Consider the following 72,089-nt stretch of genomic DNA (forward strand, 5'->3'; position numbering starts at 1 on the left):
CTCCCGCGCTAACCCGGTGGTAACCGGGTAGTGCACAGAGATGTCCGATTACTGCTGGGTTATCGCCATGCAAGCCATTTCCAGTTTTCTTTTTCCCACAGAAATGGCGCACGCTCAGGGCAGGACTACCGCCGGCAGCCGCAGTAGTCCCGGAAGAGTGAGCAGTAAGCCCGCATTGGGCTTAATGCTGTTCTGTAAAAGGGCCCCTCAGTGTTGCTATTCATACAGCTTGTGGTGCTGAATATATGGATAGTGTGATCACCATGCTGGCACTATCTACTTAATTTAGGCCAGCTATTTGCCAAGCCTAACCTAAATATAAAAATCATTTGGATAATGGCTGAATATTGCTGCTTTCTGGATACATTTTTGGTGCACTCCACCCCACCCCACCCCAAATGTCTTCTTTTTTATATACATAGTATCAGGCCACTCAGTCATGTTTCTGTTTCTGGCCTGACACTATCCATATACATGGATAGTGAAGTTATATATTTGCCAGCTGCCAGTGAACATTCATTTGAATATCAGACCAAAATATTGTTTGGGGTGGATGGCTAAGATCAAGGAAAGCACAATAATACATAAATCTAGGTTCTGCTGTTATAAATGTAAGCATCAAATAGCAAGGGAGGGAAAAAACCTCAAGAAGCTCACAGCAGTTAGCTGATCGAGCAGACCTTATTCATCATCGGCATGTATCAGGAGAACTTAGATTTATATACTATTGTGCTTGACAACGTTTGTGGTTCTCATCCCAGTGTTTGGTTTGTAGTTAAGATCTAGGAAAGTCAGGGTTCAAATTCCACTGATGTTCCTTGTGACTGTGGGCAAATCACTCTCCATTACCTCCAATGCCAGTTTAGATTGGAAGTCCTCTAGGGGCAGGTGAAATACCTACTCTCCCTGAATGTAACCTTCATTTACCAATGACTAGACATGAGCTAAATATAAATCCACTCAAGATTTTAAAATTAGCAGCAATTGTTTCAAGACTGTACGTTAAATGCACATCATAAAGGCAACTCAGCACCCTGGCAATCCCTTGTTCAGACTACTATCTGATCTCAAGTGATTGCTGAGAACGATGTGCATATGAAAGAATTCCCTTATGTGCTGAGCACTTAAATATATAGATATGTATGCTTGAGTCAATTCATACTATTTTCTTGGTTTTGATTTTGTACAACAAAAGTTTGAGGTTCAAAAGTGAGTCTAGCAAAGATAACGTGCAACCATTCATGTGCAGAGATTTATAGAAACACAGTATTACATAACAGATGGAAGTTTAATGAAGTAAGACACAGTTTGTAACAGGTTTGTTGTTTCATATGCTTTGGATCACCAAACTGGCTGGTAGAGCTGAAAGGTGGATTGAAGTGGACATTCAAAAATTATAGCGTTGTCTCCAAGGAATACCATCTTTAATTTTGAATCCTATAGCTATTATTAATGAGGGGATTGTAATGTTTTCCCCATGCAGGAAGAAACTGTAAGCTCCGTAAGGATTCTTTCTACTGGCAGTTGATGTGAGACATATGGTCTTTAGGGGTCCTTTTACTAAGGTTTGCTGAAAAATGGCTTGCGGTAGTGTAGGCGTGGGTTTTGGGCGCCCGCCAATCCATTTTTCAGTGCACCTGTAAAAAAGGCCTTTTTAAACATTTTGCCAAAAATGGACGTGCTGCAAAATCAAAATTGCTGTGCGTCCATTTTCGGTCTGCGACCTTACTGCCAGCCATTGACCTAGTGGTAAAGTCTCATGTGGTAACCGAGCGGTACTGACCTATGTGCATCAAATGCCACTTTGCGTGTGTCCGATACACGCGTCCAAAAATACAAAAAAAATTTTCAGCCGTGCTTATCAGATGTGCGCCAAAAATGAAATTACCGTAACAGCAATGCGGTAACTGGACGATAACTCCATTTTGGTGGTCATTGGGTGTGTGTAGACATTTTCTCGGCTTAGTAAAATGCCCCCTTAGTCTTTGCAAGGCCTGTGATCCTATGAAGGGGACACGATAAACAGGAGCCTTCTATGGCACTGAGGGCATTCCATCAGCAGATTTGAATGGAGAGTGAACTTGTACAAATGCTTGTGCAACTCTTTATAGCTAGTGTGTTTAGTCAGAGACACTGATTTATGCCGAATTAGTATTATTATATGTCTTGATACTTTCTTATGTAATATCCATTTATATTTTTCTTCTACTCATTAGAAAACCTCCGTTTGGCACTCACTGCACTGGATTCCTAAGAATGGAGCAGTAAAATCTGAGGGTGCAGTTTAGTGTGAATAGATTTATGGTACAGCAAGAGGAAAACGCATTGACATACCTGTAAGTGCAGAGAATGGGTCACGGGAGGTTGCAGTTCATCAATGATCTCATTTGCAGTCGTTCAGAATCTGTTCCTGAAGTTGTCAGCAAAGGATTATATGGCCGGTATTGATTATAGCGCTCAAAAGTCCTCTATCTGGATATTAGGGTCTGTCTTACTTCCCTGTCCCCCCTGCTCATATGCATGCACAAGCACATTCTGCCTCAGAAACAGGCACAGTTTTATTCTATCTTTCTTTCAAACCTCTTTGATTCAAGAGGGAGCAGATTAAACAATTGAAAACAACCATGAAGGGGCAGATCATCAGAAAAAGGGTTCATGAATCACAAGCATGGATCCAATCATTTCCAGTTCATGTTGAGACAACATATTAAGGGACAGGCTGATTCATTTCCATAGTTTCAGGCTTCCTTATGTCCATAACAACATATATTTGGGGTTTCTCCAAAAACAAATGCTTTAAAAGCCTATGTAGGAATGGTTCAACTTAAAGAAATTTGAAACAAGTGACAGGAGGCAGAACCATCACAAACCCTTCACCCTGTCCCAAATCTGCCCTGTCTTATTCTCCTGGAAGATTTTACCCTTCATATATTTAATCAGAAGTAAGTCTGACTGGATCTCCTTTTGCTCTTGCTATTCCCACTATGTTCTTTGGAAGCAATTTGTCACCAAAGTTTTCTTTTCCTCCAATGGAATATCATATGAATTGGATTGTGCCATTTTCTGACCTTTTACTTGTTCATATTCTAGTCACATAGGAAAGAAATGTCAGAACAAAGTTCTCAACTGAACCATTTTATCACACCTTTTTTCTACTTTTAAAGAGAAAGTATCTTTTTTCCCCAAGAAATCAAACATGCTCACTTTCCAAGAAGCTTTTTGTTAGACTTAACTAAAACTTAACCACTAGAAAAAAGAGAGCAGGTAGGTGAACTGGAGTGACCAAAACCACAACCAAACTCTCCGCCGAACGCCTCTGGCGGAAATCTCGGGCCCTTGCTGATTTCTTACACTTTAAGTTCATGCTGACCTCCTTCCAATCTGCTCTTTTACGTGCCAAACAGGATTATTATATCCAACTGACCAACTCTCTTGGCTCTAATCCTCGACTTCTCTTCACCACATTGAACTCTCTCCTCAAGGTGCCCCCTCCTCCAACTCCCCCCTCATTATCTCCTCAGACCCTTGCTGAATTCTTTCACAACAAGGTTCAAAAGATAAACCTTGCTTTCTCTACCTCACCAGCTCTCCCTCCACTAGTCCGTTCCCCTCTCTCTCCTTCCCCTCATTCCCTTTCCTCCTTTTCTGAAGTTACTATTGAGGAAACTACACTTCTCCTTTCTTCCTCAAAATGTACCACCTGTTCCTCTGATCCCATTCCCACCCACCTTCTTAATGCCATCTCTCCTACTCTTATTCCTTTTATCTGTCACATTCTCAACCTCTCACTTTCCACTGCGACTGTCCCTGCTGCCTTTAAACATGCTGTGGTCACACCTCTCCTTAAGAAGCATTCACTTGACCCTACTTGTCCCTCTAATTACCGACCCATCTCCCTCCTTCCTTTTCTCTCCAAATTACTTGAGCGTGCTGTTCACCGCCGCTGCCTTGATTTTCTCTCCTCACATGCTATTCTTGACCCACTACAATCTGGTTTTCGCCCTCTCCACTCAACCGAAACTGCGCTTAGTAAAGTCTCCAATGACCTATTACTGGCTAAATCCAGAGGTCAATATTCCATCCTCATTCTTCTTGATCTTTCCGCTGCTTTTGACACTGTCAATCACAGCATACTTCTCGATACCCTGTCCTCACTTGGATTCCAGGACTCTGTCCTTTCCTGGTTCTCTTCCTACCTCTCCCTCCGCACCTTTAGTGTTCACTCTGGTGGATCCTCTTCTACCTCTATCCCTCTGCCTGTCGGCGTACCTCAGGGTTCTGTTCTTGGTCCCCTCCTCTTTTCTATCTACACTTCTTCCCTTGGTTCATTAATCTCATCCCATGGCTTTTCCTACCACCTCTATGCTGATGACTCCCAAATCTACCTTTCTACCCCTGATATCTCACCTTGCATCCAAACCAAAGTTTCAGCGTGCTTGTCTGACATTGCTGCCTGGATGTCTCAACGCCACCTGAAATTAAATATGACCAAAACCGAGCTTCTCATTTTCCCCCCCAAACCCACCTCCCCGCTCCCCCCGTTTTCTATTTCTGTTGATGGCTCTCTCATTCTCCCTGTCTCCTCAGCTCGAAACCTTGGGGTCATCTTTGACTCTTCTCTCTCCTTCTCTGCTCATATCCAGCAGACCGCCAAGACCTGTCGTTTCTTTCTTTACAATATCCGTAAAATCCGCCCCTTTCTTTCCGAGCACTCTACCAAAACCCTCATCCACACCCTTGTCACCTCTCGTTTAGACTACTGCAATCTGCTTCTTGCTGGCCTCCCACTTAGTCACCTCTCCCCTCTCCAGTCGGTTCAAAACTCTGCTGCCCGTCTCATCTTCCGCCAGGGTCGCTTTACTCATACTACCCCTCTCCTCAAGACCCTTCACTGGCTCCCTATCCGTTTTCGCATCCTGTTCAAACTTCTTCTACTAACCTATAAATGTATTCACTCTGCTGCTCCCCAGTATCTCTCCACACTCGTCCTTCCCTACACCCCTTCCCGTGCACTCCGCTCCATGGATAAATCCTTCTTATCTGTTCCCTTCTCCACTACTGCCAACTCCAGACTTCGCGCCTTCTGTCTTGCTGCACCCTACGCCTGGAATAAACTTCCTGAGCCCCTACGTCTTGCCCCATCCTTGGCCACCTTTAAATCTAGACTGAAAGCCCACCTCTTTAACATTGCTTTTGACTCGTAACCACTCGCCTCCACCTACCCTCCTCTCTTCCTTCCCGATCACATTAATTGATTTGATGTGCTTACTTTATTTATTTTTTGTCTATTAGATTGTAAGCTCTTTGAGCAGGGACTGTCTTTCTTCTATGTTTGTGCAGCGCTGCGTATGCCTTGTAGCGCTATAGAAATGCTAAATAGTAGTAGTAGTAGTAGTAAGGGCACAATTCTATAAAAGTGGCACGTAACATTTGGCATGTCCAAAAGTGCACTAAGATTCTACAACATGCACGCAGGTGAGCACACCCTTCAAGTGGCATAGTTTAATGAGGGAAATGGCGGAGTGGCTGTCTCTCCAGTTTTCCATCACAGTATCATTGGGACACCACTTGTATTGAGACCTCTGGCGCTGTACCCTGCAGAGCCCATTAAGGATCAGGGGGCATTTGAGCATGAGCCATTACTATGCCTGGGTGTGAAGACTTGGGGAGGGTGTGTGTGTGTGTGCTTTGCTATGGAGGGGGGGAATTTACAAGAAATTATTTGGGGGGGATGTGCATTATATTTGCTCCGATATCCATAACCTTGTTGTGATATTGCCTATATAATTTTTGTATGGTTCTGTTTTGTATTCTCTTTGCCAGACTGGCTGCAGTGTGTTGTACCTGCCTTTGACTTAATAAAGATATTTAAAAAAGAAAAAAAAAGAATGGGTTTGTTTGTAGGCCTTAAGCTTCATGCTCAAATGCATAATATCCACAAACCAAGGGAATTAAAGTCAGTCACATAACTTATACAATAATGTGCATACATAGTATAATCATTTAACATTAAGATTAAACACTTAAGACCCTCAGAAGTATAACTTACCCATGCAGCTAACCAGAAATCTGGTAGCAAAAGAGGATGGACAAGTTTGTTTCAATCATTGGGTCTTTCACACTGCAAAGCAAATCTCTGAAACAACGTTCCCTTCACAAAAAGCAGTATGGAAGAGCAAATAAACTTAATTGAATACACTGTGAAAAAGCACTAATAAACCATAAATCAATGTAGCAATAATCTTTTACACACGTGGAGGGGCATTTTCGAATGGGGACGCTCATTTCTAAGGGTGCCCATCTCTGAGGACGTCCCTGCGAAGGAGCGGGGCATCCCGCATTATCGAAACAAGATGGGCATCCATCTTTCATTTCGATAATATAGTCGGGGACTCCCAAATCTCAACATTTAGGTCGACCTTAGAGATGGACAACCTCGTTTTTTTCCGATAATGGAAACCGAGGATGCCCATCTCAAAAATGACCAAATGCAAGCCCTTTGGTTGTGGGAGGAGCCAGCATTTGTAGTGCACTGGTCCCCCTCAAATGCCAGGACACCAACCGGGCACCCTAGGGGGCACTGCAGTGGACTTCACAAATTGCTCCCAGGTGCATAGTTCCCTTACCTTTGGTGCTGAGCCCCCCAACCCCCCAAAACCCACTCCCCACAACTGTACACCACTACCATAGCCCTAAGGGGTGAAGGGGGGCACCTACATGTGGGTACTGTGGGTTTTGGGTGGGTTTTGGAGGGCTCACATTTACCACCAAAAGTGTAACAGGTAGGGGGGGGGGGGCCTGGGTCCGCCTGCCTGAAGTGCACTGCACCCACTAAAAACTGCTCCAGGGACCTGAATACTGCTGTGATGGAGCTGGGTATGACATTTGAGGCTGGCATAGAGGCTGTAAAAAAGTGTTTATAAAATTTTTTTTTGGTAGGAGGGGGTTGGTGACCACTGGGGGAGTAAGGGGAGGTCATCCCCCATTCCCTCCGGTGGTCATCTGGTCAGTTCGGGCACCTTTTCGAGGCTTGGTCGCAAGAAAAAATGGACCAAGTAAAGTCAGCCAAATGCTCGTCAGGGACGCCCTTCTTTTTTCCATTATCGGCTGAGGATGCCTATCTCTTAACCACGCCCATGACCCGCCTTCGGTACACTACCGACACGCCCCCATGAACTTTGGTTGTCCCCCCAAGCAGTTGAGGACACCCAAAATTGGCTTTCAATTATGCTGATTTGGGCGATCCTGAAAGAAGGACGCCCATCTCCCGATTTGTGTCAGAAGATGGGCGTCCTTCTCTTTCGATTATGCCGCTGATAGACTACCAAAATGCAGCAATAGTACTTCAACATTAGTTCTTCACTACAGATCTTACAGGTCTTGTTACTATAAAATCTCCAAATGACAAAATTTGAAACACGTACTTATCTGCATGCTGCCGGGTAAGAGACACTCCCACTCGGTAGCTCCACAAACATAGCGCCTTGGGAAACCAAATGTTTCTTTATACTGCCTCACTAAGCTTTCAACAGTTTTCACAGCTCTCTGAACATCCGACACTGGTTTGCAATCTTCCTCAGGAACTGGGTACAACAGTTGCAAATGAAAAAGGAAAAAAAGATGCCACAAAGCATAGAAACCGGACGCTGCAGTGATCAAGCTTTCAAATGCTCCTTGGCAGGAAATGACATCATCCAAACATACTTACATAATGAACAACCTAGAAAGAAAAACATTGAAAACAAACATTTAATATACTTATATAAATTAAACATCATTTGCAAATGGAAATAGAAATCCACCAACCCAGCCCTGACAGAAACCAAACTGAACTGAATAAAGTAAAAGATAACGTCAAATAATACAATTCCATTCAATGAAATCATAGGAGCTACAGAGTTCAGTTCAAAAATACAATACTGTTCTCTCCTGGCTAGTATGGCCTCATAATCCCCTCCACACTTAGAATAGGTGGTAACAAAAAGTACAAAACATTCTATACTGCTAATCCCAGAAATAGTGGATTCTCCCCAAGTCGATTTAATAATGGTCTATGGACTTTTTTTTAAGGAAGACGTCCAAACCTTTTTAAACTCTGCTAAGCTAACCACCTTTACCACATTCTCTAGCAACGAATTCCAGAGTTTAATTACACATTGAGTGAAGAAATATTTCCTCTGATTCATTTTAAATTTACTACATTGTAGCTTCATCGCATGCCCCCTAGTCCTAGTATTTTTAGAAAGTGTAAACAGACACTTCACATCTGCCCATTCCACTCCACTCATTATTTTATAGACCTCTATCATATCTCCCCTCAGCTGCCTTTTCTCCATCTAATTTTTCGTCACCCTTCTCTGCACCTTTTCTAATTCCACTATATCTTTTTTGAGATATGGCGACCAGAATTGAACACAATATTCGAGATGCGGTCGCACCATGGTGCGATACAAAGGCATTATAACATCCTCATTTTTGTTTTCCATTCCTTTCCTAATAATACCTAACATTCTATTTGCTTTCTTAGCCGCAGCAGCACACTGAGCAGAAGGTTTCAACATATCAACAACGACATCTAGATCCCTTTCTTGGTCCGTGACTCCTAACGTGGAACCTTGCATGACGTAGCTATAATTCGGGTTCCTCTTTCCCACATGCATAACTTTGCACTTGCTCACATTAAACGTCATCTGCCATTTAGATGCCCAGTCTCCCAGGCTCGTAAGGTCCTCTTGTAATTTTTCACAATCCTCTGGCGATTTAACGACTTTGAATAACTTTGTGTCATCAGCAAATTTAATTACTTCACTAGTTACCCCATCTCTAGGTATTTTATAAATATATTAAAAAGCAGCGGTCCTAGCACAGACCCCTGAGGAACCCCACTAGCTACCCTTCTCCATTGTAAATACTGCCCATTTAATCCCACTCTCTGTTTCCTATCCATCAGCCAATTTTTGATCAACAATAGGACATTTTAACCAGTTTTTAATCCACAGTAGAACACTACCTCCTATCCCATGACTCTCCAGTTTTCGCTGGAGTCTTTCATGGGGTACTTGTCAAACGCCTTCTGAAAATCCAGCTACACAATATCAACCGGCTCACCTTTATCCACATGTTTGTTCACCCCTTCAAAGAAATGTAGTAGATTGGTGAGGCAAGATTTCCCTTCACTAAATCCATGTTGACTTTGTCTCATTAATCCATGCTTTTGAATATGCTCTGTAATTTTGACCTTTATAATAGTCTCTACCATTTTTCCCGGCACCGATGTCAGACTCACTGGCCTATAATTTCCAGGATCTCCTCTGGAACCTTTTTAAAAAATTGGCATTACATTGGCCACCCTCCAATCTTCCGGTACCACGCTCGGTTTTAAGGATAAATTACATATTACTAACAATAACTCCGGAAATTCATTAAGGTAATTGCTAACAGAACTGCCTCTGTTGAATAATAAGGACGAAAATCAAATTGTAAAGAGTGCAGGTAATCAAATTTGACCAAAAAATCAGATAATAATAATTCTGCTATATAAGAGTCCAACAATTTTGCAAGTAGAGGAATACTAGCAACAGGTCAACAACTGGCAGGTTAACTAGAATCCAGCTTTTCATTTTTCAGAAGATTGGTTAAAATGATCAGGCTTATTTTCGAAAGAGAAGGGGGGGCCATCTTTCGACACAAATTGGGAGATCGGCGTCTTTCTCCCAGGGTCGTCCAAATCAGCATAAATGAAAGTCGATTTTGGGCACCCTCAACTGCTTTCCGTGTGGGGATGACCAAAGTTCACTGGGGCATGTTGGAAGCATAGTGAGGCGGGACTGGGGCTTGCTTAACACATAGGCATCCTCGGCTGATAATGGAAAAAAGAAGGGCATCCCTGGCGAGCACTTGGCCGACTTTACTTGGTCAATTTTTTCTTGAGATTAAGCTTCAAAAAGGTGTGCGAACTGACCAGATGACCACCGGAGGGAATCGGGGATGACCTCCCCTTACTCCCCCAGTGGTCACTAACCCCCTTCCACCCTCAACAAAAATTATACCCAGCTCCCTGACAGCAGTATGCAGGTCCCTGGAGCAGTTTTAGTGGGTGCTGTGCACTTCAGGCAGGCGGACCCAGGCCCATCCCCCCCTATCTGTTACACTTGTGATGGTAAATGTGAGCCCTTCAAAACCCACCACAAACCCACTGTACCCACATGTAGGTGCCCCCTTCACTCCTTAGGGCTATGGTAGTGTTGTACAGTTGTGGGAAGTGGGTTTTGGAGGGCTCAGCACCCAAGGTAAGGGAGCTATGCACCTGGGAGCAATTTCTGAAGTCCACTGTAGTGCCCCCTAGGGTGCCTGGTTGATGTCCTGACATGTGAGGGGGGACCAGTGCATTATGTATGCTGGCTCTTCCCATGACCAAAGGGCTTGGATTTGCTCATTTTTGAGATGGGCGTCCTCGGTTTCCATTATCGGCGAAAACCGGGAACGACCATCTCTAAGGTTGACCTAAATGTTGAGATTTGGGCGTCCCTGACTGTATTATCGAAACGAAAGATGGCCACCCATCTTGTTTTGATAATACGGGTTTCCTCGCTCTTTCGCCGGGATGTTCTGCGAGGACGTCCTCAGGAAAACTTGGGTGCCCCATTCAATTATGCCCCTCCACATCACCTAGCATAGATGGAAAAATACCTTTTTGTAAAAGGTTATTCAGAAAAGAAGTGAGCCAGTCAACTAACTGAAACAGCATATCTGCCATTAAATAAGATGGGCAGCTATTAAGCAGGCAGCTAGATTTAGATTGCTTTCTTCTCTGCATGCCATGTATGAATCCACTGTGTCCATGCCATCACAATCCCGACAAAGATGCCCTGTTCTGCCAAAAGCTGCTTCAGGGGATATCCGGAGCTCCGCTGTCCCGTTTCCACTAACCATTAGGCTACTCCTCCACTCTAGTGGGATAAGTACTGCTACTGCCTATGGTGACAAACTGGTATGTATACAGAAGACTGAGGAATGTCCATCTGCAAGTACAATTGGTTTTTTAACTGTCTGCAGTTGTCTAAAAATATCTGACAATCAGCCTGGTCTACAATGAATTGGGGGGGGGGGGGGGAGAGGAGCAGAAAGACTGTGATAAACAGATGCAGACAGCCCACGTCTTGTAACCCAGCATGAGCCCATTGGAGCAAAACTCCTGTCTTGAAAAACCAATAGAGTCTGACATTTAACTAGGTTACTGACTCCATCAAATAAGGTATCATAGAAGCCAGATGTAACGGAAGGAACAATAGAAGAAGGTGATGATGACTCTCCAAGATGGCCCATTGAGGACTCCACAGTCTTGGAATCTTGGGTGAAATCAGTCTGAGCTGGTTAGCAATGTAGTCATCTAAGTACAGAGGTGGTTGGGTAACTATTTCACCAAAACCCATATCTATCTATCTATCTATCTATCTATCTATCTATCTATCTATCTATCTATCTATCTATCTATCTATCTAATAAGTGGCTTGTGATTTGACTATGAATAAATTCCTAGGTCCAGAGTTGAACCTAATTGTTTGTTGTGTACGTATTATAGAAGAGAAATTGCCATAGCTGTGCCCCATTACCTTGGACTTTTCAATACAAGTGGAAGTGTGTTTAATACTTTAAAGAGGCACCTTCATAAAATCATCAGATGCTCAATTATCACCTCTTCATCATTTGGGCTTCAGACGATTCATTTTTCTAACATAGGGATTGAATAAGATAGTTGACTGCCTCAACCTTTTTTCTGACTTTTTGAAATTGGTAAATCAGTTTCATGGTATTTTGACTTTGTAGCCTGCTCAGTTTTTAAGCAGAAGTAAGTTTATTTGATTGGATAGCTATGATTAACTAATTGGTTGATCCTAAGAATGTGGCTAAACATCATTTTTTCAGCAGTGAAGGGGAACAGTTGTGGATGAATGTGGAGCTCCCATGGAGGACCTTCCCTTTACTTGGCAATGCCAAATTTCTCTGTTTCCCAGCATGTGCTAAACTTTCACAAGTGAACAATCAAGAGATACTCGACCTTCATATGGCTCCCTGATTGAGAGGCATAAGGACTATAAAGTAGTAGCATTATAAACAGTGTTAAAATGTTAAAAACAATTGAAAAATAAAGTAGGAAGTAGGTTATAAATAGTAGCATTCAATAAACTGCTGCGATAGAACAAGGGCAATGAGAAATGATTAAAAGACATTAAAAATAGATTAAAAAGGCAGGAGACTAAGGCTGAAATGAATTAAGTGAAAAAGAAAGGCCCCACTGAAGGAAGTGCTTCCAGGTCTGGCCTGAGGAAGATGGAACTGTAAGGAGTAAGAACTCTAGATAGGAAAATTAATCAGTGTGCTACAATGAGAATTTACTAGAGAGTGCATTTAAAAGGGGCAGGACAGTCTCTTTCTGCATAATTTACCATTACCTGCAGTACATCAATGTCTTTTTTTTCATCCATGCATAGCTAGTTACCTGTCATTAAGCATCACAGAGGTGCATAACTCAAAGAGTGAGCAAGTAATTTTGTGCTGTTCTCACAATGTGCTTCCATTAAATAACTTAAGTAAGCCAAGCCAACATCCAAGGGAAGACTCACTTTTTAAAATTTTCAACTGTTATTGGAAACAAGTGAAATTCATGCAGATAGATGAAAAAGAAGAGCTCTGCCCAGGCAGGATGGGTCTTTGATGCTGGATGCTGATCAAATGAATAACAGACTGCCAGACTGAAGCAGTGGATGTGGAGTGACGGGATAGATGGATTCCGAATTATTGCAGAAGTGGAAGTTAAATTTTAGTGTATAAGGGATGTCTGCCTGTTGACTGTACTGATGTAGGTTTTGATGCAGGAAGGTCTTGTAAAAGATATTGACCTCCCTGCAGAGGATGTTGTCCACTTTGTGATGAAAAAGAGGATGCTTTCTTTAGAGGAGAGAGAGAGGGACAGAGAGCTGAGGATAGCTTGCTCTTGGTTTCAAGATGAAGAATTCTGCTCTGCAGGGAGGGGTGCAGAGAATACTCATAAGACTAAGGGGTTGATGAAATGACCAATAATGACTGAAGGGAATGGGTCACATGCAAGAGGTGACCTATGATAACAGAGATTACAAGTTCCACAAGAAGTTGATGTAAACATGCACTCTCAGCTGTGGGGGCAGAATAAGTTTGTCCAAAAGAGAGGGGAAAGAGTATTATTTATAGATTTATATAAATAATTTTTACACATTAGGAATAATCATGGCTATGAAATTATTCAGGATGGGAAAGCAGAATGAGAATATGGAGCCTTCGTGAGACATTGGCTTAGATGTATATGTGCCTTCTTATATCCATCAATAGCAATATACAGCGAGGCCAGCAGCATGAAACATCACTGGTCAGGAATTTCAGGCCCTTATCTCATCAGCTGGGAGGCCCATTGCAGCGAAAGCCCAAAGTCTCCTTATGACCAGGAACAAGTCCTCTGCGCGATACGTCTACCCACAGATGAGCCTCAAAACTCTGCTGCAACAAGCCCCCCTTTTTATTAAGTTTAGAACTCATGTTCAGAGCTAAGGAAAATTACAGAATGCTTGAGAATAGGTAAACAAGCCATACTGTGGGAACGTGGTCACATGTTTTCCAAGTCCAGGTGGCCAGGCTGAAGTCCGAAAACAAGCACCATCCTCCTCTTCACATACCCAAATTAATTATAGATGTGTCTTATCTTCTGTATTCCAACTTGTTTTTGCATTTACAAGGAAAGTTACTTTCGGTCAAAGACAGAAGATTTCAGAGTGTATTATTGGACAAAGCAGGGTTGAAAAGCAATCATTTACATCTTCCATTACAGTATTGCATAATGGAATGCCTTTGTGTCTGAGTGCTTTGTTACAGTAATACATTCCAGGATATAATCTTAGGTCTTCTGGATCTAATACATTAGCCATCTCTGGTTTGTTGGTAGGCAGAAAAGCTTTAGCACTTGGCAGGATTTGGTCTTTGGTTGAACCTGGATTGTGGAATTGGTTGTGGGACACAGTGCATCTTAAGCATATCTAAAACTCCAGAGAGCATTAGTATTTGTTTGCTAATGCCTTTGGGCTTGATATTTGTGTTGGCTACATATTGGGGTGAATTCTTAAAAGTTCGCCAAAATTAGGTGCCAAATGATGCATGCAACTGCCATTATAGAATACTAGCATAAGTCTGCATTTACGTGTCTAACTTTAAGTGCGAGCACTCATGGCAGCTCAATGGCTGGTGTAAATGCTTGCACCTAACTGTAGACAGTTAAGCCCTTAAATGATAGTATTCCATGACCCACATGTGTAGCTGTCTGACACGCCCCTGGCCTGCCCATGCCCCTCCCATGTCCATACCCCCATTAAAGTTACGTGCTCTGGAATTTGAGAGTGCTACTTATAGAATAGCAACTAAGGACAGCTACGCGTACAACTGCTAACTGGTGCCAATTAGTGCCTATTAAGGCCAGTTATAGTCAATAATTGGTTAACTCCAATTAACAGCCATTTATCGAATTAAGTTATGCACACAACTGACCTTATTCTATAACCTGCATGCACAAATTTGTGTGCTAGTTGGAAATTTGAGAGTGCAAGTTTATAGAATTAGTGGGACTACCTTTTGTCTGGGTATGATCCTCATTTGTTTTATGCTATATGCTTATTGTTTTTGCTATATGTATTATACCTTTCATTTTATATTTTATTTTTATGGATGTTTTATATTGTACCCCGTCTTCTAACAGATCCCCTGCAATGCACTTTAATACATTTTTTTTTATAAATAAAAACATTCCCCAAACTATAGATTGCTCCAAGCATAAAGCCCTAAACTTCTGAAGCAGCAAACTAAAAGGCCCATAATATTTCACTGGAAGCCAGTAGAAATTCAAGAGTAGCATCACTCTTAATTCTACCACCAGAAATCATTTGGGCTACTGTATTTTGCACTAAACAAAGTGGATGCAGTACACACTCCAGAAGGCCCACAAGTAAGAACTGCAGTAATCCTGAGCTGGTGTTACCAAGTTTTCACCATAGACCAAAAATATGAATCTGCCAAAAAAAGACTTTATTCTCCAGAGTAGCTGGAGCTTAAAAATCCTGCCTTTATAATTTTTATAAGTGCACTTGCATTGTTAACTCTGCATCCAGAACAATACCAAAATAATTAACTGTTATCCAAATAATCCTTTTATAGGAACTGCATAAATAGCAATCTTCATTTTACATGGATAAAATGTTGTTTTAAAATTAAGACTACTACTACTACTAATTAACATTTCTAAAGTGCTACTAGGGTTACGCAGCGCTGTACAATTTAACATGGAAGGACAGTCCCTGCTCAAGGAGCTTACAATCTAAAAGACAGGTGTACAATCTAAAGACAATCTAAACAATCTAAAGACAAGTGTACAGTCAAAAGACAAGTGTAAAATTAAGACTGCAGGAAGCACATGGCAAAGTACCGCCAAGCTACTACTACTACTTATCATTTCTATAGTGCTACTAGATTTATTTATTTATTTATGGCATTTATATCCCACATTATTCCCACCCATGGACAGGCTCAATGTGGCATACAATAGTCTATTAAGCAACATTAATACAAAATACAGGAATTAGCGTCAGAGAAGGGAAAGAGGAACAACAGGAGGGAGAGGGAGAGAGGGGAAGGTGACAATTTGTCGATGTGGCTGCCGTGGCTCAGAGGGATATAACACCAGGAGGGCCCACAGCATATGCTCTACTGAAAAGGAAGGTCTTGAGCCGCTTCTTAAAGGTTGGGTGATCTGGGGTGAACTTGACCACTTGGGGCAGTCCGTTCCAGGATTGAGTGCTATGATAAGAAAAAGAGGATACATAGACAGTCTTATATTTGAGGCCACTGAGAGCTGGATAGTGGAGATTGAGATACGTGCGAGCTGACTTGCACGCAGCTCTGGGAAAGAGGACCCTGTGGTATCGGTGGGGGCTGTTTATCCTGCATGCCAGGGCCCTTTTTACTGTAGCAAGTAAAATGCTCCCCTCCCAAAAATAGCCACACAGTATATAACCTTTACCATGCAGCAGGGAGCACTTACCGCCATCCGTTGAGGTGGTGGTAAGGGCTCCCTCAGTAACCATGTGGTAACCAGGCAGCATGCAGCGATGCCCAATTACTGCTGGGTTAGCAGTACACTACAGAAAAAATTTTTTCCGGAGCACCAGAAATGGAGCACGCTTCAGCTGGAACTACCACCAACAGCTGTGTTGGTCCGGCAGTTATTCCGTATTAGCAAGTTTTGTAAAAGACTCCCTCAGTGATCCTACCTAAATATATAGGGCCACTAAACATTAGGCATGAAACTAAATGGATAAATCATCATGTTTGGACCATGTCTTTAAATACTGGCTAAACTTAGGAATTAGGCAAAATTTCTGCAGTGATTTTTTAAAGGTTTTGCTTGCATGATTTTACTTCGTTTTTCTTTCAATTTTGCAATAAAATTTTTATTCTTTTTAGCGCAATGGAATGTTGGAAAGAAATGAAATATAAGCGATCAAAATATCTGTTCATTTGTCTGGGGGCAAAATAACTCTTCAGAAACTTGACAGAAAATGATCAAATTTACCCCCCCCCCCCCACTTACTAAGCCATTCCACTTTGAAAGGGCTGTGTCGGCATTGCTGTGCAACAGCTACTAGCATAGCATAGTAAACAGGGGAGTTAATGTGGCCAAGATATGTCAGATTTGAAAATGGACAGGGTGTTCCAGAGAAATAATCTCCCATCAACCATACACACATTTCTATGGGAGGGGCTATTATTGAACCTGGAGCATAGAAACATTAGTTCACTTTAAATTAAAGGTTAAGGACATGCTCATGTTAAACTATCCCTCCCCTCTCTTTTCCTAGTCAAGACACATACAGAGGCAACACTAATACACATACAGGCATTCACACATACACACACACAGATAGACAGACAGACACAAACATCCTAACATCAAGATTAAGTGAAGCATATTATAGGAGACTAAAACTGATTCTGAAGAGTGCATTAACATCATGGAATAAGATACAGGCTATAAATCAACTGGCACTTTGGTATTGTATACTGGCCTCTTAAAGACCTTGAAAAACTAGATATATGAATGAGAAAACTCCTCCATGCTCATGAGGTAATTTACAAGAATCAGGGTATGCCTAGATGTACATTCCTAGATCTGAAGGAGAGATGGGTCTTATAGAAATAGATTAGTTCTATCAAGGTACTATCATAAGCCTCCAGGCTTACCTAATGGCATCATCAGATCCCAATGCACAAAAGGTGTTAAAATATGAAAGAAAACTTCCACAATCCTAAGTTGTTTAATATCAAATTTGACAGAGACTTTGAGATAGAAAGAGTGCATCACATCCTAACTAAATTAATCCCAGAACAATGCTCACCACACCCTTTCATTTTCCGGGTCTTGCGATTCCCTCATGTATCATCAATAATGGACAAAGTGTGATTGAATAAGAAATTCACATAGCAAGATCAGGCTCTTTTTATCACTGCTGACTATACTAAAGTGACCACGCCTGAAGGTGCTGGAGGCCAGGTATGAACTGTTTGCACCTGCACGTATGAAAGTTACCCACTGCAACAGAACAAAAACTTAGATCTATTTCTTCTACAGAAATATGTAGAAGAGCAGGAAGCTTTGGCATCCATGGATACTTGATTTCATGTGCTATAAATTAATATCACACTCAATAAATGGCCACTTCTTATAACAATTTAACTGGTCTAAATATATCTCTCACAATTGCCAATATCCAGTCAATATTATATATATATTTTATTTCTTCACCCACTATAAACTTCAATATTTCTCAAAAATTGTCTTCAGCAGTCACTATCTTCTCATAATATTCATATATTTTTATGAAATGCCTCAGTGATGTTCGTCGTCCACCACCCTTACAGGCTTTATGTGGCGACATATATAAACATCAACCTCTTCATTGGCCTGATCTTCCCTTTGACAGGCTATCCTGCTTATAATCGAACGAGAAAAACGCCCAAGTTCCGACCTAAATCGGGAGATGGACGAATAACACGGTATAATCGAAAGCCGAACTTGGACGTTTTCAACTGCACTCCATCGCGGAAGCGTACAAAGTTGACGGGGGCGTGTCGGAGGCGTGGTGAAGGCGGGACTGGGGCATGGTTATCACCCGAACAGAGATGGGCGCCTTTCGCCGATAATGGAAAAAAACTATGCGTTTGTAGCTAGAATTTAGGGCACTTTTCCTGGACCCTGTTTTTTCACGAATAAGGCCCCAAAAAGTGCCCTAAATGACCAGATTACCACCAGAGGGAATCGGGGATGACCTCCCCTGACTCCCCCAGTGGTCACTAACCCCCTCCCACCACAAAAAATGATGTTTCACAACTTTTTATTTTCACCCTCAAATGTCATACCCACCTCCCTGGCAGCAGTATGCAGGTCCCTGAAGCAGTTGTTAGGGGGTGCAGTGGACTTCAGGCAGGTGGACCCAGACCCATCCCCCCCACCTGATACAATTGTGCTGCTTAATGCTTAGTGTCCAACCCCCCCAAACCCACTGTACCCACATGTAGGTGCCCCCCTTCACCCCTTAGGGCTATAGTAATGGTGTAGACTTGTGGGCATTGGGTTTTGAGGGGGATTTGGGGGGCTCAACACACAAGGGAAGGGTGCTATGCACCTGGGAGCTCTTTTACCTTTTTTTTTGTTTTTGTAAAAGTGCCCCCTAGGGTGCCCGGTTGGTGTCCTGGCATGTGAGGGGGACCAGTGCACTACGAATCCTGGCCCCTCCCACGAACAAATGCCTTGGATTTATTCATTTTTGAGCTGGGCGCTTTCATTTTCCATTATCGCTGAAAAACAAAAACGCCCAGCTCACAAATTGTCGAATAAAACATGTACGTCTATTTTTTTCGAAAATACGGTTCAGTCCGCCCCTTCACGGACCCCTTTCTCGGAGATAAACGGCCATGGAGATAGACGTTTTCATTCGATTATGCCTCTCTATTTAAACTATAGTTTATAAAACTCTTTTTCACTTATCTTAATTATTCTGTCGGACTCGGGGGTATCACTGTCCGACATGCATGTTTCGCTCGCAAAGGCGAGCTGTCTCAAGGACCTACCCCCCATAGTCTTCCTAGCACCAGCTCTACCAAAATATTATATATGTTGCCACATAAAGCCTGTAAGGGTGGTGGACGACGAACATCACTGAGGCATTTCATAAAAGTATATGAATATTATGAGAAGATAGTGACTGCTGAAGACAATTTTTGAGAAATATTGAAGTTTATAGTGGGTGAAGAAATAAAATATATATATATATATATATAATATTGACTGGACATTGGCAATTATGAGAGCTATAAATTAATAAAACATCTCATGCTTTACTCTGCCATTTGAAGGGACTTGCCTTAATATATGGACTATTCTGCATCTATCTACTGTCACTGTTTCATGTTCACTTACTATCCAATATCACTGAGCTACTCCTTCATGTAGGTAGTGTACTATCATATTTTTGGACATTGATTATTATACCTTATTTCATTATATATATAAAATCAAAGGTCACCGGATCCGTTGCCCCATTTGGGATCTGCCCTCCTCCCCCTTCCCCCCGATTGATTTCTGCTTGAGAGTTTTTTTGCAGCCATTGGCTGCCATGTCTATTTTTTATGTATTATGTTCTAATATTTCTTCAGACCATGCAAGTATAGTGTTTATTATATGTGTTTGGGTTACTGTGTTACTGTGCATACTCTGTGATGTATGATTCTAGCTTGGGTCAACATCCTACGCTTACATATTGGCAGTACACTTGGCATTCTATATTTTGGCATTCACTTCTACTGGTTCTACACCACTCAGGATTTTATAGATCTCAATCATATCATCCTTCAGCTGTCTCTTTTCCAAGCTAAAGAGCCCTAACCTTTTTAGACTTTCCCCATATAGGAGGAATTCAATTCCCTTTATCATTTTGGTCGCTCTTCTTTGAACCTTTTCTAATTCTGCTATATCTTTTTTTAGATACAGTGACCAGAATTGAACACAATACTCAAAGTGAGGTTGCACCATGGAGTGATACAGAGGCATTATAATATCCTTGGTCTTATTTTGCATCCCTTTCCTAATAATTCTTACCAGTACAGATCCCTCTGGCATTCCACTATTCACCCTTCCCCATTGAGAAAAATGACCATTTAACCCTACCCTTTGTTTTTTGTCCAATAACCAACTCCTAATCCACAAAAGGATATGGCCTCTTATCCCATGACTTTTTAATTTTCTCAGGAGTCTCTCATGAGGAACTTTGTCAAAAGCTTTCTGAAAATCCAAATACACTACATCAACTGGCTCACCTTTATCCACATGCTTATTTATGCCTTCCAAGAAATGAAGCAAATTGGTGAGGTAAGACTTCCTTTGGCTGAACCCATGCTGACTCTATCCCATTAAACCATGTTTGTCTACGTGTTCCATAATTTTATTATTTATAATAGCTTCCACTATTTTCCTCGGCACTAAAGTCAGGCGTACAGGTCTGTTATTTCCTGGATCACCTCTGGAGCCTTTTTAAAAAATCGGTGTTACATTGGCCACCCTCCAATCTTCAAATACTACAGATGATTTTAACCACAAGTTACAGATCACTACTACTACTACTATTTAGCTTTTCTATAGCGCTGTGATTTATCACTCTTTAACATGTCAGTTTAGCTCAGTCTGTCTTCCAGGTTCACAGAGATTTCTTTCAGTTCCTTCCTATTGTCACCCTTGAAAACCATTTCCGGTATAGGTAGATCTCTTACATCTTCTTCCGTAAAGACAGAAGGAAAAAAATTCATTCAATCTCTTGGCTATGGCCTTGTAGTCCCTTAGGGCCCCTTTTGCTCCTTTATGATCTAACAGTCCCATGGATTCCCTCACAAGCTTTCTGCTTCTGATGTAGAGAGTTGCACGGGGACAAAAATCCAACCCGTACCTGTCCATCCCCATGGAGAATCTAGCCCATCCCTGCCCATCCCCACAGGAATCTAGCCTGTCCCCCCCATCCCCGCCGCAAGTAATCTCCTCCATCCTAGGTCCTGGCCCGCCAAGCCCTTGCCATGCCACAGTCATCTTGACCCCACCCCCCCAAGAAATCCGGATTCTAGAAGCAGTAAAAATACTAGTAAAAGTAACATAAATCGTTTTCTTCCGTACTTTGCTAAGACAGTGGATGTACAGATCAGCACAGGACCCAAAGCAGTCCAAATTCCAAAACATGTAAAGTCAGAAACAACACACAGTTTAGCCAATGTTACGCCGATTTTTAAAAAAGGTTCCAGAGGAGATCCGGGAAATTATAGACCGGTGAGTCTGATGTCGGTACCGGGCAAAATGGTAGAGGCTATTATCAAGAATAAAATTACAGAGCACATACAAAAACATGGGCTGATGAGACAAAGTCAGCACGGATTTAGTGAAGGGAAGTCTTGCCTCATCAATCTACTACATTTTTTTGAGGGGGTGAACAAACATGTGGACAATGGGGAGCCGGTGGATACTGTGTATCTGGATTTTCAAAAGGCGTTTGACAAAGTGCCTCATGAAAGACTTCTGAGGAAACTGGAGAGTCATGGGATCGGAGGTAGGGTATTACTATGGATTAAGAGCTGGTTGAAAGATAGGAAGCAAAGAGTAGGGTTGAATGGTCAGTATTCTCAGTGGAGAAGGGTAGTTAGTGGGGTCCTGCAGAGGTCTGTGTTGGGACTGCTGTTTTTTTAACATATTTATAAATGACCTAGAGATGGGAGTAACTAGTGAGGTAATTAAATTCGCAGATGACACAAAATTATTCAGGGTGGTCAAGTCGCAGGAGGAGTGTGAAAGATTACATGAGGACCTCGCGAGACTGGGGGATTGGGCGTGCAAGTGGCAGATGAAGTTCAATGTTGACAAGTGCAAAGTGATGCATGTGGGTAAGAGGTTTATCGCTGCTTTGTAAAAGGGACCCTAAATTTCGGTCCCAGAAACTCCCTCCCACGTTTTCCTATGTCATTGGTATCCACATGTACCAAGACAGCAGGCTCATTAATCAATTACATTGCATGTGCAAATTGGATGTGCGTCTAAATTGAACATGCAACTGAAAGTGCTACATATAGAATCCAGGGGAAATCTTGTGCTAAACTGGTATTATTTAAAAGGACACACTGCGCAGAGAACCCTTTACAGAATATTAGCTTAGCATGGATCATCCCAGCGCCTCTCTTTGGACACCATTTATTGAATTTATCCGTAAGTATGCAAACATTTTCAACTGTTGTGTTTTAAAAATTAAAATTTGTTTGACACCATTTTAAGTACACTTTCAAACGTACTACGTGAAGAGTAAGGCAAGGGCTCTACAGACTGATTTCAGAACTGAGATTGGCTCATCTTGAGTCCTGTGTTAATGGAATCTGAAAAGAATTCCAGCAAGTCCCATAGCAGCCTTAGGTTTGACCGGAGAATAATGTGAGGTTAGAAAGCAAATAATGTAGCATGAAAATTTAAAATGTTCACCTTCCATCATAAATGTTAAGCATCACAGTCCTCCCCAGACATCAGTAAATCTTGTAAGCGCTGCCACAATACTAAGCTAGTAGAGTGATGCTCCTTTTGGCCATGGTCTCGCTCTTTCAAAAAAAACAAAACAAAAAACAGGGCTCTTAATGTGGCTAGTTATAGCAACTAATAATTTCTAACCTGATTATTTTCCTAAGCAATTCATTATGGTAGTGAGATTACAACTTTTTACCAAGGGATTCTAAATTACTAAGAGGAAAATGTTCTAGGTTTGCAGGTCATGTAAATCATTTTTATTTATTTTGTTCAATTATTGAATGAATCTGCAGTAGCCTAGCTATTCTAAGGGGTTTTCCCTCATTGCGTGGGACATGAATAAAATTTGATACATACTCACTTACAGAATTCAGTCATATGCAAACATTGTGCATAACAGCAAACCTCTGTAGGACAGAATCAAATATTTAACCTAGCCTAATATCTTTTACATAGCAGCAACAGGAAACACACTGGTACAGCCAGAATATCTTCATGTACAGGTTCAGAAATTGTATAGAACAGCAGACTTTAGGAACTGGAGGGCTTGATTCACCCAACCACCATGTGCGGTAAATAGCGGCTAGTGGGGTTTCCTCAAAGAGCAAAGGCCATAGATGGATTTATTCAGCAATATTCTTGGCAGATGAATATTTGTTTGCCTCTGAAGGAAAAAGAATTTAGGGTCTGCAGGAAGTGGACTACTACAGAGCCGGTGATGGGAAGCAGGACTGGTGGTTGGGAGGCGGGAAATACTGCTGGGCAGACTTATATGGTCTGTGCCCTGAAAAGGACAGGTACAAATTCAAGGTAAGGTATACACATATGAGTTTGTCATGGGCAGACTGGATGGACCATGCAGGTCTTTTTCTGCCGTCATCTACTATGTTACTACTACTACTATTTAGCATTTCTATAGCGCTACAAGGCATACGCAGCGCTGCACAAACATAGAAGAAAGACAGTCCCTGCTCAAAGAGCTTACAATCTAATAGACAAAAAATAAATAAAGTAAGGAAATCAAATCAATTAATGTGAACGGGAAGGAAGAGAGGAGGGTAGGTGGAGGCGAGTGGTTACAAGTGGTTACGAGTCAAAAGCAATGTTAAAGAGTCTTTGACCGAGTCTATTAGAAGTTAGCCACCCATACTCTTGTGTTTACAGATATTTATTACTGCCCAGAAGAGCTTGTTCAGTTTCTGTTTTTTGTTTTCTGCATTGTTTAAGTTATCCATTTTCCCTCATTCTCCTGCCATGATCAGTATAGGATGTCAGGGCACCTCTCCAGTTATTGTGATGGATTATCTCCCTGGTTGAAACAGGTTTATGTGTCTTTATAAAATCCATCCACAATAGGCATCCACTTGGACTTCCCAAATATGTGACCTGTTACAAAATTACTCTCTCCCACTATAATTATTCATACGCAGGGACATTCTCAGACCACCAATTAAAATCTCCCTACTATGGGTACAAGTCAACATACAAAAACATTCTATTCATATTCTGGTGTCACATCAGTATTTATTATTTATTTATGTATTTATATTCTGCATATCAAAAATATCTATGTGGATTACAAATGACTTAGGGCCCTGTTTACTAAGCCATGCTGTAGGCGTGCATGGGTGTCTCTAGCGTTAGGGTGCACTAAAACGTTTGTGTGCCTACAGCATGGCTTAGTAAACATGGCCCGTATACAATTACAAATATATGCCACGGGAATAAAGACGCCTAGCTTAAGTGCGGATTTGGGGCCCTCCTTGAACCAGATTGATTCACACTATTCTGCAGGTGTAGCCATTTAAGATACTTAGATGGATAGGCAAGTGTTGCCATTGTCCCCCATGGCTGGAGTGTCCAATTTGCTATTGGTGGAGGACCAAACTGAGAAGCCATCAATATCTGAACCAGGCCAGTTGACTGGAGAAGTAACACAAAGTGCTATATGGGGGTTTCTAATCAAATTAGAGTCTACAGTTGTAAGTTGCTCTTCTGATATAGCTACTCTTAAATAGTCCTGTGGAACTTTGGCTCAAAATTTGAGACTTTAGAAGTACATCATTGCTTGAAAATGTGGAAAAAAAACTCCACTAACCCCCATCCCCCCCCCCCCCCATTTACTAAGTCGTGCCCTGTGGAATGCCCGCTCTGTCTGTAACAAACTTTCCTACATCCATGACCTCTTTATCTCTCGTACTCTCCATCTGCTTGCCCTAACTGAAACTTGGCTTTACCCTGAAGACTCTGCTTCAGTCGCGGCCCTATGCCATGGAGGTTATCTTTTCTCCCATACTCCTCGCCCAGTTGGCCGCGGAGGTGGTGTCGGGCTACTACTTTCACCCTCTTGGTAGATTTCAACCTCTTCTTCCACCTCAGTCTCACTGTTTTTCTTCCTTCGAAGTCCACTCCATCCGTCTATTTGCTCCTCTGCCTCTCTGAGTAGCAGTCATTTATCGACCCCCTGATAAGTCTCTTTCTTCCTTTCTCACTGACTTTGATGCCTGGCTTTCCTTCTTTCTTGAACCTTCATCTCCTTCGCTCATTCTTGGGGATTTTTAACATTCATGCTAATGATCCCTCTGACTCTTATGCTTCTCAGTTTCTTGCTTTAACATCCTTTTTCAATCTTCAACTGTGCTCCACTCCCCCTACTCACCAGAATGGCCACTGTCTTGATCTTATCCTCTTCTGAAACTGCTCACTCTCCAGTTTCTGTGCCTCAACTCTTCCTCTCTCTGACCATCATCTGATAACTTTCACACTTAAAACACCCTCCTCCCCAGTCCCATCCAATCTTAACCAATACATTTAGGAATCTTCAGGCTATTGACCCTTCTACTCTGTCCTCCAGTGTTTCAAATCTCCTCTCTACCACTATGTTATCCAAGTCTGTCAATGAGGCTGTCTCTTCCTATAATGCTATTCTCTCCTCTGCTCTGGATACTCTTGCTCCTCCCATTCTCCGTTCTGTAATATGTACCAAACCCTAGCCTTGGCTGACTTCTAGAATCCACTACCTACGTTCCTGTTCCCGCTCTGCCAAACGCCTTTGGCTGAAATCCCATGCCCATGCTGACTTCATACATTTCAAATTCTTGCTGACCTCCTTCCAATCTGCTCTTTTACTTGCCAAACAGGACTATTACATTCAGTTGACAAATTCTCTTGGCTCAAACCCTCGACGTCTCTTTGCCACACTGAACTCTCTCCTCAAATTGCCTTCACCTCCAAACCCCCCTTCACTTTCCCCCCAGACTCTGGCTGAGTACTTTCATGATAAGGTTCACAAGATTAAACTTGAATTCTCAACCATGTCACCTCCACCTCTTCTTCCCTTAGTCCATTCTCTCAACCCTCCAACCCCTGCCTCCTTTTCTGAAATCATTAAAGAGGAAACTACACATCTTCTTTCCTCCCTGAAACTAACTACCTGTTCCTCTGATCCTATTCCCACCCATCTACTTAACACTATCTCTCCTACTGTCATCCCTTTTATCTGCCATATCCTCAATCTTTCACTGTCCACTGCGACCATTCCTGATACCTTCAAACATGCCGTAGTCACACCAGTCCTTAAAAAACCTTCATTGGACCCTACCTGTCCTTCCAACTATCGCTCTAACCATTTCTGGCCCGGAACTATCATCGGTGGCTGCGTTGGACCAGTGGTCGTCCCAGAATAGTGAGCAGTAAGCCCGCGTTGGGCTTACTGCCACTATGTAAAAGGGCCCCAAAATGTGCTAAAAATATTTAAATATTTCTAATGTGCTCATAGATTCACAAATGGACTGTGATGTGTTTGTGTGATGATTTTTCCCATTCCTGCATTAGGAGTACTATAATGGCTAGTTTTGGGTGTGACAATGTACTATCTAGCTATCATTTATTTTCATCTGAGGAGGCTTCGGAACTGATATTGTACTGGGAAACGTTTGATCATTTGAACAAACGTATTAGAATGGAAATGCATGCAGCCACGCTGACCGAGTTTTGTAGGGCCAAAAGAGTTCCAAGGGGTCTGCGGATAAATAAAAAAAACATTTATTTCTAGACAGTCAGACATTTGTGGATCATTGGAATGCAGCGTAATTTGGCCGCACTACAAATTGCATGCACAACTTTAATAGACACACATAGAATCTGGAGGTTACGAGATCCAAGATGGCGTCGCTCTGCTAGGACGCTCTGAGCCTCACTCCTGTTGAGATGCCTAAACGAAGAGGGAGAGTAGCGGGCAGAGCTTCCCTGCTTCCATCCCCCATATCGGGTCCTATTGACAGTTACATGAGACGCAGAGCAGCTGTACTTGAAGGCGGAATGCCTCTGGTAGGGAACACCGGCGAACGAGAGATTTTGGCTTCCCTCGGACTTGAAACAACATTGAGCCCTGCTGCACGTACTCCACCGCCTCAACCGCTCGGCGCGAGCTCGTTCCTCCTTGACCTGACGGGGTCTCCCTTGGAAGGAGTAGGAGACCCGGAAGAGCTTCGGGGAGAAGTTTCACTTCCATCGGAGGATGGAATGGAGGGCAGTTTGCCCATACCGACGTGGAGCAATGGGATGAGAGAAGCTGAGGGACAAAGCGAGACGCGTGCACAGTCTTCAGCAAGGTTTGAATTTCCTAGTGAATTAGTGACTAAACCAAAAGATGTGACTTTAGATTCTTTGTGGGATTTGATGTCAAACCTAGGACAATTTTTCCTTAAATAATTTAATGAGGTTTTACCTAAGGTAAATAATATTGAAAGTGGTTTGCAAAAACAAGAGGAAGAGATTAAAGTTTTAAATGAAAAAATGGGGAAAACTGATCAAAAAGTTACGAACTTGGAAATGCAACAAACTATGATGATAAAGGATTTAATGAATCTTAGGCAAAAAATGGAGGTTTTTGATAATTATACTAAGAATCACATAGTAACATACATAGAGGGGCATAATTGAACGAAAACGCCTATCTCCATGGGCGTTTATCTCCAAGAACGGGTCCGTGAAGGGGTGGACCGAACCGTATTTTGGGAAAAAATAGACGCCCATGTTTTATTCAACAATGTGTGAGCTGGGCGTTTTTGTTTTTCAGCGATAATGGAAAATGAAAGCGCCCAGCTCAAAAACGAATAAATCCAAGGCATTTGTTCGTGGGAGGGGCCAGGATTCGTAGTGCACTGGTCCCCCTCACATGCCAGGACATCAACCGGGCACCCTAGGGGGCACTTTTACAAAACCAAACAAAAAGGTAAAAGAGCTCCCAGGTGCATAGCACCCTTCCCTTGGGTGTTGAGCCCCCCAAATCCCCCTCAAAACCCACTGCCCACAAGTTTACACCATTACTATAGCCCTAAGGGGTGAAGGGGGGCACCTACATGTGGGTACAGTGGGTTTGGGGGGGTTGGACGACTAATAAGCATTAAGCAGCACAATTGTAACAGGTAGGGGGGATGGGCCTGGGTCCACCTGCCTGAAGTCCACTGCACCCCCTAACAACTCCTCCAGTGACCTGCATACTGCTGCCAGGGAGCTGGGTATGACATTTGAGGGTGAAAATAAAAGTTGAGAAACTTCATTTTTGTGGTGGGAGGGGGTTAGTGACCACTGGGGGAGTCAGGGGAGGTCATCCCCGATTCCCTCCAGTGGTCATCTGGTCATTTAGGGCACTTTTTGGGGCCTTATTCGTGAAAAAACAGGGTCCAGGAAAAGTGTCCTAAATTCTAGCTAAAAACGCATACTTTTTTCCCATTATCGGTGAAATGCGCCCATCTCTGTTCGGCAGATAACCACGCCCCAGTTCCGCCTTCGCCACACCTCTGACACGCCCCCATCAACTTTGTCCGCATCCGCGACGGATTGCAGTTGAAAACGTCCAAAAATCGGCTTTCGATTATACCGCTTTATTCGGTTTTGTGAGATAAACGTCCATCTCCCGATTTAGGTCGGAACTTGGGCGTTTTTCTCATTCGATTATAAGCAGGATAGTAACATAGTAGATGATGGCAGAAAAAGACCTGCATGGTCCATCCAGTCTGCCCAAGACAAACTCATATGTGTATACCTTACCTTGAATTTGTACCTGTCCTTTTCAGGGCACAGACCATATAAGTCTGCCCAGCAGTATTTCCCGCCTCCCAACCACCAGTCCCGCCTCCCATCACCGGCTCTGGTACAGACCGTATAAGTCTGCCCTCCCCTATCCTCGCCTCCCAACCACCACCCCCTCTTCCCCCCAACTGCTCTGCCACCCAATTTCAGCTAAGCTTCTGAGGATCCATTCCTTCTGCACAGGATTCCTCTATGCATATCCCACGCATGTTTGAACTCCGTTACCGTTTTCATCTCCACCACCTCGCGCGGGAGGGCATTCCAAGCGTCCACCACCCTCTCCGTGAAAAAATACTTCCTGATATCTTTCCTGAGTCTGCCCCCCTTCAATCTCATTTCATGTCCTCTCGTTCTACCGCCTTCCCATCTCCGGAAAAGATTCGTTTGCGGATTAATACCTTTCAAATATTTGAACGTCTGTATCATATCACCCCTGTTCCTCCTTTCCTCCAGGGTGTACATGTTCAGGTCAGCAAGCCTCTCTTCATACATCTTGGAACGTAAATCCCATACCATCCTCGTAGCTTTTCTTTGCACCGCTTCCATTTTTTTAACATCCTTCGCAAGATACGGCCTCCAAAACTGAACACAATACTCCAGGTGGGGCCTCACCAAAGTCTTATACAGGGGCATTAAAACCTCCTTTCTTCTGCTGGTCACTCCTCTCTCTATACAGCCTAGCAATCTTCTAGCTACTGCCACCGCCTTGTCACACTGTTTCGTCGCCTTTAGGTCCTCAGATACTATCACTCCAAGATCCCTCTCCCCATCCGTGCCTATCAGACTCTCCCCGCCTAACACATACGTCTCCCTTGGATTTCTACTCCCTAAGTGCATCACTTTGCATTTCTTCACATTGAATTTTAATTGCCAAACGTTAGACCATTCTTCTAGCTTTTTCAGATCTTTTTTTCATGTTTTCCACACCCTCCGGGGTGTCCACTCTGTTGGAAATCTTGGTGTCATCCGCAAAAAGGCAAACTTTACCTTGTAACCCTTCGGCAATGTCACTCACAAATATATTGAACAGAATGGGCCCCAGCACCGATCCCTGAGGCACTCCACTACTCACCTTTCCCTCCTCCGAGCGAACTCCATTCACCACCACCCTCTGGCGTCTGTCCGTCAACCAGTTCCTAATCCAGTTCACCACTTCGGGTCCTATCTTCAGGCCGTCTAGTTTATTTAAGAGCCTCCTGTGGGGAACCGTGTCGAAAGCCTTGCTGAAATCTAAGTAGATGACATCCATAGCACGTCCTTGATTTAATTCTCCTGTCACCCAGTCAAAGAATTCAATGAGATTCGTTTGGCACGATTTCCCTTTGGTGAAACCATGTTGTCTCAGATCTTGCAACTTATTGGCTTCCAGGAAATTCACTATCCTTTCCTTCAGCATGGCTTCCATTACTTTTCCAATAACCGAAGTGAGGCTTACCGGCCTGTAGTTTCCAGCTTCTTCCCTATCCCCACTTTTGTGAAGAGGGACCACCTCCGCCGTTCTCCAATCCCTCGGAACCTCTCCCGTCTCCAAGGATTTATTAAACAAATCTTTAAGAGGACCCGCCAGGACCTCTCTGAGCTCCATCAATATTCTGGGGTGGATCCCGTCCGGTCCCATGGCTTTGTCCACCTTTAGCTTTCCAAGTTGTTGATACACACTCTCTTCCGTGAACGGTGCTATATCCATTCCATTCTCAGGTGTACTTTTGCCAGTCCCCCGCGGTCCTTCTCCAGGATTTTCTTTACTGAAAACCGAACAAAAGTAGCTATTTAGTAAATTGGCTTTTTCTTCATCATTATCTACATAGCGGTTCACTGTATCTTTTAGTCTCACAGTTCCCTTTTTAGTCCTTCTTCTTTCACTAATATACCTGAAGAAAATTTTGTCGCCCCTCCTTACATTTCTAGCCATTTGTTCTTCAGCTTGCGCCTTCGCCAGACGTACCTCTCTCTTGGCTTCTTTCAGTTTCATCCGGTATTCCTCCCCGTGTTCCTCTTCTTGAGATTTTCTATATTTCTGGAACGCCAACTCTTTAGCCTTTATTTTCTCAGCCACTTGCTTGGAGAACCATATCGGTTTCCTTTTCCTCTTGCTTTTATTTACTCTCCTTACATAAAGGTCTGTGGCCCTATTTATTGCTTCTTTCAGCCTGGACCACTGCCCTTCCACTTCCTGTTCGTCCTCCCAGCCCATCATCTCCTTCCTCAGGTATTCCCCCATTTTACTAAAGTCAGCACGCTTGAAATCCAGGACTTTGAGTTTAGAGTGGCCGCCCTCCACTTCAGTTGTTATATCAAACCAAACCGTTTGATGGTCACTGTTTCCCAGATGTGCACACACTCGCACATTTGACACACTATCCCCATTTGTGAGCACCAGATCCAGCATCGCTCCCTCCCTCGTGGGTTCCGTCACCATCTGTCTTAGCAGAGCACTTTGGAAAGCATCCACGATCTCTCTACTTCTTTCTGATTTGGCAGACGGAACCTTCCAATCTACATCCGGCAGATTGAAATCTCCCATCAACAGAACCTCTTTTTTCTTTCCTAATTTTTGAATATCTGCAATCAGATCTTTATCTAGTTCCTCTAATTGTGTGGGGGGTCTGTAGACAACACCCACGTGGACAGAAGTTCTATCCTCTCTTTTTAAGGTGATCCATATCGCTTCTTCTTTTCCCCAGGTCCCTGTCATTTCAGTCGCCATGATATCATTCCTCACATACAGAGCTACTCCTCCACCTTTACGACCCTCTCTATCCTTCCTAAATAGATTATAGCCTGGTATGCTTGCATCCCATTCGTGGGAACTGTTGAGCCACGTCAATCACAATTTGAGATTCGTTAACTTTCCTAGGTTACAAAACGTTCTTCCTCTTGAGATGTTGAAACGCTATTTCCTTGAAACGTTGAATATTTTGGAAAAAGATTTTCCACCTTTTTCTCAAGTTTATTATATCCCAGAAAAGAACACGAATCCAGAACCTGAAAAACCTATTGATGTTTCTCTTTTGCTTGAGACCTCTAATTCTGAACTGGCGACAGCCGCTACTCTGGTGGCGACCGTTGCATTGATGCCTGACAAGAATTGGATTTTCCGCCTGTTTTTCCGTAATAAGGACAAACCCTTTCTGGGCTTCAAAGTAATGTTATTTCCTGACGTCTCTAAGGAGATGAGATGAGATGATGGAGGAAACAATTTTTGCTCCTCAAACCTGGAGTCCTGCACTTGGGGGGTACCTTCTTTTTAAGATACCCCTGCAAGTGCAGTTAGGCTGGGGGGAAAGAAGTATGTGTTTACTGAACCTGGACATTTGTCTTCGCTAATCGCCTCAGCTAAGATGGAGAAGCATTAAAGATAATGTATAGCTTCCTAGTAGAGAAGGATTTCCCTGCATTAGTTCCTGAGTTATAGTTCTCTCTAAATTTGTAATTTTGGATCTCCAATTATGGACTTGAGTGTCTTATATTTTTGAAAGTGTAAAGATTTATTTGCTCTTTCTCCTTTTCCTTTTTCCTGTTTAAAAATTATTAGTTAATTGACTCTTTCTTAAGCAAGATGGTTTCTTGTAAAACCAAATGAATAAATAGTAAATAAAAAAAAAGAATCTGGAGGTTACAACATTAAGTCCAAGAGCCAATAAGGACTAGATTCTATATATGGTGCCAGAAAAATCTGCATGGTAAATTCTATAAAGTACACCTTAATTTAGGCATGCTTTATAGAATAGGCTTAATTTCCACATGGTTTATAGATACTGCGCAGCAGTCCATGCGTCTGAATTTAGACATGGCCGATTATGCCGAATAAAATGTGGTATAAATCCTGACGCTTAAATAATGTGCAGTGCGGGTGTATTTATTTATTTATTTGTTGCATTTGTGTCCCACATTTTCCCACCTATTTGCAGGCTCAATGTGGCTTACATAGTACCGTGAGGTGATCGCCTTCCGGTATGACAAATACAGAGTGATATTATGGTATAATAAGGTGCCTGTGTGACAGACACATAAGGGAATAGAAAGGAGGAAGCATTAAGTTATGTCCAGTTCAAGTGTTAGTATCGTTGTGTTGCAGGATTCAGGCATTTAAGTTGGATCGTTAGGGTATGCCTTTTTGAAGAAGATAGTCTTTAGTGATTTCCGGAAGTTTGGTAAGTCAGACGTTGTTTTTGCAGCGTTTGGTAGTGCGTTCCAAAGTTGCATGCTTATATAGGAGAAGCTGGATGCATAGGTTGATTTGTATTCTATAACAACATATATAGATATTAGAAATGCCCACAACCTGCTTATTCCATGCCCATGATCATGTCCACTTTTCAACTATGCAACTTAGAATTTATGTGCACCACGTTATAGAATACGTATAGCAGTAGTGTGCGAAAATTCTAATTAATGCTAATTAGTGCTGATAGTTGGTTGTTAACATCCAATCGGTGCTGATTAGCTTGTTATGGTTCTGTTCTGAATCAGTTAGGTTATGCACATTGTTATGGAATATGCTTTTGTTTCCACGTGGAAACTGAAGGCGTGATATATAGAAACCCAGGGTAAATGCTGTTGCAAGTAAGCATAGGTAGAACTGTAGATGTTTATGTTTTTTGTGGTCTTGATATACCACCTTAGCTTAGAAAAAGGTCAACGCGGTGTACAATTATAACATTTGAAACCGAAAGCAACTCCATGTAAGATAGTAAAGAGGCATTCACACAAAGAGACAAAAATAGTAGGGGAAGACGGGGTAGGGAACAGATTTCAAATACTGTGTCTCTACATATGAACATGGGGCCACTAAGGGGCCCTTTTACTAAGCCACGTAGGTGCATAATGCACGTCAGATTGGAGTTACCACCCAGTTACAGCGTGTCCCTTGTGATAATTTCAATTTTGTCGCTCGTCCGCTAGGCGCATCTGAAAAATATTTTTTATTTTCTGGCACGGACAGCTATGCGCATCAAGTGTCATTTGCCGTGCATAGACCATTACTGCCCGGTTACTGCATGAGAACTTACCGCTAGGTCAATGACTTGTGGTAAGGTCTCAGACCCAAAATGGACGCACGGCAATTTTGATTTTGCCACGAGTCCGTTTTTGGCAAAAATATAAAAAAGCATTTTTTGTAGGTGTGCTAAACAAGAATTCTGTGCGTGCCCAAAACACGCATCTACACTACCGCCGGTCACTTTTCAGCATGCCTTAGTAAAAGGACCCCAAAGTCAGGTGGAAAACCGAAGACCTTCTGGAAAAAGTTAATTTTGTCTTGTTTTAACTTGGGGTTTTTTTTTCTTGTTTTAATTTGGGGCAGTAAGAGCTCAGGTCTAATATCTGCAGGTAAGCTGTTCCAAAGGGAAGGGACCAGGAAAATAATGTAGAATGGCGAGCAGATTCATAGTGGGCTTGATTTGGAGAGGGCAATACTAATCTGTTAGCATCGCGTGATCTAAGGGCACAAGAATGGAATAATCAATGAGGCCAAGTAAGGGGGATTGTTGATCTGGAGAGTTTTATGAACAAGAAGTAGAACCTTAAATTGTACACGATAGAAAAGGGGAGCCAGTGTATCTTTGCCAGTAAATCAAATCATTTAGCCCTAAATAACAGACAAACAGAAGAATTTTGTAGAGTTTGAAGTCAACGGAGTTGGGACTGAGGCAGCCCTGCATAAATTGCATTACAATAATCTGTTTGAGATATGATAAAAGCATGAATTAAAGTGTAATGATGTAAATCCAAAAAATGTTCTGCCAGTTCTCTGTTCCAAAATTTTTACCATCTATTTGTATTAGGTACAGATACCAAATTCAGTAAATAGTGCCCAAAGTTAGGCACCAGAAAGATCCACGTTGAAATGACACTTTATAAAGGGTGCTCTGTGCCAAACACCCTTTATAGGATAGTGTTATTGCTGATTCCATGTACATAAGTACATAAGTAATGCCATACTGGGAAAAGACCAAGGGTTCATCGAGCCCCAGCATCCTGTCCACGACAGCGGCCAATTCAGGCCAAGGGCACCTGGCGAGCTTCCCAATGTACAAACATTCTATACATGTTATTCCTGGAATTGTGGATATTTCCCAAGTCCATTTAGTAGTGGTTTATGGACTTGTCCTTTAGGAAACTGTCTAACCCCTTTTTAAACCTCTGCTAAGCTAACTGCCTTCACCACGTTCTCCGGCAACAAATTTCCAGAGTTTAATTATGCGTTGTGTGAAGAAAAATTTTCTCCAATTTGTTTTAAATTTACTACACTGTAGTTTCATCGCATGCCCCTAGTCCTAGTATTTTTGGAAAGCGTGAACAGACGCTGCACATCCACCTGTTCCACTCCACTCATTATTTTATATACCTCTATCATGTCTCCCCTCAACTGTCTCTTCTCCAAGCTGAAAAGCCCTAGCCTCCTTCATAGGGAAGTCGTCCCATCTCCGCTATCATTTTAGTCGCCCTTCAATGCACCTTTTCCAATTCTACTATATCTTTCTTGAGATGCGGCGACCAGAATTGAATTGGGTGTGTAGACTTACACCAAGTGAAACCTGGTGTAAATTCTGGTGAGAAAACTGGGTGCACAACTCCAGAATTCAATAACACCACAACTAAATTATGGGAATGACCTTGACCCGCCCAAGTCCATGCCCCATTTTGGGTTGCACATGAGAAAATGTAAGCACATGACTTTATAGAATAGCACACAGACAGAAACATGTGCAACTCCAAATAATTAACAACAATAATTGGTATTAATTGGCTCATTACCTAATTAGTTTGTGCACGCTTCTCAGGAACACACCCAAAATTGGGTGTGCAAAATTCAGCAGCCATTATAGAATCTGGGAGCAAGTGCCAAAGTAGAATTTAAACTGTGTTGTGAAGAAGTCATAGTTCAGTTTTCCAGCTACACTGTACTACTGTAACAGCCCTGTGCTGTTAAACAGTTTGATGATTGTCCTGCTGTAAACTGAAATATTGTACCAATTGTAGTATGCTGAAAAAAGTTTTTTTTTTCTTATTTTTTTTGTCTATGAATTTTTATTAGAATTTTCAAATACAAATAAAATGGTCATGGAACAACAGTAAACTAACAATAGAAGACACAGAAAATATGCAAAGCATGGGTTCAAAATTAAAATATTTCCACTACCAATATCACAATAGTTGAAAAAAAAGGGAAAAAAAGCCATAATACAGATCAAGAAGTGACAAAGAAAAATATTACGGGGCTCTTTTACTAAGCCAGTAGGTGCCTACGCACGGCCCACTACATGCCAGTTCAGAACTACTGCCCGGCTACTGCATGGCCCGGGCGGTAATTTCATTTTTTATGCGCGCCCACACGTGCCCCAGAAAATTTACGGCACGTGGCGCTAACCGGGCGGTAATCAGCATTGTACTCGTGCTGATGATTACCGCCCGGTTAATGCGCGAGACCTACCGCTAAGTCAATGGGTGGTGGTAAGTCTCAGGCCCAAATGGACGAGCACCAATTTTCATTTTGCCACATGTCCATTTTTGCCCCCCCCCCCAAAAGGACCTTTTTGCAGCACACTGAAAAATGGACCTGAGCGCATCCAATACATGTCTACAACAGCGCAGGCCATTTTTTGGCGCACCTTAACAAAAGAACCCCTATGTTCCTAATGTGTATAACAGTAAAATAGATATCCATGTTGGACCAAACTTATGTTTATGCTGGGTGGTTCCCAGTTTTTTCATTTATTTAAAGTTCTTTTTTTTTTTTTACTCCTTTATTCTCATAGGTCAGTGAATATGACTAAAACTGGAAAGGTTCATTCTCCTCCGATACATTGCTTCTCTTCTAGGCTGAAGGCCAGTGTAAATGATATGAAATGTATGACCAGCAAACAGTGCAGTCAGTTGCCAGTATGGATTCTACAGCCTACAGTAGTTAGATTCTGATGGCTGTAGCCAATGGAGATGTTACCTGTCACCAAAATTTGGACCACTACAAAAGCAAACATTATTGGTATGGAAAGCACACATTTAGATTTTTGTTTCAGCACCACACTGAGGTGGGGGAGGGGGGCTGATTTTCAATTTGGAAATTGCAACACATTTTCTCTAAGTCAGAATAAAGAAAAAAAGGTATTAAGAACAAGTAGCTGTCCAAAAATTAATAAGCTATTAATTTAGTCAAACACATTTGATGCTTAGTTATGACAGGTTCTTAGAAGTTCCCCTTATACAGATCAATTTCTTGTGCCTAAACAGTTAAATGCCAATGTCAAAGAAATAACATAATTTGTGTACTGCATGGATGTTTCTTTTGGTGAATTAGCACTTTTTATTTTCAAAAATGTTTTATGCTTAATGAGTTCTAAGCAAATCATTTCCAAGCTAGGGTTCTTATTAGGCCAAAATAAATGGATGCTTTTTTTTTTTTCAGAATGTTCTTTGCTACAGGGGAGTTTGTGATAAATCTTCCTAGTTATTTTTTTTCCCTATTATATTCTTTGAACTGTACCTATGAAATGCAAAGTAAGTCAACATAATTCCACAGATCATGGACACTGCCAGGGTTAGTTATCAAGGGCCACATAATTTTAATTTTGTAATTCAATGCCAAGCTGATTATAATAAACTACCGCCTCCCGTGTTATTTATCATGGCTTTTTTCCACAAGACGGCCTTTTTTGTTGTTGCTCCCACAGGTATTTTTCAGAAATTACATTTGATTATAGCAATTTATTACTTCCAACATATTTGAGGGGAGCCACAGTCACATAAGGACAAAATTTATCAAGTGCCCAGAGTACCTGTTTATATAATATACTTTGAAATGTTGATGTATGAGAATATTATGCACAGCGGGTGCCTGATAAAGTGTGTGCGGTATTGTAATTGTGCATGTATCAGTCCATATACCTACAGCTAGTAGGAAAACAAGCCACTTTATTCAATATGCTAGTGAAGTAGTGTTGTGTAAAATCGATCCCTGTCATGCCTGCTGAGAAGAGCAAACTGTGCTTTCCAATGAGCAGACATGTTAACATGTTCTGCCAGAAACTCTACAAGAGATTTTTCTTCAAGGATAAATAGCAATCTAGCATTATACACTGTGCATATTGGTGTAAAGCACAGATGTGCTTAAGCTTAGCTATAAAGGGTTAAAATGCATTTCAAGTATTGAATTGTAAAGACATTTATGTTACGTTTTGAAAATTGCTAGTGTTTGGGAGAGAGGGAAAAATGTTTACAGAAAACAGTGTCATAAGATATGAATATTTCCATACAAGTCCTGACATTCTAACTATGGGATCCTTTTTACTAAAACCTAGGGGTCCTTTTACCAAGCTGCGTAAAAAGGGCCCTGCGCTAGCAGTGGGGGCCATTTTTGCCCTGCACTGTGGCCCTTTTTACCGCAGCAGATAAAAAAGCTGAAAATAGACATGGCTATACAGTAAAATTGCTCTTACCACGTGGCCATGCGAAGGGGAGCACTTACCGCTACCCATTGAGGCGGAGGTATGAGCTCCCACACTAACCCAACGGTAACCAAGGGAAAGCGCTTGCACTAAAAAATACAGGCCAGTTTTCCCTAGCGCGAGAAGTGGCATGTGCTGAGGCTGGAACTACCACTGGCGCCCACGTTGGGCCGTGGTAGCTCCAGATTAGTGTGCGGTAAGCCCGCGTTGGGCTTACCACCATTTTATAGAAGGGCCCCTTAGTGTGTGCTAAATGCTGCACTCCTATTTTATAGTTACATGGAAATTTTTAAAAAACAAATAGTAGGAAATATTTTTCAATCAGCGAATAGTTAAGCTCTGGAACTCTTTGCAGGAGGATGTGGTAACAGCGGTTGTTAGCGTGTCTGGGTTTAAAAAAAGGTTTGGACAAGTTTCCTGGAGGAAAAGTCCCTAGTCTGCTGTGAGACAGACATGGGAAGCAACTGCTTGACCTGGGATTGTAGTATGGAATGTTGCTACTCTGAGATTCTGCATGGAATCTTGCTACTCTTTAGGATTCCGGAATCTTGCTATTCTTTGGGATTCTACATGGAATGTTGCTACTCTTTCAGATTCCGCATGGAATCTTGTCACTCTTTAGGATTCCAGAATCTTTCTATTCTTTGGGTTCTACATGGAATGTTGCCACGATTTGGGTTTCTGCCAGGTACTTGTGACCTGGTTTGGCCGCTGTTTGGAAACAGGGTACTGGTCTGATCCAGTATGACTACTCTTACGTTCTTTAATTTTGGGCCACATGGCACTTAGCGCTGCTAATTTCTGTTAGTACACGCTAAGCTTTAGTAAAAGGACCCTTAACCGAACAACAGAAATACATTAATTTCAATTCAGACTGTACTTCATGGAAAATATTTTAGTTAACAAAATCATTCTGAGGTCAAGTTAAAATTTTATAAATTGTTGAAAGCATTCTTATTCAGTTAGGGGGTCTTTTCCAAAGGCGCGCTAGCATTTTTAGTGTGTGCTAAATGCTAGAGACATTGATATATTCCTATGGGTGTCTGTAGCATTTAGCACATGCTTATTTTTAGTGCACACTAAAAACACAACACTAATGCACCTAAATCTCCTACCATTGCTAGCAATGTTAATCCTCTGGTAAATCTGATATTTCAAAACGTGTCATTTTACTGCAATGGTCTTAATACATGATATTATTGCTTTGTCTACAGTTACAGTTATTAATTGTAAAACACTTTTATAAATGTTTGACATACACCACATTGAACCCAAACTTGTTTGGGAAAATGTGGGATACAAATGTCATAAATAAATAAATATATGAAGGAACTCATTTTTGAAATATAAATAAACAGTGGAAAGCGATAGGCAGACTTTCTTGGCCAAAACGTCCAAATCGCTATTTTCAAAACCCATTAAGATGGTTTTCTATGCAGTGCATCCAAATCACAAGGGGGTGGTGTGTTGGGGCGGGATTTGGGCATTCCCAAGACTTTGGAAGTTTTTTCTGCCATAATGGAACAAAGCAAAAACATTCAGTGCTAAAAGTTAGATGTTTGGTCTAGACCTGTTTCAATCACAATACAAAAAGGTGCTTTAAATGGCCAAATGACCACTGGAGGGATTAAGGCATGATTCCCCCCCAGAGGTCACTGACCCCGTTCCACCCCTGAAAGGAATGAAGCAGTACATACCAGCCTCTATGACAGCTTCAGATGATATAGCCATTCCTATCAGAGTAGCAAGCAGGTCCTGGAGTAGCCTAGTGGTTGGTGCAGTAAACTGTAGAGAACGGAACCTAGGCTCAAATCCCACTCTGTTACACCTTGTGGTGAAAGTGTGAGCCATCCAAAGCCCACCAAAAACTTACTGTACCCACAGGTGGAGGAGTGGCCTACTGGTTAGGGTGGTGGACTTTGGTCCTGGGGAACTGAGGAACTAAGTTCAATTCCCACTTCAGGCAACAGGCAGCTCCTTGTGACTCTGGGCAAAGTCACTTAACCCTCCATTGCCCCATGTAAGCCGCATTGAGCCTGCCATGAGTGGGAAAGTGCGGGGTACAAATGTAACAAAAAATAATAAAATATAGGTGACACCTGCAGGCATAAGGGCTATTGTAGAGGTGTACAGTTGGGTACAGCAGGTTTTTGGTGAGGTTTTGGAGGGCTCAACATACAATATAAGGAGGTAATGGGGAGATGTGTACTTGGGAACTTTATGTGAAGTCCACTGCAGTTGCCCCTAGGGTGCCCCACCTCTGTGCTAAGATGTCTGTGTGGCCAGTCTAAGAATGCTGCCCCGCCCCCCCCCCCCCCCCCCCCCCACCCCCCCCCATATATCCCAATGACTTGTTTTGGTGCATTTTCCCTTGGACTTTTTTTTTCCTTTTTTTTTCACAATGGTCCAAAAATATAGACACAGAGCACACAAACATAAGTACATAAGTACATAAGTAGTGCCATAACTGGGAAAGACCAAGGTCCATCTAGCCCAGCATCCTGTCACCGACAGTGGCCAATCCAGGTCAAGGGCACCTGGCACGCTCCCCAAACGTAAAAACATTCCAGACAAGTTATACCTAAAAAATGCGGAATTTTTCCAAGTCCATTTAATAGCGGTCTATGGACTTGTCCTTTAGGAATCTATCTAACCCCTTTTTAAACTCCGTCAAGCTAACCGCCCGTACCACGTTCTCCGGCAACGAATTCCAGAGTCTAAATTACACGTTGGGTGAAGAAAAATTTTCTCCGATTCGTTTTAAATTTACCACACTGTAGCTTCAACTCATGCCCTCTAGTCCTAGGATTTTTGGATAGCGTGAACAGTCGCTTCACATCCACCCGATCCATTCCACTCATTATTTTAGACACTTCTATCATATCTCCCCTCAGCCGGTCTCTTCTCCAAGCTAAAAAGCCCTAGCCTTCTCAGCCTCTCTTCATAGGAAAGTCGTCCCATCCCACTATCATTTTCGTCGCCCTCGCTGTACCTTTTCCATCTTCTACTATATCTTTTTTGAGATACGGAGACCAGTAACTGAACACAATACTCCAGGTGCGGTCCGCACCATGGAGCGATACAACTGGCATTATAACATCCGCACACCTGGACTCCATACCTTCTAATAACACCCACACACATTCTATTTGCTTTCCTAGCCGCAGCAGCACACTGAGCAAAGGTTTCAAGCTTATCATCGACGACGACACCCAGATCCCTTTCTTGATCCGTAACTCCTAACGCGGAACCTTGCAAGACGTAGTATAATTCGGTTCCTCTTACCCACATGCATCACTTTGCACTTGTCAACATTGAACTTCATCTGCCACTTGCACGCCCAATCTCCCAGTCTCGCAAGGTCCGCCTGTAATCGTTCACATTCCTCCTGCGACTTGACGACCCTGAATAATTTTGTGTCATCGGCGAATTTAATTACCTCACTAGTTATTCCCATCTCTAGGTCATTTATAAATACATTAAAAAGCAACGGACCCAGCACAGACCCTGCGGGACCCCACTAACTACCCTCCTCCACTGAGAATACTGGGCCACGCAATCCTACTCTCTGCTTCCTATCTTTCAACCAGTTTCTTAATCCATAATAATACCCTACCTCCGATTCCATGACTCTGCAATTTCTTCAGGAGTCTTTCGTGCGGCACTTTGTCAAACGCCTTCTGAAAATCCAGATATACAATATCAACCGGCTCCCCACTTGTCCACATGTTTGCTTACCCCCTCAAAAAAATGCATTAGATTGGTGAGGCAAGACTTCCCTTTCACTAAATCCGTGCTGACTTGTCTCATCAGTCCATGTTTTTGTATATGCTCTGCAATTTTATTCTTAATATAGCCTCCACCATCTTGCCCGGCACCGATGTCAGACTCACCGGTCTATAATTTCCCGGATCTCCTCTGGAATCCTTCTAAAATCGGAGTAACATTGGCTACCCTCCAGTCTTCCCGGTACTACACTCGATTTTAGGGACGATTGCATATTTCTAACAGTAGCTCCGCAAGTTCATTTTTTAGTTCTATTAATACTCTGGGATGACTACCATCAGGTCCCGGTGATTTACTACTCTTCAGCTTGCTGAACTGGACCCATTACAATCCTCCAAGGTTACAGAGAATTCGTTTAGTTTCTCCGACTCCCCCGCTTCAAATATTCTTTTCCGGCACCGGTTTCCCCCCCAAATCCTCCTCGGTGAAGACGAAGCAAAGAATTCATTTAATTTCTCCGCTACGGCTTTGTCCTCCCTGATCGCCCCTTTAACAACCATTTTCGTCCACGGGCCCAACCGACTCTTTGGCCGGTTCCTGCTTTTAATGTATCTAAAAAAATTTTTACTATGTATTTTTGCTTCCAACGCTAATTTCTTCTCAAAGTCCTTTTTTGCCCTCCTTATCTCCGCTTTGCATTTGGCTTGGCATTCCTTATGATCTATCCTGTTTACTTTCAGTTGGTTCTCTTCTCCACTTTCGGAAGGATTGGTTTTTTTTGGCTCTAATGACTTCCTTTATCTTACTGTTTAGCCACGCCGGCTGATCGTTTAGTCTTGTTTCCTTTTTTCTAATACGTGGAATATATTTGTCCTGAACCTCCAGGATGGTGTTTTTAAACAGCATCCACGCCTGACGCAAGTTTTTTTACTCTGCGAGCTTGCTCCTTTCAGTCTTTTTTTCACCATTTTCTCATTTGTCGAATCACCTTTTCTATAGTTAAACGCTAGCGTACTTGATTTCCTAGTTTCACTTCCTTCCAATGCAATATCAAAACCGATCATATATGACACTGTTATCAAGCGGCCCTCGTTACCGTTACCCCCTGCACTAGATCATGAGCACCACTAAGGACTAGTCTAGTATTTTTCCTTCTCTTCAAAACAAAAGATAGATGTTTTTCTGATTTGAAAGTGCTATGTTCGATTCTTGGATGTTTTCTGCAAATGCCCCAAATCAGATTTAGACGTCATATCGAAAATGCCCTTCCACGTGACTTGTTTTGGTGGTCTTTTCTTAAGTAAATGCCTCTGAAAGTGAGTGAAAAACACTCCCTTCTTTCGGGTTTTATAGCACAAGTTTTTATTGCTCTCCTGCTGTCCTTTTTTTGGCCTAAAATAAGCAATGGCAACTATCTGTAAATTACCCACTGCCAGTCATTAAATAAATTCATGGGCCATTATAAACTGAAACAACATCTTTTGTGAAGAAGAAGGAGATTTCAAGCGAGACTGCTGGGCCTTTAGATTTTATCACAACAGCACAGGAAGAAATAAAATCAAACAATCAGTTCAAACCGCAGCTTTATTGTTTCTAATAAGTTGGAAACGGAGACTCTATAACCCACACAAGGCTTTTGTTATGGTAAATGGAGTGGCTAGAGCAAGCACAACAGTAAAGCCTTCTTAATGATTCTATCACCGGCAAAATAAATTAGCAGCAATAATTTTATTAAAGTAGGCCATTTGTCTAGAGTATGGACCAGCAAAGGAATGTGGATCACACGGTAAAGGCAATAGGCTCCCCGTACTGGTTTGTGCTGAATTTGGTGCCTTTAGGCCTTCTGCAGAATCACTGGGAATAGATTACCTGTCAGAATATGTATGGCATATTCAAATAAGCATCGCACATATTTTTAAACCTGATGGGAGATGAATCCACATAGACTCATTTTAATGGCTCGAAATGAGTCATAATTCTTGTTAACAATACAGTTATTTTAAAATTTGCAGCAATAAGGGGTCCCTTTTTATTTTCCTTATTGAAATTAAATACTATGCCTTAGGTGAGTCATTCATCACTGCTAAGGAACTTGCCTTTTCTTGAAGAGTTCCTGAATTTTTATCCATCTACATAATATTTCCCACTACTTTAATAGCTCCAGTTTCCTCCAGCCACCTTTCCAAATGCATTTGCATTATATTCATGGATGTATTTAGGTCACAAATCATTTTATTAGGACTTGGAATATATTTTTCACTGGGATTTTACAATTGATAGTGTTTGTGTCGTACTGGGTTATTTTAACTTATACAAGGATTTATTTTATGTTAAAATGTGAATTTGATCTAGCATTTCTCATTGTGAGCAGTGTTCATTCTCTCTGGTAGTGTACTCCTACAAAGAGTTCACACAAAAACAACAAAAAAATACCCAATTTATTTCAAGCGCAGGAGCAGGGATGGACTCGCTATTGGAGATTCGGCAGTACTACAGGAATACTCAACTGATAATTAAGAACATAGATAGTTCCACAGCTGAAAACTATTCCCTGGCATTATATGTTCCAATACCAGGACAGCAAGCAGTATCATCTGACATAGCTGCTAATCATACTACAAAGCTTTACAAAGCTGCGAAAAGCCCAATGTGCGCATGCAAACCATGCGCTAAAGAATTTTTGGTTCTTTTTCTCAGAGGGGGCATGTCTGGACTTATTTTCTCCATCTATACTTCTTCCCTTGGTACTCTGATCTCATCCCATGGTTTTCAGTATCATCTTTACGCTGACGACTCCCAGATCTACCTCTCCACACCAGAAATCTCAGCAGGAATCCAGGCCAAAGTATCAACCTGCCTGTCTGACATTGCTGTCTGGATGTCGCACCGCCATCTGAAACTAAACATGACCAAGACTGAGCTTCTTATCTTTCCACCTAAACCAACCTCTCTTCTTTCCCCATTCTCTATTTCTGTGGATAACATTCTCATCCTTCCTGTCTCATCAGCTCGTAACCTTGGGTTATCTTCAACTCCTCCCTCTCCTTCTCTGCACATATCAGCAGACTGCTTAAAACCCTGTCATTTCTTATAATATCACCAAAATTTGCCCTTTCCTTTCTGAGCGACTACCAGAACCCTCATTCACACTCTTTATCACCTCTTGCTTAGACTATTGCAACTTGCTTCTCATAGGCTCCCACTTAGCATCTCTCTCCTCTTCAATCTGTTCAAATTTCTGCTGCACGACTATTCTTCCAATGTTGCTATGCTCATATTAGCCCTCTCCTCAAGTCATTTCACTGGCTCCCTATCCGTTTCTGCATACAGTTCAAAGTCCTCTTATTGACCTATATGTGCATTCACTCTGCAGCTCCTCAGTACCTCTCCACTCTCATCTCTCCCTACATTCTCCCCGGGAACTTCCGTTCACTGGTAAATCTCTCTTATCTGCACCCTTCTCCTCCACCGCTAACTCCAGACTCCATTCCTTTATCTTGCTGCCACCATATGCCTGGAATAGACTTCCTGAGCCAGTATGTCAAGCTCCATCTCTGGCCATCTTCAAATCTAAGCTAAAAGCCCACCTTTTTGATGCAGGTTTTAACTCCTAACCCTTATTTACTTGTTCAGAACCCTTATTCTATCATCCTCACTTTAATATTCCCTTATCTCTTATTTGTCCTGTTTGTCCTAACTAGATTGTAAGCTCTGTCGAGCTATAGATGTACTCAAGTGTACAGCGCTGCGTACATCTAGTAGCGCTATAGAAATTATAAGTAGTAGTATATTATTATTATTATTTGTTACATTTGTACCCCACATTTTCCCACCTATTTGCAGACTCAATGTATTGTATTGTATTGTAACATTTATACCCCGCGCTTTCCCACATAAGCAGGTTCAATGCGGCTTACAAATAGGTTTAGAAGATAACACAAAATGAAAAAAAAGCTGAATATAGTATATAAAGAGGTGGACAATAAAAAAGGGTAAGTTAGATGGGTAAGGGAGGAAGGTGGTAGAGGTAGGGAGTGAGAAGAGGGTGTAAATTGGGATAGTGTGTTGTAATTAAGGAAGAATGTATAATGATGGCTGGAAGAGGGATGAAATCAAAAAGGGGTAATGTAGCTTACATTGTACTGTAAAGGCGTTTGCCAGTCGGTTGATAACAAATACAAGGTTGTATTGTGGTTGAATGAGGTAGGTGTGTGTCAGGCACCTTGAAGGTCGAAGGGAATGAAGATTGTATATTGTCCAGTACGATCATTGGTTGTGCTGTGTTGCTGGGTGTGGGGATTTACGTTGGATCGGTGGGGTAAGCCTTTTTGAAGAGGTTGGTTTTTAGTGATTTTCTGAAGTTTAGATGGACATGGATTGTTTTTACAGCTTTTGGGAGTCCATTCCATAGCTGTGTACTTACATAAGCTGGATGCGTAAGTTGTTTTGTATTTAAGTCCTTTGCAATTTGGGTAATGTAAGTTTAGGTATGATCGTGATGATCCGATTCTGTTTCTGGTTGGTAGATCTATGAGGCCTTTCATGTATCCTGGGACTACGCCGTAGATAATTTTGTGGACAAAGGTGCAGATTTTGAAGATGATACGTTCTTTGATTGGGAGCCAGTGCAGCTTTTCTCGGAGGGGTTTAGCACTTTCGAATCATGTTTTGCCGAATATCAGCCTGGCTGCTATGTTTTGGGCAGTTTGGAGTTTTTTTTGTGAGTTGTTCTTTACATCCCACATAGATTGCGTTGCAGTAATCTGCATGGTTTAGGACCATTGATTGTATTAGGTTTCAAAAGATTTCCCTCAGGAAGAAAGGTTTTATTTGTTTAAGTTTTCACATTGAGTAGAACATTTTCTTTATTATGGAGTTTAATTGGCTCTCAAGGGTAAGGTTGCAGTCAATTGTGACATTGAGTATTTTTAGGCTGTCTGAGGTAGGGAGGGTGTGTTCTAGGGTGTTTATGGTTGTGGGTTTGTACTTGTTATGTTGAGATGAGAGGATGAGGCAGTGTGTTTTTTCAGTGTTCAGTTTCAGTTGGAATGAATTTGCCCAGGAGTTCATGATGTTCAGGCCGTCATTGGTTTCATTGGTTATTTCTGTCAGCTCGTGAGCTCTTTCCACCTACTAAATAGGTATCGGTAAGGGCTGACACGCTAATGGCCACATGCTAATTGGAAAATTAGTGCATGGCCATTCATTGAGAAAATAAAAAATTGGCCATTTTAGAACTGCGCTAAAAGTGGCCTCAACGCACGGGGAAACCCATGCGCAAGTCATAGTGCAGGCCACCTTTTAGCGCAGCTATAGCCAATATCAATTTTGCTGTTTTTATTTAGAAACCTAGGTAAAATTTACATTTAGTTAGTTTGTTATTACAAAAATCCTCAAGAAAATCATGCAGATACTTCTTTATTGTTTCTTGCTTCAAATTGAATTCTTTCTTGCAGTATCCCAAAGTTCTTGAGTTCATTGCTTAGTTTATTACTGTGTGGTTTGAAATTAGTTTAGGACAGCATTTTCCAATTTTATCCTAGGGACAGTATAGCCTGTCATATTTTCAGGATATCTACAATGAGTATGCATGAGATTCATTTGCAAACATTAGCCACCTAGTTTATGCAATTTAGGGGGGAAGTTATTAGCATGTATTGAAGGAATTGAACTTGATTTGTTTTCTCCTTAATACAAAATGGCAAAAAATCATGCATTGTTCTACCATAATCTGTTAGTGTAAGTCTCTGTAAGTTGCATAATAATGAGATGCAAAGCATGGAAATACATGCAAAGTACCTCATTATTATGCAAATTGATAACACTGGTGTAAACTGGTGTAAATGCCTGCATCTAAATGGCAAGAACATGCATTTTATAATTTATGCAGTGGCATTGAATATTCAGGTATGGCCGGACATGTGCTGGATGTCAGCACTAAGAAACAGATAAGTGATCCCTTTCCCCATATTTAAGAGCGTTCTTTCTTATATCGCACTGGTGAATGGTTGACTTTGAGTTGACTAAGGACAAATGATTAAAGGGTCCTTTTATCAAGCTGTGGTAATCACTAATGGCATAGGCGTAGACTGGGGGGGGGGGGGGGGCAATGCCCCCCCAAACGATGCGAGGCGCCGCCGCGCCATTAGTTTAAAAAAAAAAACCACATGCAGGCACGCGCTCCTCTCCATCTGCTTGGCTTCCCTGCCCTCTCTGTCTGCGTCCCGCCTTCCTCTGACGTCATTTCCTTTCGGGCGGGACGCAGACAGAGAGGGCAGGGAAGCCAAGCGGACGGAGAGGAGCGTGTCCGTCTACCCCTCTCTCTTCCTCCCTCCCTCCGGCACAGGCAGCAGTTTTTTCCAGCATTCCTGGCAGCAGTAGCGTTGTACACGCTGCCTCTGGCTCTGCCCCGAAGCCTTCTCTTCAAGTTCCTGTTCCCGCATAGGTGGGAACAGGAACTTTAAGAGAAGGCTTCCGGGGCAGACCGAAGGCAGCGTGTACATCGCTACCGCTGCCAGGAACGCTGGAAAAAACTGCTGCCTGTGCCGGAGGGAGGTAGGAAGAGAGAGGGGTAGACGGAGTCACCATCTTGGACCTCGCGGGGGGGGGGGGGGAGCAGAGGGAAGATGGATGGGAGGGGATGGTGAGCAGAGGGAAGGAACAGAAGATGGATGGGACTGGGAGCGTTGGGAGCAGAGGGAAGGACCAGGAGATGGATTGGACTGGGAGGGGTGGGGAGCAGAGGGAAGGAGCAGGAGATGGATGGGGTTGGGAGAGTTGGGAGCAGAGGGAAGGACCAGGAGATGGATGGGACTGGGAGCGTTGGGAGCAGAGGGAAGGACCAGGAGATGGATTGGACTGGGAGGGGTGGGAGCAGAGGGAAGGAGCAACAGATGGATGGGACTGGGAGCGTTGGGATCAGAGGGAAGGAGCAAGAGATGGTTGGGACTGGGAGGGGTGGGGAGCAGAGGGAAGGAGCAACAGATGGATGGGACTGGAAGGGTGGGGAGCAGAGGGAAGCCTACTGGAAAGAAGACACTGCATAAAACTGAAGACACTGGGATCAAAGCGAATAGAAAAACTAAATGATCAGACAACAAAGGTAAATAAAAGTATTTTATTCATAATTTATTAATTGAAATGTGTCAGCTTTTTGAAATGTGCATCTGTGATATTTTGCCTGTAAATTTCATTTCCTTCCTCCATATTAGCATATTCATTTGCATATGTATATATGCAAATGATATGCTAATATGCTCCGCCCATTCTTTGCCCCCCCCCCAAATGAAACAGTCAAACTACGCCTATGACTAATGGATGTTTACTGCAGCAGAAAAGTGCTGACCATGGGGTGTGCTCAGGTGCCCTGCAGTAATTTTTGCATCTGCAAGCGCTACCCATTTGCTAAAAAGTAAAATATTTTTTAGCACTGGGGGGGGGGGGGGGGTTGGGGCAGAGAATAGGCATGTCCTGCACTAATCGGTTACAGGGGCATAGCCAGACCTCAGAGTGGGAGGGTGGCCAGAGCCTGAGGTTGGGGGCACATTTTGAGTGCCGCCCTGCCATCCCCCACCGCCACGCCTTGCCTTGCCCCCTTGACCCCCACTACCCCGCCTCGCCTTGCCTCCCCACCGCCTTGCCTCCTCGCTGCTTCCCCTCACAAACAAATACCTTTCCTGAGCATCAGCGTGCACAGGAGGTGCAAGAAGAAAGAAGAGCAGGGGGCAAGCAGCGAACGTGACTGTGCTTGAGACTGGCGCTGAAGAAGGCTTTGGCTGGCAGGGGTTTGGGACCCCAGCCGGCCAAACCAAGGGCCTGGATGAAATTTATCCCCCCCCCCCATAGCTACGCCCCCGATTAGTTAGCACAGCTACATTGCCATGCATTAACTGATTAGCGCATGGTTGGTGCGTGATCCCTACGGCCTCAAAATAGGTGCAGTTAAGGGCTCAGGCACTAATGGCCATGGGCTAATGGGAAAATTATCACATGGCCATAATGCTGGTAAAAGGAAATCGACCATTTTATCCATGCAGTAAAAATGTCCTTAGCACACTGGAATGACCCACATAAGCATATGCTAAGGCCACTTTGACCACATCTTACTAAAAGAGGCCCCCACGTGCTTTATAAAGGTCTGGACTTGAAATAGGCATAGACCTATAAGAGGTCGTATGACACTACCTGGTCGATATTTAATGTATTTAACCGGCCAGGAAACGGCTCCTGGCTGCTTAACTAGCCTTAAGCTGGCCAAGTGCTATATTCAGTGTGAAATAGCTGGCTACCTAGGCTGAATATTAGTGCTTAGCGGATAGCCCAGCGTGTGTCGTGCGACATGGCTAGTTAGAAACCATATTCATTGGCTGACCAACTAAGTTTAGTGGCCAGATAGACATAATTTGCAACTATACTTATCTGGTCACCGAAGAATATCAGCTTAACCATCTAAGTGCATAGCGGAAAAAAAAATCCTGGAAATTCAATGCTGGTTGGCAGACGTGGCCCAGCGTTGAATTTCTGGATTCGCTGCTGACTGCAGAAGGTAGCCTGGCTAACTCCTGCGGTCTGAATATCGTCTCCTACAGAAATTGTTCTTATGTTCTTTTAACATAGAGGTTACGTATGGAAATAGTTTATAAGTAATGATTCAGCTTTGTTGCACCTTGCGGAAACAGGAAGTTGCAGAGTAGGCAGGACGCACCTGAGAAGAGGCTCCAACGACGCGCGCTGGCAGAAGGCTGGCTATGGGAATCGCCGGTGCTGGAGGGAGAATGGGCGATTCAGGTCAGTAAAAATGACCAGAACTGACCATGTGCAGGGGGCTGTCGTGGGGGGGGGGGGGGGGTGGTGGGGGTTCGGGGGTAGCGGGTGGAGAGGAAATGCGGCAGCGGTGGGCAGATGGAGAGGAAATGTGGTGGCGGCGGGGGGGGGGGGGGTGGGTAGCGGGTGGAGAGGAAATGCGAGGCCCGTGCCCACCCAGTCCACCACCAGGCCCATCTAAAAATTAAACTCTGGCTACGCTACTGACTGGAAGGCTTTGTCTTCCTCATAAAATGCAGACAGTGGGTAGAGAAAAGGTCAAAAGCAAAACTTTATTTCTGTACAAAGAGAAAATAAAACAGGCTTGTTTCTTCACAGATTCTGCACCCTCATAAAGTCTCTCAAATACAATCATTGTACTCTATCCCACACTTCACTATACAATGTTTCCCCTCATGAAACAGAGCCCTGGTAGTTTAAACCAGACACAGCTCTCACAGATTAAACAGTTACTTCTTAGAGTCTCTTTATTTAGGTTCCAAGTAATTCTCCTACCTTACTTGAACCTCGTCTTCACACAACTTAGGAAAACAACATCCACTGAAGGCCACTCCACTTCCCCAGGTTCTATAGCCAACAGGATATCCTGAAAGGATCCTTGCCCTCAGAACCTTCCCTTCTAGAGATCTCTTGCTTGTGGACCTCTCTGAACTGTTGTGACTCAGGGAATTTAACTTTCTACTTGCCTGAGCCCCGCCCCTCTGACACGGCAGGTTTAGCACCACCTGCTGTAAGGCTGAACTATAACCTCAGTCAGGGAGTGTTTCTAGGGACGCCTGCCACTATCAGGCTTATTTTCGAAGAGAAGGGTGCCCATCTTCCGACACAAATCGGGAGATGTGCGTCCTTCTCTCAGGGTCGCCCAAATCGGCATAATTGAAAGCCAGTTTTGGGTGTCCTCAACTGCTTCCGTCGCGGAGACGACCAAAGTTCACTTGGAGAAGAGACGATTGAGGGGACATATGGAGGGGCATAATTGAACGAAAACGTCTATCTCCATGGGCGTTTATCTCCGAGAACGGGTCCGTGAAGGGGCGGACCAAACCGTATGTTGGAAAAAAATAGACATCCATGTTTTATTCGACAATTTGTGAGCTGGGCGTTTTTGTTTTTCAGTGATAATGGAAAATGAAAGCGCCCAGCTCAAAAACGAATAAATCCAAGGGCATTTGTTTGTGGGAGGGGCCAGGATTCATAGTGCACTGGTCCCCCTCACATGCCAGGACACCAACCGGGCACCCTAGGGGGCACTTTTACAAAAACAAAAAAAAAAGGTAAAAGAGCTCCCAGGTGCATAGCACCCTTCCCTTGTGTGTTGAGCCCCCCAAATCCCCCTCAAAACCAACTGCCCACAAGTCTACACCATTACTATAGCCCTAAGGGGTGAAGGGGGCACCTACATGTGGGTACAGTGGGTTTGGGGAGGTTGGACGACTAAGCATTAAGCAGCACAATTGTAACAGGTAGGGGGGGATGGGCCTGGGTCCACCTGCCTGAAGTCCACTGCACCCCTAACAACTGCTCCAGGGACCTGCATACTGCTGCCAGGGAGGTGGGTATGACATTTGAGGGTGAAAATAAAAAGTTGTGAAACATCATTTTTTTGTGGTGGGAGGGGGTTAGTGACCATTGGGGGAGTCAGGGGAGGTCATCCCCGATTCCCTCTGGGGGTAATCTGGTCATTTAGGGCACTTTTTGGGCCTTATTCGTGAAAAAACAGGGTCCAGGAAAAGTGCCCTAAATTCTAGCTACAAACGCATACTTTTTTTCCATTATTGGCGAAAGGCGCCCATCTCTCCTCGGCCGATAACCACGCCCCAGCTCCACCTTCGCCACGCCTCCGACACGCCCCCATCAACTTTGTACGCTTCCGCGATGGAGTGCAGTTGAAAACGTCCAAAATCGGCTTTCCATTATACCGATTTATTCGTTTTTGTGAGATAAATGCCTATCTCCCGATTTGGGTCGAAATCTAGGCATTTTTCCTCTTTCAATTATAAGGTGGATGGTCTATAAAATACTAAGTGGAGTGGAACGGGTAGACGTGAATCACTTGTTTACTCTTTCCAAAAATATTAGGACTAGGGGGCACACAATGAAGCTACTAAGTAGTAAATTTAAAACAAAACCAGAGAAAATATTTCTTCACTCAACGTGTAATTAAACTCTGGAATTTGTTGCCAGAGAATGTGGTAAAACCAGTTAGTTTTGGCAGGGTTTAAAAAAGGTTTAGATAATTTCCTAAAAGAAAGTCTGTAAGCCATTATTAAGATGGATTTGGGGAATCCTAGGATAAGCAGCATAAAATCTATTTTACTGTTCTGGGATGTTGCCAGGTACTTGTGACCTGGATTAGCCACTGAAGGAAACATAATGGGCTTGATGGACCTATAGTGTGCCTCAGTATGGCAATGCTTATGTACATTTAGGCGTGAGCATTTACATCAGTCATTTGGCTGGCATATATGTTCACGCCTAAAGTTAGGTTTCTAAATGTTGACTTACACTACCATTCTATGGCAGCAGTTGCATGCACAACTGCTTGGCACTAAGCGCAGTTCTATACACAGTGCCTAACTTGTGAGCACCATTTATAGAATAGCACTTCAGGAGCCCTTTTAACGAAACAGTTGCCTTGCAGCAACTAGGAACTACTGCCGATGCAATGCGGCCGCTGGTGGTAGTTCTGGCTCACGTGTGTGCCATTTTCTGCATGCTGGAAAATATTTTTGGAATTTTTACCACAGCACTAACCCAGTGGTAATTGGGGCTGCCGAGAGACTGGGCAGGGCCCGGGGCAAGGCCGCCCCCAGGGCCCTGCCCCTGGGCCCCCCGAGGTCGCCGCCACTGCTCCCTCTCCCTCCCTCGAGGTCGCCGTCGCTCCCCCTCCGTCTGCCACCGGGCCGGACCCCCCTGCATTGAAATCACAGTGCCTCTCACCTCCATGTGAAAGCGCTGCAGGCAGCAGCAGATCGCCTCCCTTCAGGCCTCCTTCCAGTGGTGTGCTGGTAAATTTTAACAACAGGCTCTCTCCCCAGCCCACCTCTGCCTCCCCCCCCGTCCACCTCTGCGCCCCCGTCCCGTCTACTTCTGTGCCCTCTGTCTACCTCTGCACGCCCCCCCCCCCCAAATTGCAGAGCTGGCTATTCCCAGGGAGAGAGTTAGCTGTTAAAATTTTACCAACAGGCTCTCTGGGCGTAGCCAGCCCTGCAATTTGGATGGGGGGGGGGGGGCGGGGGGGACACACACATTTCTCTCCCCCCCTACTCGTGCAGGCATGCTACACATACGCTTATTTATTCAATATCACAATTCTTCATGTACAGGCCTCAAAACAACCTTTTAGGGTGGATAGTGTTCACAATGAGCTCCTTCTATTACCGACCAAACAGAGATGTTTCTGTTTTCCGCACACTGTAAGTTATCACAAGAAAAAAATATAAGAAAACCAATATGGGCAGCATTAGGGGCTTATGGCCCATTTATGTTTAAACAAAAGAAATCTGCATGAAACAAAATATTTATTTTTATTTTGACTAATAAAACCACTTGCCCCTGAAACATGTTCAAAACAGAATAATCCATTTGTGTATCTAAAAGATAAACTTCTACAAAACAGATTAAGATCTGATTCCGTGTGCCCCAATGAAAGGAGAGTTTAATTCTACTTCCATTTAATTTCAATATATATTCCATCATATTTATAACACCAGGCTTCCCAAGGTAGATTACAACAACAGTTAAGATGAACCCATCAGGAAACAGGATATCCTCACTGAAATTTGGCCATCTGTATTGTATACAGTGTATTTAATTATTATTTTTTTTAGTGTAAAAAAAATGTGCACAAAATACAGAGTTTAAAATTGCTGTGTCTTCCAGCTATAATAAATTTTAAAGATGTTTTAGTGATATTCAATTGTTATTATCTTATGGGAAGCTTTCAAATAAGTTAAAAAGTTGTCCAATAAGTAAAAAAAAAAAAAAAAACCCCAAAACTTTACCTCTACCTTGTAAGGCACTACTCCTATCCAACTGAAACAGCTTTAGACAAACAATAAAGAACGACAATGTGGATGCAGCAGCTCATAGGTTTGTATGCTTTGGGGGAATGGAAACAGAGATTAACCAAATTGGCTTCCTTGCTTACCTCGGCGTCTCATTACTTCAGACCCTCCTTGGTCCTGATGGTGTCCTTTGCCTGCTGCGTCCTGCCTACGCGGAAACAGCAAGTTGAATCAGAGTAGGCGGGACGTGGCAGCAGAAGGACCCTGACGCCGGCATCCTGTCCTTAACTACTGCCTGCTGCAGGTACGGTAACGGAACGATTCGGTTCGGAGGATGGTGGCGGCGGCGGTGGTGGTGGTGGGGTAAAGGTTGAGGGGGGAGCGGCGACGGGGAGGGGAGAGAGGTTGAGGGGCGGGAGCGGAATCAGCGGGAAGGACAACGATCAGCCCAGCAGCCAGCAGGGCTCTCCTCTGTCCTCTCTGGCACCTGAATTCTCAGGAGGACAGTGGTGGGGCAGCCAAGCTGAGGTCGTTGGAGTCAGATGTATCCGTTTTTTACCATTTGCCTGTGTTTGGGCATTCGTGCCTCCAGTCTTCCTCAGCAAATAGTGGGGGGAAAAAAACCCTTTACGTCTTGGCTGAGAGCACAACAACCGGTGCGAGCCGGCTCCAGCACACCACTGCCTCCTTCCCTCACTGTGTCCTGCCCTTGCGGAAGTTATGTCAGACAAGGACGGGACACAGGGGAGGGAAGGAGGCCCGAAGGGAGGCGATCTGCTGCTACCTGTAGTGCTTTCACACGGAGGTGAGAGGCGCTGTGATTTCAATGCAGGTGGCCTGGCCCGGTGGCAGATGGTCGACGACGGAGGGCGGGTGGGACTGTGGTGCTGGGCCCGAGGAATTTTGTCCCCCTGCCCCCCCCTCGGCAGCTCTGGTGGTAATTGCTGCCCAGTTACCGCCGAGTTACCATGGGAGCCCTTACTGCTACCTCAATGGGTTGCGGTAAGTGCTCTCCGCTGCATGGCCATGCAGTAAGAGAAATCTTACTGCATGGCCATTTTTTTTGGGGGGGGGGGGGGGGGGGGGGCTTTGTACCTGCTGTGGTAAAAAGGGCCCTGGCACACAGGAACAATGTCTCCTGCCACTACCGCAGGGCCCTTTTCACTGCAGCTTGGTAAAATGACCCCTAGTTCTTTTTGCGTAACTGATTTTTTTAGGCACCATTTATAGAATTTAGTCCTTAATGCACTTCATCTTGGTACCTATCTTTAGGTGACCTCTTAAGTACACTTCTGAGTCGGAGCCAGTATCTGGCTACTGGTGTTGAATATCCAGTTTCTTTTAATCATGCTGTTCACCAGTTTTCTTAACCTCTGATTGCCACAGTTATATACTATCCCCCTTAGTCTCTACCATTTATGACCCATGCACAGTTTTATGCCGCTTATACGAAGCCCACGGTTTCACTCACTGAGAATCCCAAGATTATATCATTTTTTCTAAGGTATGATTAGTGTCTAAACTGTAAGCCCTATAGCTTAGGCTCCTTTAACAGTGCAGTGCTTATTTCTATTTCTTCAGTTCTTTTTCCTTTATTCCTCTCTCTCTCACCCCCCCCCCCCCATTCCAGAAGGTAACTTCCTTATGTTGCATATAGGGACCTGGAAACTCATTTCTTGCCTTTGCCGGTAGCATTAAATGACCTAATCTGATAAGATCCAGGAAGAGAAGATGTTGCATTTTCAGCGACCGAGATCTGGACACATTTCACAATATGTTGATTCAGTGCTAAAATAAAATAATCCAAAGGTCATTAATAACAGCCCTCTGATTTTATCTAGGAAATGACAATTTAGTGTTAATCCAAGATTATGAGAATGTTGAAGGAATACATTTCATTGAAGTGAAATTTGTAAGCAATTTTTAAAGCAGCAGTGTGCATTAGAAGGTGGATTAGAGGCATATTGTTTTTTTATATGCCATTTAGGGGTATAGGTGTGTACGTGCGTCCTACACACGTCAATTTGGAGTTACTGCCTGGCTACCGCGTGGCCCGGGTGGTAATTTTGTCTTTTACGCATGTCCCGCTAGTTGCTCCGGAAAATAATTTTTATTTTCCTATGCACGGCGGAAACTGGATGGTAATTGTCATTCTAACGCACGTAGATGATTCCCACAAGGTTACCATGTGAGACCTTACCGCTAGGTCAGTGGATGGCGGTAAGGTCTCAGACCCAAAATGGATGAATGTCAATTTTTATTTTGCCGAACGTCCATTTTTGGCAAAATTTTTAAAAGGCGTTTTTTTATAGGCGCGCTGAAAAATGGATCTGCACGTGCCCAAAACATGTGCCTACACTAGCACAGTCCATTTTTCAGCGCACCATAGTAAAAGGACCCCTTAGTAACTAGAACAGCTGGGGAAACATAGTTTAATCTCCATTAAGTCATTTTTTCAATGTTTTAAATTAAATTATTTTGGAGTACATACCAATATATTGATACCAGAATGTTTATTTTTCCTTCCATTCTGTTCTCAAATGCTATCTGACTTACTGACATTTTGTAGCAGGCACTTAATCAGACAGCAAATTAGCAAACGATGGTAAGAGTCCTGAGAGAATGCCCAAACCTTGTCTCTTGAAACCAAAGGCGATGGTATGTGCAGGACTACTGTACTTTCAAAAAAAATGTTAAACCACCATAAATAGTCAGATGTAAAGCTTCGCACAGTGGTAACAGGAAATATTTCAGCTCAGTGCCTTTTATCTTACATCATTGAAACGTATTTTAAGAGTCAATGAAATAATTGGATATGTATGCTGATCATATTTATTTCTGATATTTTATATCAAGTTAAATGTTTCTGAAGAAGAAATTTGACCTTAGCCACTGTTAATAGAGTAAGAGTTAACTTCTAAAAAAAGATATATTTTGGAGTTTGCAGGAGAAACCCTGTGGTTTTAGAATTCTCCAGCTAAGAGACTAATGTAATATGTTGCATTATTCTTTAGCACAGTAGTTTACTCCCATTTCCCCATGCTAATCTTACTTCTGTTATAGTAAGACTTTTTAATACAGAACATCAGAAGTAAAACCACTACACTAAGGGGTAGCATCACGAGCATGCAAAATGCATGCACAAGGCCGAATCCATAATTGCTCCCAGTGTAAAAAGCTGTATTAAATTTTGGAGTGAATTTTTATTCCATTTGCAGTGCTGAATATTTAAATCAGCCCTGGGCAAAGAGTAATTTGAAAAGAAGTATGATATATCATCTTAGATTATCCTTTTTGGCAGATCTGACCTCACAAAGCCATCCCTGGTGACCCAAGTAGGACCACCAACCCTCACTCTATCCCTTGACTCCTCAAAACCATCCCTGGTGGCACAAGTGGAACTTCTAAATCCCCTTTGACCGCTGATCCAACAAAGATATCCCTTGGTGTGTCAAGTGGGTCTCAGACCCCCACATCTATCCCCAACCCTCCCCCCCTCAGTTTGGGATAGGAGGAGTGATCCCACTTCCTTCTGCCTCCAGAGCTGCCAGTATGTCCTGGTGTACCACTATGGGTCAGGCGCAGCCAATTTGCAAGATAGTGGCACTAAAGGCAGAAATTAGGGATGCTAGAAAACTTGAAAAAATAATATAATAGCCAATTTCAATTTAGCAAGAAATTCAAAAGCACAGGCTAAAATATGTGTTGGAGAGTTTCCTATAGCAAAATACTCTACAACAAAATGGAGAAAAAGACCTCAGCAAAAATCTGCCCTCAACCTCCTTAATATTGGAATATATATATATATATATAGGTTGGATCCTCTCAATCTTTTCAACTTTGAAAAATAAAAAATTATCTTGAAACCCAAACCAACAGATAATGCCACTGAAAATTATTACTGACTGCCCTGGCGTTATCTGTATGGAGGATAATTATTAGATTGTAAGCTCTTTGAGCAGGGACTGTCTTTCTTCTATGTTTGTGCAGCGCTGCGTATGCTTTGTAGCGCTATAGAAATGCTAAATAGTAGTAGTAGTAGAAAAGGGGTGCCTATGTTGTTGTTTAAAAGTGTAATTTAAGCCAATTTGAGTAATATATACCAAAATAAATATGAAGCAACATTTTGCATAACTGATCGCCAGAACTTGCTGCTTATTTACATTTCTATCATGCAAAAGTGACATCAGTGTGATGCTATTGTTTACACTAACTGTGAAAACGGTTTCTATTGAAGAAGATAGAATTGCTATCAAGTTATTGCAACAAATTAAACATTATGGTGGTAAACGGCTTATTGCTGAATTTCCAACAAAGAATTGGACATTCGTGGAGTGTGGTTGCCTGGCTGTATGGCAATCACCTTGTAAATGGTGGATGGGATCCTTGAGGGACTGCACAAACCACCCTTACATGCTACTTCCTACCCTACTGAGGATAACCTTACTTACCAATTATTAGTATACCAAAACTTACTTATTACCTATGAGACAAAACAAAAAAGAAACAAGAGACGCTGCTAGTAAAAGAAAATACTTCTGCTTTATTATGATAGCTACTAATACAAGAATGAAAAGGACAGAGCAACAGGTTAGAAAGTTAAATGGGGTAGTCTGATGCTAACCAACTCCTTGGCTAGAGAAAGAACTATTCCCCCTTTCTGCTTGTTTTTCAGTTGTATTTATAAGTTACAAAAATGTGTATGTGACAAAAACATGTGCACGTGACTTCTGTTGGACTTTCCCTTATATCCTGCCACCTGCATACCAGATATGGTCTGTACCTTTCTCTGTTCCATATCTGCCATGTCTCATCTTACCACCTCCACTCTCTTCAACTATCACTTTCCATGGTTGAAGAAAAATAGTTGCAGCATAGCAAGAAAAAAACAGGTGCAACATGCGTCAGTGCTAAAAAGGACTACCCACCAACCGTCACAAGATTTTCCCTTCTTGCTCACTCTGTCTTGTCTGATTCTTCTGATCCACTAGTTATGAATGAAACAAACAATGGACCTTAAGTTCACATAAATGTCATTGGATAGGAGGAGGAAAAGGTCTTGGACATCACAGGGTCAAAAACACCCTGGCCATTGAACTGGGTGAATGAATGAAACCCACTGGTGACCATTATAATCATCGAAAAAAAAAACACACTCCTTCCTAATTAACTCATAATTTAAATTTTTATATTTTTTATATTTTTCCATTTTTTATCTACAACACTTTTAAGAAAAGTGCTTCACAATTGGCAAAAAATCATCGATATAAAGTGACACTTATTTGTAGTCCACTGGATCCTGACAGGATCTCGTTTCGCTGCCACTTCCTCAAGGGATCAAGGCCAGTGACTCTGTGCATAATGCTCCTTCCTCCAGTTTGGTAGAAAAAATTGACCCGGTGACGTTTGAGACCTTTTTCTTCTATCCAATGACATTTATGTGAACTTAAGGTCCACTGTTTGTTGTACTGATCACATTGAGGACCCACTGCAGCTCCTTGTGACACTGGGCAAGTCACTTAACCCTCCATTGCCCCTGGTACAAAATAAGTACCTGAATATATGTAAACCGCTTTGAATGTAGTTGCAAAACCTCAGAAAGGCGGTATATCAAGTCCCATTTCCCTTTCCCTTTAAAGCCTTTATGTGTATTAAGTAGCCACTAGTTATGAAGACTTTTATGCTTCATTTAGTTGTCAAGCTGTATAGGCATCCATTGTATCGCTCCATGGTGTGTCCGCTCCATAAGTATTGTGTTCAGTTCTGGTCACCGTATCTCAGAAAAGATATAGCAGAATTAGAAAAGGTTCAAAGAAGAGCGATCAATATGATAAAGGGGATGGAACTCCTCTGGTACAATGAAAGGCTAAAGAGGTTAGGGCTCTTCAGCTTGGAAAAGAGACAGATGAGGGAGATATGATTGAGGTCTACAAAATCCTGAGTGGTGTAAAACGAGTAGAAGTAAATTGACTTTTTACTCCTTCCAAAAGTACCAAGAGTAGGGGACACTTGAAGTTACATGGAAATACTTTTAAAACAAATAGGAGGAAATATTTTTTCACTCAATGAATAGTTAAGCTCTGGTACTCTTTGCCGGAGGAGGTGGTAACAGCAGTTAGCGTGTCTGGGTTTAAAAAAGGTTTGGACAAATTCCTGGAGGAAAGGTCCATAGTCTGTTATTGAGACTGACATGGGAAGCAACTGCTTGCCCAGGGATTTGTAGTATGGAGTGTTGCCACAATTTGGGTTTCTGCCAGGTACTTGTGACCTGGCTTGGCCACTGTTTGGAAAACAGGATACTGGGCTTGAGAGGCCATTGGTCTGATCAAGTATGGCTACTCTTATGTTCTAACTGAATTGCTGCCAGTAGGGAGTGGTGCTTCAATATTGTGTTTTCAATCACTAGGGACAGGCAGGTTCCCTGGAGTCCTGCAGAGTGTCACGTTTTCAAAAAGCAGGAACTAGGTTTGTGAGCCCTTGGGCCACTGCCGAGGATCGGCAGTGGCAGGCAAAACCACCCCACACAGGGATAAGGCAGAACTCTGATAGGGCCAGCTAGACTTCACCTGCACTTGACCACCGTTCCTCAGGAGTTGAGCCCCTGGGTGCAGGTGGCCGGCAGGACTTGCCGGACAGGGCCAGAACTGGATACCAGCAGGATACACTCAGGGACTAGAGCACGCAGGGAGGCTAGGCAGAATATCAGACTAGGACACTCAGACAGACAAGGGACAGAACTGAAAGCTGCCAGGTAGCCACTGAACAAGAAACACGGACAACCTAGAACTAGACAAAGACATACAAACAAGAAACAAGACTGGGAAACAAGCAATAAAGTACAAGAAGCTACACAAAGACTAAACTAGAATCAGGCAAGAATACAGACTATAAACTGGACTAGGCAGAAGTGCAGCAAGCACCAACAAACCAGGGCCTTAGGCGATGCAAAGGCAAAGCAGAGAGTTTCCAAATGGCTAATAAGCCCAGTAGCAGCTGAGATTCAGCTGCAGCAATCACCAGGCAGCTACGGGTGCTGAGCAGGCTCAAACAAGACAAGCAAGTCGGGCAGGCCGGAAGATCTGGACTGGACTGGGCTGAAGTCTGGAACGGGAAACAGCACACAGACAATCCAATGCAGACACCAGGTCTGGCCACCAGAGGGCAAGAGGAAAACAAACCAAAACACAGGCAGAAAGCATACTGAAGCACAGAGGCTTAACATCCATAGGTGCAGTATAGTGGAGTAATCAGAGCCATGCTGGAAGCAGTCAGCACACAGAGACAGAGACAGAACTAACTCAGAAAGACCAGTCAGAAGCCAGCTTAGAATCTGACCACCAGAAATAAGGTAAGCCTGAGAGGGGTCACGACCACAGATGTGACACAGAGCTTGCCTGTCCCTCACTATTGAAAATGTGATAGTAAAACAGCATCATTCACTGGCAGAACTGTAGGTGATGGACTCCCGCTCAGCTTAGAGGGAACAGTGATGGCTATTCCAGCTACCTTTTGAATTACTCCTTATTGATGCTTCTAAACATCTGCTTCCTTCCTGATCCTGGCCCTCTCCCTCGCATCTAGCATTCACCCTCACTCTCTCTCCCATCTCACCTCAATCGTTTTTCTATTCCATCTTTACTCTCCTAGTTTAGCCCTCTCCTCAAGTCACTTCACTGGCTCCCTATCCGTTTCCGCATTCAATTCAAATTTCTCTTACTGACCTATAAGTGCATTCACTCTGCTGCTCCCCAGTACCTCTTCACTCTTGTCTCTCCCTACACCCCCCCTTGGGCACTCCGTTCTGTTGACAAATCTCTCTTGTCTGTCCCCTTCTCCTCTACTGTGGACTTTGAGAAGAAATTAGCGTTGGAAGCAAAAATACATAGTAAAAACTTTTTTAGATACATTAAAAGCAGGAAACCGGCCAAAGAGTCGGTTGGGCCGCTGGACGAAAATGGTGTTAAAGGGGCGATCAAGGAGGACAAAGCCGTAGCGGAGAAATTAAATGAATTCTTTGCTTCGGTCTTCACCGAGGAGGATTTGGGGGGGACACCAGTGCCGGAAAGAATATTTGAAGCGGGGGAGTCGGAGAAACTAAACAAATTCTCTGTAACCTTGGAGGATGTAATGGGTCAGTTCAGCAAGCTGAAGAGTAGTAAATCACCGGGACCTGATGGTATTCATCCCAGAGTATTAATAGAACTAAAAAATGAACTTGCGGAGCTACTGTTAGAAATATGCAATCTGTCCCTAAAATCGAGTGTAATACCGGAAGACTGGAGGGTAGCCAATGTTACTCCGATTTTTAAGAAAGGTTCCAGAGGAGATCCGGGAAATTATAGACCGGTGAGTCTGACGTCGGTGCCGGGCAAGGTGGTGGAGGCTATTATTAAGAATAAAATTGCAGAGCATATACAAAAACATGGACTGATGAGACAAAGTCAGCACGGATTTAGTGAAGGGAAGTCTTGCCTCACCAATCTAATGCATTTTTTTGAGGGGGTAAGCAAACATGTGGACAATGGGGAGCCGGTTGATATTGTATATCTGGATTTTCAGAAGGCGTTTGACAAAGTGCCGCATGAAAGACTCCTGAAGAAATTGCAGAGTCATGGAATCGGAGGTAGGGTATTATTATGGATTAAGAACTGGTTGAAAGATAGGAAGCAGAGAGTAGGATTGCGTGGCCAGTATTCTCAGTGGAGGAGGGTAGTTAGTGGGGTCCCGCAGGGGTCTGTGCTGGGTCCGTTGCTTTTTAATGTATTTATAAATGACCTAGAGATGGGAATAACTAGTGAGGTAATTAAATTCGCCGATGACACAAAATTATTCAGGGTCGTCAAGTCGCAGGAGGAATGTGAACGATTACAGGAGGACCTTGCGAGACTGGGAGAATGGGCGTGCAAGTGGCAGATGAAGTTCAATGTTGACAAGTGCAAAGTGATGCATGTGGGTAAGAGGAACCCGAATTATAGCTACGTCTTGCAAGGTTCCGCGTTAGGAGTTACGGATCAAGAAAGGGATCTGGGTGTCGTCGTCGATGATACGCTGAAACCTTCTGCTCAGTGTGCTGCTGCGGCTAGGAAAGCGAATAGAATGTTGGGTGTTATTAGGAAGGGTATGGAGTCCAGGTGTGCGGATGTTATAATGCCGTTGTATCGCTCCATGGTGCGACCGCACCTGGAGTATTGTGTTCAGTACTGGTCTCCGTATCTCAAAAAGATATAGTAGAATTGGAAAAGGTACAGCGAAGGGCGACGAAAATGATAGTGGGGATGGGACGACTTTCCTATGAAGAGAGGCTGAGAAGGCTAGGGCTTTTCAGCTTGGAGAAGAGACGGCTGAGGGGAGATATGATAGAAGTGTATAAAATAATGAGTGGAATGGATCGGGTGGATGTGAAGCGACTGTTCACGCTATCCAAAAATACTAGGACTAGAGGGCATGAGTTGAAGCTACAGTGTGGTAAATTTAAAACGAATCGGAGAAAATTTTTCTTCACCCAACGTGTAATTAGACTCTGGAATTCATTGCCGGAGAACGTGGTACGGGCGGTTAGCTTGACGGAGTTTAAAAAGGGGTTAGATAGATTCCTAAAGGACAAGTCCATAGACCGCTATTAAATGGACTTGGAAAAATTCCGCATTTTTAGGTATAACTTGTCTGGAATGTTTTTACGTTTGGGGAGCGTGCCAGGTGCCCTTGACCTGGATTGGCCACTGTCGGTGACAGGATGCTGGGCTAGATGGACCTTTGGTCTTTCCCAGTATGGCACTACTTATGTACTTATGTACTTATGTACTTATGTACTGCTAATTCCAGACTCCGTTCCATCTATCTCGCTGCACCATACTCCTGGAATAGACTTCCCGAGCATGTACATCTAGCCCCGTCTTTGGCCGTTTTCAAGTCCAAGTTAAAAGCCCAGCTCTTTGACGCCGCTTTTGAGTCCTAACCACTGCTCACTTGCCTGTACTTTTTATCGCCTCCTCTTTAATTCCCCTTACCCCTTAGTTGTTCTGTCTGTTACCTGTCTTATTTAGATTGTGAGCTCTTTGAGCAGGGACTGTCTTTATGTGTATGGTGTACAGCGCTGCGTATGCCTTGTAGCGCTATAGAAGTGTTAAGTAGTAGTAGTAGTAGTTTATTGTAAATTGCTATGTTATGCCTGTGACTTTAATAGTGCTATATCACGTGCTTGTATTAAGTAAACAAACCAATAAGTAAATAAATACATTTACTTATTTATTTTTGCCATTTATACCCCACGTTATTCTGAACATACTCAACTTCAACGTTCTGAGACAGATAAGAACCAAATAATAGCCAATTGTTAGCTAGTAACAAACTACCATACTCTGTCAAATTAATTTGACCAAGACTGGCATTCATGTCTGTAGCTGGACTGTTGTTCCTAATTTACCAGCAACTTTTTTAGTGGACAAATTTCAATATTACTATGCACTCAAACATGATTTTACATGTTAGTTAGGGCTCCTTTTACTAAGCAGCGGTAAGGCCAACGCGGGCTTACCGCTTGCTATAACAGAAGTACCGCCAGGCTACCGCAGCAGTCCAGCAGTACTTTCCAACCCTACCGCGCTGTCATTTCCAATGCTACAAAAATTTATTTTTGTAGCGCCGGACTGTACCTGGTGGTAATACTGCCACCTCAATGGGTGGCGGTAAGGGTTCTCCCTTGAAATGGCCATGCGGCAAGTGCTTTACTTGCTGCCTGGCTATTTCCTGCAGGAAAGCAAGACCTTCCCTTTTACCAGCTGCAGTAAAAGGCGGCCTCGGGGTGCGTGTAAAACACATGCTGATGTCAGCATCAGCCCCCTTTTGCCACAGCTTGGTAAAAGGGGCCCTTACAGCCTTATGATCAGATTGTATGAAGATGTTACATTTGCCCACAGCTACTTATCACTCGACAGAGACAAGGAATACGACGTTTTGTTTTGTGCCCCATTTGAATGAAAGGATTTGCCATCTGTGACACAGCAGGTAGGGTGTGGTCAAGCCAGAATAAAAACTGTCAGCATGGTTCAGTCAGGGAGGCCCAGAGGACAGAAGTCCTCGCCCAACACACGCCAATTTGGAGTTACTGCCCGGCTACCACATGGCCCATGTGGTAATTTCATTTTTTACGTGTGTCCGCTATATATATAAATATATTTTATTTTCTGGCGTATAGCAAAATTCAGGCGGTAACTCCAATGACGCGCATAGGTGATTAATGCATGGTTAACTCAAGAGACCTTACTCCTAAGTCAATGGCTGCCGGTAAGGTCTCGGACCCAAAATGGATGTGCGGCAATTTTTATTTTGCTGCACGTCCACTTTCTGCAAATTTTTAAAAAAGGGATTTTTTCAAGCGTGCTGAAAAATGGATCTACGTGCGCCCAAAACCCACGCCTACACTACCACAGGCTATTTTTCAGTGCACTTTAGCAAAAGGACTCCCAAGTTTGTCTTGGAACCCAACTGAAGCTGTAACTGTGGAACTTAGGGACAAGCCTGGCCCAATTATGCTGAAGTTTGAAGATACTACAAAATTCAAAAATGGGCATGAAGACACCAAAACTACCAATAATTCATCAAAAAATGTCTCATAAAACACTCACAAAAATTCACACAAAAAAAAATATCACACAAAAGTGAAGTCAAACAGTAAAGTCACCAATTAATGAGGAAGGAAAAGCCTCAAAGAGCTCCCAGTTATAGAGCTAAAATGATCAAATCATGATCTACTCTTCATCATCGGCATAAAAACCTCCCTTATCATTTTTATAGAAACAATTTAAACTAGTTAATAAGCAAACTTAGCTTTAGCATATGTCACAGCCAGCTTCTCTGTTCTCCGGGCTCTATAAATTGAATTGAGCTCTGTGAGGCTTTTCTTTCCTCATTAATTGGTGACTTTACAGTTCAATTATTATATTTAAAAAAATTTTTGTGTGATCTTTTTTTGTGTTTTTTTAAAATGAGAAGTTTGAAGATAGAAATTTGCTTCTAGGACTCCATGCCAGCGACAAGCTGTTTGTGCTGGCTTGCGAAAGACAAACTAGTGCATCGTTTATTCATTTACTTTTATTCATTTACTAGACCGTCGCTTATTACAAAAGTAAATCAAGAGCAGGTCATGGAAGAGAACTTTATGACTATGAAGGCTGATTTTGGTGTTTATTTTCTCCTGACCTGTGAAGGAAACAGGTCACGCATGTTTCTGCACATAATTAAATTGTTTACTGCACATTTAAACCTCTGTGTGACTGAGGGGTCCTTTTACTAAGTCGTGTGCCAAAATGGAGTTACCGCCTGGATACCGTGTGGCTCTTGCGGTAATTTCATTTTTGGCGTGCATCCGATACATGCGTCCAAAAATCATTTTTATTTTTGGACACGCGCCACGTGGCATTTGACACATGTAGGTCATTACTGCCTGTTTACTGCGTGAGACTTTACTGCTAGGTCAAAGACTGGCGGTAAGGTCTCAGAGCCAAAATGGACACGTGGCAATTTTCATTTTGCCACACGTTCATTTTCAGCAAAAATTTTAAAAAGGCATTTTTTTACAGGTGCGCTGAAGAATGATTCTGCGTGCACCCAAAACATGCGTCTACACTACCGCAGGCCATTTTCAGCGCGCCTGTGTAAAAGGCTCCAGGCCCCGCCCTCACCATGCTGTTACAATGCTACTTTTAGAAAGCAGGCAAAGAAAGTATTGTTTTGTCAAGTATTTGGCATTTAACTGTTATTGTGGTGACAAAATTACTCTGGAGTGCTTTTACTAAGGTACTGTAAAAATGGGCTTAGTGTGTTTTAACATGGAACTTTCCCACACACTAAGCCGATTTCTAACATGTTTCTAAAATGGGACTTTTTTATTTTAGGAGGTGGTGAGTGTTCCTGTGTTAAGTCAGTGTTATTCAGTTAGCACACACTAATGTGAACATGCTAGTTAGATAACCTTACACCCATTTCCTGCCCATAACATACCCCTTCTGGATTTTTCTTTTTTTCTTTCTTTTTTTAGAAAAATTAGCACTCTTATAGACACTTTCCTCTTTGACAATCCTAATTACTAACGTGTATTTGCTGGTAAAAAGGCTTCAAACTCTACAGAATTCTGCAGCCAAATCACTCTGTAGGGTGCATAAATTTGATCATATTACACCTCTTCTAATCCATTTACCTTGGATCCTGGTATCATTTTGAATTTTATTTAAAATTCTTTGCCTTACGTATAGAGCATATAATTTGGGTCTGTCTCCATATCTACCATCCCTTACAATACCATATACTACTCAAGCATTGTGATCTTTAGATGTTCATAGGCTAGTGCTTCCCAATTCCAGGCAGGTGCACTATTACTCTATACACCAAGCTGAATTTTTTCTTTTTAGCCCTAAATTTGTGGAATGACCTTCCCCAGTGCATTTTTTTCTAGCAAAAAAGTTGCCGGTACTCAAATGCTAGGCCACCCTTGTGATCACTGAGGGACCCACCCCGCAATAGCCAGACCCCCTGCAACCAGTCACAGAATCTATGACAAGGCAGAATTGGTGTGTAGAGCCTGAGCTCTTTCATTAAAATTTGGAGTCCATGGGTCAGCTTTAGAAGAAAAAAGAAAAGGTGTCGATACTCAGTACCCCCAAGCAACCCCTCAAAAAAAAGCCCTGCCCTTCCCCCAGCTATCTAATGAGTCAGTGTATATGAAATAGAAAACTCTTTTAAAAACACATTTTTTTACAGAAGCATACGGAACTGGGGGCAGGATGTTAGGCACTCAGGGATAAATTCTATTTATGGTGCCAAAAAAGGGCCATTCTACAAAACATGCTAACAGTTAGGTGTGGTTTATAAAATAGTGCTTTTGCCTGGGAATTGCACCTAACTTTAGGCACAGCCATTTGAAGCAACTAAAACGTGATACAAATGCCCACAAGTAAATTTAGATGCAGCTGCCCTTGTTCATCTCTACCTGTTTTCAAATCTATGCTAAAAACCCACCTTTTCACCACTGCTTTTGGCTCCTAGCCACTACTCAATTTGCCTTCCCCTTGTTCCTTCTCACCCAGTACGTCCCTTGTCTTTAATTGTCTTGTCTGTCTGTCTTATTTTGAGATTGTAAGCTCTTCTGAGCAGGGACTGTCTCTCTATGTTAGATGTTCAGCGCTGCGTGCGTCTGGTAGCGCTATACAAATGTTAATAATAATAATGTGCATATCTTAAAGGAAAGCACTCAATCTGTCCTTGATCCTCCCATTTCCAACCCCCTTTTTTGAGTCATGTGTAAAATGTATGCATTTTAATGAAATCTAGTTAGTGCCAATAATTACTTGTTAATAAGTCAATTATCAGAGCTAATTAGCTCAAATTAAATTACATATATAAATTGGGTGCGTACCCAAATTTGTGCATGTAATTTTTAGCACTTTTTATAGAATTCAGGGGTCAATGAATTTTACTGAACATATGAATGTGTCCTCTATGTGCAGATGTTTCATCTTTCCTATCTAATAAAATTTGTTATTTTTTAGTATTGTAAACTGTTGTGATCTGTAATCAGCCCACGCAGTATAGCAAGTTTTTAAATAAACATACACATAAACACTTGCTGACAGGTAAATTACCGCAAAATGTTTTAATGAGTTTTGCAGTAAGCCTTTCTTCCCATGTTAGTGCTTAACACAGTTTAGTAAAAGGGCCCGTTTATTAGGTATGCTGAGGAGTTTGAAGTGGTGTATATTTACTTCTGGTATTATATCTAAGATGTTTTATGTATACTTTATTTAGTATGTTTTTAAATTTTAAGTTGTTTTATTCTACTCCACTTAGGACTGTGGATATGAGAATTATAAATGTTTTTGAATACATACAAATTGCTTACAATTTGATGGCTTACTACTACTACTACTACTACTTAACATTTCTAGAGCGCTACTAGGGTTACGCAGCGCTGTACAATTTAACAAAGAGAGACAGTCCCTGCTCAAAGAGCTTACAATCTAATAGACAAGTGAACGGTCGGTCCGATAGGGGCAGTCAAATTGGGGCAGTTTGGATTCACTGAACGGTAAGGGTTAGGTGCCGAACGCAGCATTGAAGAGGTGGGCTTTAAGCAAAGACTTGAAGACGGGCAGGGAGGGGGCTTGGCGTAAGGGTTCAGGAAGGTTGTTCCAAGCATAGGGTGAGGCGAGGCAGAATGAGCGGAGCCTGGAGTTGGCGGTGGTGGAGAAGGGTACTGAGAGGAGGGATTTATCCTGTGAACGGAGGTTACGGGCGGGAACGTAAGGGGAGATGAGGGTAGAGAGGTAGTGAGGGGCAGCAGACTGAGTGCATTTGTAGGTAAGAAGGAGAAGCTTGAATTGAATGCGGTATCTGATCGGAAGCCAGTGAAGTGACCTGAGGAGAGGGGTGATATGAGTATATCGGTTCTGGCAGAATATGAGACGTGCAGCAGAGTTCTGAACAGACTGAAGGGGGGATAGATGGCTAAGTGGGAGGCCGGTGAGGAGTAAGTTGCAGTAGTCCAGGCGAGAGGTAATGAGAGCGTGGACAAGAGTTCGGGTGGTGTGTTCAGAGAGGAAAGGGCGAATTTTGCTGATGTTAAAGAGGAAGAAGCGACAGGTCTTGGCTATCTGCTGGATATGCGCAGAGAAGGAGAGAGAGGAGTCAAAGATGACTCCGAGGTTGCGGGCAGATGAGACGGGGAGGATGAGGGTGTTATCAACTGAGATAGAAAGTGGAGGAAGAGGAGAAGTGGGTTTTGGTGGAAAGACGATAAGCTCGGTCTTGGACATGTTCAGTTTCAGGTGGTGGTTGGACATCCAGGCAGCAATGTCGGATAAGCAGGCCGATACCTTTGCCTGGGTCTCCGCGGTGATGTCTGGTGTGGAGAGATACAGTTGGGTGTCATCAGCATAGAGATGATACTGGAAACCATGAGATGAGATCAGGGAGCCCAGGGAAGAGGTGTAGATTGAGAAGAGAAGGGGTCCAAGGACCGATCCCTGGGGAACACCAACAGATAAGGGGATGGGGGTGGAGGAAGATCCATGAGAGTGAACTTTGAAGGTGCGGTGGGAGAGATAGGAGGAGAACCAGGAGAGGACAGAGCCCTGGAACCCAAATGAGGACAGTGTGGCAAGAAGTAAGTCATGATTGACAGTGTCAAAAGCGGCGGATAGATCCAGGAGGATGAGGATGGAGTAGTGGCCTCTGGATTTGGCAAGGAACAGGTCATTACAGACTTTAGAAAGTGCTGTTTCTGTCGAGTGAAGAGGGCGAAAACCGGATTGAAGCGGATCAAGGATGGCATGAGAGGAGAGAAAATCAAGGCAGCGGCTGTGGACTGCGCGCTCAAGTGTCTTGGAGAGGAAGGGTAGGAGGGAGATGGGGCGGTAGTTGGAGGGACAGGTAGGGTCTAGTGATGGCTTTTTGAGGAGTGGCGTGACTACAGCATGCTTGAAGGTGTCGGGGACAGTTGCAGTGGAGAGAGAGAGGTTGAGGATATGACAGATGGAGGGGGTGATAGTAGGAGAGATGGTGTTAAGTAAGTTGGTGGGGATGGGATCAGAGGAACAAGTGGTGCATTTTGAGGAGGAAAGAAGGCAGGCGGTTTCCTCCTCGGAGATATCAGGAAAGGAGGAGAAGGAGGTCTGGGTTGGTTGGTTGAGGGAGAGGGTTGAAGGGTGAAGAGGAGGAGGTGGCTTGGTAGTGAACTCAAGGTTGATCTTTTGCACCTTGTCGCGGAAGTAGTCAGCCAGTGATTGAGGAGAGAGTGACGGGGGGGGTGGGAGCGGAGGGCACTTTGAGGAGGGAGTTAAGGGTGGCGAAGAGACGACGAGGGTTAGAGCTGAGAGAATTAGTCAATTGGGTGTAATAGTCCTGTTTGGCAAGGAATAGTGAGGACTGGAAGGAGGATAGCATGAATTTGTAGTGAAGGAAATCTGAATGGGTGCAAGATTTCCTCCAGAGGCGTTCAGCAGATCGGGCGCAGGAGCGAAGGTAACGGATGCAAGGGGTCAGCCAGGGCTGGGGATTAGTACGCCTCGTGGGACGGGAGGTGGATGGTGCAAGGGTGTCCAGAGCAGAGGAGAGAGTGGCATTGTAAGCGGAGACAGCCTCGTCAACAGACTCGGAGGACATGATGGAGGGGAGGAGATTAGAAATACTAGATGATAAGGTGGGAGGGTCAATAATCTGGAGATTCCTGGAAGTAGTGGTTAATGTTGGGCGGAGCTGAGGGGGAGGGTGAAGAAGTGTGAAGGTGATCAGGTGATGATCAGAGACAGGAAGAGCTGAGGTGTGGAA

This window comes from Microcaecilia unicolor, chromosome 3 (genome assembly GCF_901765095.1).
Source record: "Microcaecilia unicolor chromosome 3, aMicUni1.1, whole genome shotgun sequence".
NCBI lineage: Eukaryota > Metazoa > Chordata > Amphibia > Gymnophiona > Siphonopidae > Microcaecilia > Microcaecilia unicolor.